The sequence below is a fragment of the Pungitius pungitius genome, chromosome 18, assembly GCF_949316345.1.
Source record: "Pungitius pungitius chromosome 18, fPunPun2.1, whole genome shotgun sequence".
NCBI classification, from domain to species: Eukaryota; Metazoa; Chordata; class Actinopteri; order Perciformes; family Gasterosteidae; genus Pungitius; species Pungitius pungitius.
This window is the reverse complement of record NC_084917.1, coordinates 11,157,665-11,214,756: the sequence shown is the minus strand read 5'-3', so window position 1 is coordinate 11,214,756 and position 57,092 is coordinate 11,157,665. Positions and strand designations below refer to the sequence as shown.

The 57,092-nt window shown below is 43.5% G+C and overlaps 3 protein-coding genes and 1 long non-coding RNA gene across 5 annotated transcripts; 3 read left to right on the top strand and 1 right to left on the bottom strand.

Moving 5' to 3' along the window:
- The first annotated feature begins 4,439 nt into the window (after positions 1–4,439).
- On the top strand, positions 4,440–11,189 carry parm1 (prostate androgen-regulated mucin-like protein 1). The gene is made up of 4 exons (XM_062559001.1): positions 4,440–4,553; positions 5,874–6,683; positions 9,447–9,525; positions 9,644–11,189. The coding sequence occupies exons 1-4, from the start codon at positions 4,523–4,525 to the stop codon at positions 9,747–9,749; spliced, it is 1,026 nt and encodes a 341-aa protein (XP_062414985.1). The 5' UTR covers positions 4,440–4,522; the 3' UTR covers positions 9,750–11,189.
- Positions 11,190–13,584: 2,395 nt separating this feature from the next.
- Positions 13,585–15,221, top strand: LOC119226805 (uncharacterized). Its single transcript, XR_009942711.1, has 3 exons — positions 13,585–13,715; positions 13,941–14,016; positions 14,375–15,221. It is a non-coding gene; the product is annotated as an uncharacterized LOC119226805 (long non-coding RNA).
- A 10,874-nt stretch (positions 15,222–26,095) lies between these two features.
- Positions 26,096–29,288, top strand: LOC134107208 (uncharacterized). Its single transcript, XM_062558806.1, has 2 exons — positions 26,096–26,126; positions 26,168–29,288. The coding sequence occupies exon 2, from the start codon at positions 26,415–26,417 to the stop codon at positions 28,359–28,361; it is 1,947 nt and encodes a 648-aa protein (XP_062414790.1). The 5' UTR covers positions 26,096–26,126; positions 26,168–26,414; the 3' UTR covers positions 28,362–29,288.
- A 20,778-nt stretch (positions 29,289–50,066) lies between these two features.
- Positions 50,067–56,306, bottom strand: spp1 (secreted phosphoprotein 1). Of its 2 annotated transcripts, none has more exons than XM_037483772.2 (8): positions 56,193–56,306; positions 53,351–53,422; positions 53,175–53,219; positions 53,015–53,089; positions 52,606–52,656; positions 52,367–52,489; positions 51,507–51,845; positions 50,067–51,265 (listed from the first exon to the last, which is right to left on the bottom strand). In XM_037483772.2, exons 2-8 carry the CDS (start codon positions 53,402–53,404, stop codon positions 50,903–50,905), a joined length of 1,050 nt encoding a protein of 349 aa, XP_037339669.2. In that variant the 5' UTR covers positions 53,405–53,422; positions 56,193–56,306; the 3' UTR covers positions 50,067–50,902. The 2 variants fall into 2 exon arrangements, with proteins under 2 accessions (XP_037339669.2, XP_037339670.2); XM_037483773.2 differs by having other exon boundaries at positions 52,367–52,486.
- Between the last annotated feature and the right edge of the window lie 786 nt (positions 56,307–57,092).

Genomic DNA, 57,092 nt, shown 5'->3' with positions numbered 1-57,092 from the left:
GGTGTTGATTCTCAGTAGGCAATGAGTGACCTCTTTGACATTGTGACATTGTTTTCACATTATGGGATTTGGACTATTGTTACTGTCATTGATCAAAACTGTTTCTCCAATGGTCATTATCAATGTTGGAAAGAGCAAAACGCTTCAAAAAATGCTCTAAGCCCTCTCCTCTTGTTTCCTCTCCCAGAGGATATTGATTGAGTATTGCTATCAACCTCAATTTTAACAACGGCCTTTGGGACTTCATCAGAACAATGTGTCCGACTACATGAAAAATGTTGTCTGGTTCCATCTGGCTGCAGCCACCATGGCATTAATCGACACATTTTGCCTGTCAATATAAATGCAAATCACACAATCTGGAATGCTGTGTGGATTATGACTTAGCAGTACACTGCCTGTGTAAAATCATGCTGTGAAAGGTCAATGGCTCATTATATTCGGGCAATTGCCAGAACCGGAACACTGAGCACAGTGCGCTGAGCTGTACAAGGAGCAACACTATAGGCGGGCCTTTTCCAGATGTTCAGAGCTGGGACCGCTGCATCGGGTAGCAGCTGTGTGATCTAATCATTCACAGAGAGGCAGACCTGAACACAGAATTCTGACCTTTTTTCATTGGATTCAATATTCATACAGTCTGCAATGGAAATGTATTCTCCATCTTGTTTCTATCTTTCGCCTAACTGTGGTAAAAGGTTTATTTACATTCTCTCACAAAGCTTTATTTGATTCCTGCCATTAATATATGATGCTTCATTACTTTTCTTTCAAGAATATTCAAAATCAAGTAATACGAATTCAAGAGAAGTCATTCAGGAGAATAGCTTTTTACAGTGCGGAAATGTACAAAAAAAGGCAAATGACTTGGATGAGTGCTGACTGAAATTACCGCTGCATATTTGCCAGAGGCCAGATTGCATATCGCAAATAAATATTTCATCTTCCTTTTGGATGCAGTCACACACACACAGAAACAAATGTGCACAAATTACTGGTTTCCGATTTCTTGATTTGACTTTCCGTTTCAATCTTTGCTTTTTGATGTGGGTTTGTAAATTATTCTTTGGACCACTTGATTTTATACCTGAAACATCAAAAGCAACCACAGATCCCACCCTTACTTTGTCGCTTGCACCAGTAAACCGCAGCGTTCCTCGCTAAATAAAGGGACTGTAAAAAAGAGCTTTATGTGTGGTATTGCAAGAAGAGAATGTTGCCATTAGAGGAATTGGGAAATTGGAGGACAACAACTAAAGCCTTGATCAGGTACTCTGTAAATACTCATTCACATGTTTGTCTGCTTATAAGTCATCCTAATTACATTCTGAATTTCAACAGATGAGTGAAAAAAACTGAGATATTTCTGACGTTCATAACATTTGTTTGTGTTAGAACAACAGAGGTAGTGGGTCCACCGTGCTTACTCCATCGCTTACCGAAATGCTGCTAAAAAGCACATTATTTTGACCATTGGCACTGCAACTAAGTCATGAGTTACTGGATAATCCAGGAATTGGTTTATTAAACACAATGAAACGCCTCGAGGCAAGATAAAATTTGAGCTAATGCCATTCTGTGGGATGTGGATATGGGGTGATGCTCAGAGGTTTTGGTCACTATCTAAACAGAGTTTTTTTTTCCCTCCAGTGCCATCGTCAGACTCATTTAAACGGACCATTTAAATTTCAGACCTTTCTCCACTCCAGTGATAATTACCCCCATTATTCTATTGATGAAGTGGCCCCTGAAAAATCCCTTTAATGTTTTACCCTCTTTGAATGTTGCAACCACAACACCATTTTTTTTGCTGCACAAAGCTAAAAGCTCTTTTTCCAGGTTGCAATGTGGAAGCTTATTTAACGAACCAAACGTCCCCGTGTCAAACTGCGCCACAGAAGCACTGAACTGAACCTGCTTCTCTTTGCTAATAAAAAGTTAATGCAACAAAGTCCTCGTCATCATCCGTCAGAAGACAGAAAAGTTATTCCTCATTTGTTAAAGAAGCATGGATCTTGTTATTCATTCATGCAAGCGCTTCCTTTACTTCCCCACAGAGGTTTCGGTGCTACGGCAGCCATCCTCATTTGTTTTGCAAACTGATTCAGGGCTATCAGCAGCCAGGCCCATTAATTAGGCAATCATTCGGGAGCAGAGGGAGCTCTTCGCAGCGAGGTCACTGCGAGAGGAGCCCATTATTCCCTTCTCCCACTGACGTCTATTTAAACCTCTTACTGTTACCCACAGCAGAAAATGTCTTAACAATATACTGTGCATTCAACCATTTTAGTGCAGACTGTCTTCAAAAATGTTGAATTTCCGTCTTAATCGTTTGGTAATCATGGTTGCACTTCAGCTGAATTAAAGATTGCGCCAGATTGCCACAGTCAAAATTGATCATCCGAACAGCAAGACGTGTATTTTCAGATTAAGTTTATCCCTTGCACTTTCTTAGGGTCAATACCCATCAAATTCACGAAAAGTAAAAGAATTGTCAAGTTTTTCTAAGCTATTTAGTGATAGTTTGATAGACGTTTCTTCGATGAACTTAGAAAAGCTTTTGAAAATGAAAGTAAATTCAGATATTTCTCCAATAGCAATGAGGAATGTCCTTGGTGTCTCTGGCTTTGAAATCTTAGGCTACATCACACATGAATATGCTGCTCCCTTCTGGCTTTCAATGTGAACTACAGTTCATAACAATACCATAAACTAATAACAACATACTTTAATCTCTCTTGTCAAATAAGTTCAGAATTGAAGACACATTGAAGTTATGTTTGAAGCAAAAGAGCTTCTCGAATGTGATGATTTGCTTGCTTTTGTCGCTTTTGTATCATTGTTTTGGCATTTGATCAAAAATCTAAAACTGGCACAAAACTGAGATATACATTTTTACAATTCCCTGACTTTTTAAAGACTAAACAATTTGTAGATAGAAAAAAATTGAAAATAATTGTTAGAGGCCTTGGTACTGACCCAGGCTTCTTTATTTATTTATAATCCATCACCTTTCATATACCAAATTAAACCAGTTTTAATGTGGGTTTGCTATGATGTGGAATGGATTCCCGCACATGTTCTTTGGTAAAGTAGTTCAAGCCAACATAACTGTCCATTGAACGCATGAGTGTCATTCATTTATTGCCGCCCACCAAGCATGTAAAACATGTAAAAAGAAGATCCATTTTCCATTAATCTTCAAGTCAATCCTCTGGACAAGTCTCATGCCTCTGAGCTAATGAAGCCTGGAACTCAAATATTTGGTTCAGTTTGGTTTTTTTCCCCAATTAAAATGAATGAATGGGCATCAATATTCTCTCTGCACACTTTGAAAGGATCGTAGAGAGATTAAAAGACATGGTTTTGTTTATATGGAGGGACTATTTTATTGGAAAACCCATACAACAAGATTTGAAGATTGAATCACAACATTGTGTTGTCAATACTTTATGTTCTGGCTAAACGCTGTAGACAACTTCAGGGATCCTTTGTGTGTCTTTGTCAGGATGAAGGCCAAATTAGCCCAACTTCACATTCTCTCACAAAATAATATAATCACCTTTTTCCAGCTCAACGTGACATGATCAGTTTGCCCCTATTGTTTGGCCTCATCGCCATACTCTTAATCAGTCGGCTACAGTTACAGACAACCCGACACACTGCTGCTATCAACAGGATGCACACAACACAGGGCTGCATCCAGCACAAGAAGGCTGCGGTTTGGGGCAGTACAGAGTGATGAGGGTTGGACCACAAACCCTGCTAGCATGTAAGACAACTCTTCCATTTAATATGCGTTGTTTAATATATACAGGTGAAGCTCGAAAAATTAGAATATCGTGCAAAAGCTCATTACTTTCAGAAATTCAACTTAAAAGGTGAAACTAATATATTATATAGACTCATTACATGCAAAGTGAGATATTTCAAGCCTTTATTTGATATATTTTTTTGATTATGGCTATATATAAATATATAGTTTAACTGTAATTTACACATTGAACTAGGAAGCTATTCTTTCCAACTTATTTCCTTATATATTACATGGTATATAATTCGAATATTATTAATAAATATATTTAAATACAGATTTGTTTTGGAGATATTACACTGATGGGTGAGGAAAGGAATTAAACAGTATATAAATCCTGCAGTAAATCACAATTATAATCACGTAAAGGAATATTAGTGATACAATTTGGAATACTATTAAGCACCATAAGCTCATCAATACTTTCAGTGGCTTTCTGCTTCAACAAAAAGCTACTATAGTACTCAAAAGCCTTTGTAAAAAGAGGGACATGCAAAGGGGAATGCAATCTACAGTCTCGTCACTAGAACGGACCTCTTTTTTTCTTCTTGTGTGTGACTCATGTCGTCACGTAGCCTCGCCTCCGGGCTCTTGTAATAAGTCACCTCCTGTCACCGGCAGCCACCCACTCTAGACCTACGCACACAGAGAGCACAGCGCTGCAGCCACACACAGGTGTCAGTGGCCATTCAGTGAAAGGGGGACACGATGGGGGGCAGCCTGCAAGTTGTCCTATCATGTGAGTAAACACTAACATCAGTGCACGCTTTTTGATTCGATGACCAGAACTAAAAATCGGATTTCTCTTTGTCCTTTTTATGTACCAGACTTGGTTTCGTTTTGAGCAAGTCAGAATATGTGGAGGATCACGTCTAAAGTATTGAGATTATTTAATCAATTGTCAACAAAATTTGGCTGGGAATGCAGACATACCACATACATGTCCCTCTTACTATTTGCTTTGTAAACGTGTGGAAATCATTACAAAGTCCCTCCAATTATGATTTAAGTTGCTATTTACTGGTCAAGCAGGTCTCAAGACATATTCCTAAAATGAAAGATACAACACCTCTCAAGAACAGTCTATTTTTTGCTGGTTTAAAAAAAAAAACATACTTAAAACCTAATACAACGCAGGTAAAATCACAAGTTGGCTCTCTGTGATGAAGGTTAACGTTAAACGACGGAACACTTCTACGTCTCATTTGATTTGGTGATTTTGAAAAAGTACAATGAATACTTTCCACTCTTTCAACTTTGCGATCATTTAAACACATTTGTGTAAATGGACTTAACTTTAGCTGTTCACAATGTGGAGTTATGAACCCTGGGGGGAGTGATGGAGTTCTTAAATCACAGCATATTGTGTTGATTTGAATCAATGAATTTCCGTCAGAAAGTAATGGGGTAATTCATTTAGCAATTTTTTGTCTCTAATCTCTCTAAAAGACAGGGGCAGCTTGAATGTGTCATACCTGATCTTTGCCCACTTGACTTTTTATTGAAACACTGATAACAAAACGTTGCCTCGCCTGCTAAGGAATGACATGGTTCTCCGTGTTAAACTTGATTCGGCTATGACTTTTAACTGTCTTATTTGAGTTTAATTTGGGGAACTTTGTGTTAAGATATTTCAACAATTAGAACTTTAACAGACTGTTAGGGTAGGTACAGCCATTATTCAATATTTTTCTAAATTTGAAACAAATCCATGAAAAATCAACAATGTACTAGTTCATCACACAATACGTCATATTTTAAGTAATTTCCTGACTTTTTACAATTAGCAATCAAAAAGGAGGTATAGTGTATTTATTGGGGACTTCAGCTGTGGATTAATACAAATGTAGTGGCCTAGTGAATCTTTACATTGATGTTTTTTGACAGTAAGAAAAAAAACTATAATTTTCTGACGTGTTTTGTGATTGTACTTTATTTAGTGCACTTCATGGACACATCTATGATATAACATCATAATGTTCATCCAAGAAAACTGGCCCTAATGTGTAAAATATACACTGTGAGACTTACAATAATAGCTGTGCCTATATATCTGCAGGTCTACTGTTCTGTGGTGCAGCGATGCAGGCACAAGAATTGCCATCCAACAGAACAGAACCACTCACTCACCTAATGTCATTGAAGTCTCTGAACACCAGCAGCTCCCAGGCTACAACCTTAAGTTCATCAACTACACATCTGACTGTGTCACACCCCCCCAACACAACTCTGGCCCCGAAGAATACAACTTCCATCCAAAATACCATCAGCACTCTGCTAAGAAACACTTCAAATCCCACAATTTCATCAGAAACACAAACCAGCAGCAGTCCTATCACCAGTACCAGCACCAGTCCCAACACCAGCACCAATACCAGTTCTAGCAGCAGTACCAGCACCAATACCAGCACCAGCAGCCATCCCAGCACCAATAGCAATTCCACTAGTAGTCCCATCACCAATACCAGTACCAGCAGCCATCCCAGCACCAATAGCAATTCCACTAGTAGTCCCATCACCAATACCAGTACCAGCAGCAATAGCAATTCCACTAGTAGTCCCATCACCAATAGCAATACCACTAGTAGTCCCATCACCAATACCAGTACCAGCACCAGTACCAGCAGCAGTACAATCACCAATACCAGTACCAGCAGCCATCCCAGCACCAATAGCAATACCACTAGTAGTCCCAGTACCAATAGCAGTATTAGCACCAGTCCCAGTACCAGCACCAGTCTCCCCAGCACAGCACAAACTACCGGCTCCATCACCAACCAAAACACCGGAACTACTAGCAGCATCAGCACCAACACCACCAGCACCACCCTGGTACAAGAAGAACATAAGCCGGAGGCTCTTAGCTCAGGTAGGTCCTTTCCAACTTTCACACCAATCAATGTGCTAGATGTGTTAATTACAGCAGTACATTTCCAAGTCATCCAGTAGCACAAGGGGAGAAATGTCCATCTGATGTCAGAATGCATTATCTGGGGACCGTGGAGGTTTGTACCAAACAAATAAGGATAAACAACATCACAAATATATTTAACCCAGAACATTTAACATAATTCAACCTTTAGGGATCTCAAATAGATGTACAATAGTTCATGGCAATCCATCTCATGGTTACTGATGCTCTTTAACTTCTTAAACGTTGAACGCTGTTGTTAAAGAAACCACAAAAATGTTTTTAACTTTAAACTCAATTATTAAAAATAAAACTTGTTTTGCTTCACAGTAAAGTACAGAGTAAGTAGCAGGCTGTGTAGCTGATTTGCATTTTGAAAAGTGCTTTGGGTGCATTTCGTTAGTTGTTTGGAGATACAATTATAATGAATAATATCATAATTCAACATCTTATCATATCTATAACTGTTTTAGGCCCCAAAGCCCAGGGTGCCAATCCGTTGTTTGTAAATAATTATCTAATAGCAATACATATTGCCACTAAACTTCATGTCATCTCACACAAACACTTCCTGATGTAAAAGGTGCATTTCTCTTCATGTTGAAATAAAAGGAACCAGAGAACAAATCACGCCCTGAACAGACAGAAAACGATCATCCTCCTGTTTTACCCAAATAAGTGTTGATCCGTGGTTAATATTTTAACATCACACTAACATTCCAAAACTCCCTTGTTTACTTTGGAATGGAGTCTTCACTTGTTGAATGAGCTAAACTAAGGAAGATAAATGCCTTTCTGCCGGTTGTTTCATTCCATTATTCGCAAAGAAATGTCACTGCAGAGATGCGTTAAGTTCTCTCAGCTCTCAGGATCTCTTCATCCTTAATACAGTTATTGGCGCATGCTACTTTAACCGTTTAATCAGTAACTATCAAATCTGTTAATGCTGATCAGACTTTAATGGCGTGTCTCCAGGGGAATGTTTCTTTGCTAGGTGTCCAATTAAAAGTGTTAGGTCATCCGAGTCACCCAGTGGTCAGAGATATTTAATGAACTGAATGAGGAATTATCCATCTGCAGTAACCGGTTTTAGCAAAACCAAAGGTCCCAAATTCAAAGTTTCCATTTGATTTCCTATTACTGAGAGCAAATTAGACTGGTAACAGTTTCCATGGTCTAGTGCCGTTCCCTAGAGCGGAGACTTGTCAGGGACCAGGAACTAAATTTAGAACTTCCTCCAGTCCAGGGGACTTTGATCCCCTGACTTTTTTCTCTCGTGCCACACTGAGGTTAACATTTTCTTTTTTTTTTTAATATCTATGATACAACTATTGTTGGTTTTCATTTATTTTCTTGTAATTCTGGTGCAGATATCCCGTAACTTGCTATAATAAGAAAACTAGTTGTTGTTTTCATTACATTGGGCACAAATGCCAAATAGCTGCAGAATCAACAACATTCTGCTGTACTTGAGTGCTATTTGGCTAATGATACCATAGTTACACAACAAACATAAAGGTTCTACAATGTTAGAACACAACCAACTGAGCAATTGACAGCTGGTTTTTACATGTGTAATCATTATTTTTGTCCATTTTAATAGAGAGGTTTAAGGAAATCAAGGGAGTTAAAGATGGGGAATGAGCCTACCGAAGCATCTTTCTTGCTGTGTGCAGCAATTACACCACGGCCCCCACCCGGCTGCCAGTTATTTCACCGCGTTTATGCCCCGCTCCTTCAAGACCGATCCCGCCAACAGCAAAGTTCTTCAGCTCATATTTGTATTTTTTACGCAGTTGCATTTGTCTCCGTATCAGCACAAAATACGCGAGAATTGTCTAGAACAGACCTCTGTATTCCACTCCCCCCCCCCCCCTACACCTATCGTCAAGTGAGTTCAAGGATTGGATTGTTTTGTTCCATAAAGAGTTTGGGTTTGATTTGATGATATAAGGCATGCATCCAACAGAGCCCTACTGCTACTTCATTGTCGCTCAGGCAAGCAACTCAAACCTCAAACTAAGGGGGAGATGTTGGAGACAGATTGAGTCCTGCTTCCAGATAAGAGGAATGCATCGGGGAGTGAAAGCCATCGGTATTTATTTTCCTCGGCTGAGTTTACCGTCAGCGGGATTACTAATTGAAATCTGGGCTCAAAGGTCAGTGTGGTGCGCACATAAAGAAGTTATCTCCTGTTCATGATGTATTGTGTCAGGAGTAGGTTAGTCACACACAATGACCAGTACCGTGAAGCGTGTTTTGCTGTGCTTAGCAAGTATTATGGCTGAGTGCACGGCAACACACAATGGTCAGTCCATCAACCAACTGTTGTGCGATATCCATTGATTTCGGCTAGTTTATCTCCTGAATGTTCATCTACCACCACAAGTTTGACCTTGGAGCTTCGGTGTAGAACGTCTCAGCGACTGAATGATGGATTGGCGTGTCATTTAAATGAAGTTGTTCTTTTTATTAGAATGTATGTGTGTGTGTTTGGGATTTTGCATCGGATTTAACATCAAATAACACAACAGCCTTCATCCCTAAGGTTAAACACAGGAGCTGACCGAGATCTTTGCCGTGTTTTGCAATAAGCAGTATTGTGTAAAAGGTGGAAAGGAAGTAATATAGACAGCAACGTATGCAGAAGGTGCTTCATGAAAGTTTTTACAAAGCATGGCTCTTATGATACTTATCCCTCTTTGTTTTTTTTCTCTCTAGGAATCATCGCAGTTATTGTTTTTCTGTCCATAGCAGCTGGTGTACTAGGTTTGGTTGGTATTCACTGCCACAAGAGCCGGTGAGTCCAGAGCCAAAACCACTGCTACTATTTCACTATTACACATTTTTGTCAATGACATTCAAGTCATGACATTTTGTGGGAATGTAAATATGTCTCTACTTCCCCTCCATTCTAGACGTAGATCGTACGGCCAACTTCTGGACAACGAGCTGGACACTTTGGAGAACTTCAACAACCCGATGTATGACAATCGAACCTGCGACTCCTCAAGTGACTCCTGAACACCTCGGTCAGAGGATGGAGACGCTGTGATCAGAGAGCGCTCATATTTCACTGATATGACCTGCACCCTGTTGCTTTTTGGCATAGAAGCAAATCAGATGTTACTATTGATCTTTGTTAAAGTACCCTCATTTGTATTATTGCTATAGCTACATAGAAAGCCATGCATTTTGAAACAATGGATCTATGCAGACTAAAAGGTTGAATCACAGTGAATTCAAGCGTGGTCATCAGTATTGTCTGTGAAAGAGGAGGGAATTTGTAAACTCAGGACATCATGATGAATATTTTTTTTTCATACTTAATGTAGAAACGTCTTTCTTAATTAAACTGTGAAATGGTTTCTGTCTGAAAAGAAGATAAACTTTTAGATACAACCTGAATGTAACCAGAGTTCAAAGGTCAGACGGCACGCATCATCAGATGTCCTGGTTAAACATATTCTCTATATGTATTTATATCATAAATGTATATCATCGCCACAGCAGCCCTGCCATCATGATAACTTGTACTCTTCCTCTTTCTCAAACTGTTACTTATGACGTCCTCCTGCCCACGCTGTTTTTCTCTCGTCCTGCTTCAAACCACAGAAGCTTTTACGATCTGATTTGTAAAACCTTCTTTTTTTCTCCCACTTCGTTAAGCGTTAACTCTTGCACACCACACATGACACCACACATTTAGTTGACATATTAAAATAAGCTATTTATTGATGTCATTTGGCCACAACATCCATTCATGGCTGCATGTTGCTAAATCTATTGTACTGTGACTGGACATTCCTTGACTGATTAACTCAGTGAAGAAAGGGAAGAACCGGAGAGTGAGCAGTTCAACTCTCCTCCCTGTAATGTTTCAATATCAGGTTAAAAATTCTGCGATCAGATACTTCTCATTTACATTTAACATGTACATGTACATTTACACCATAAACTTTCATGTTTACTATCTCAGTGATGTGTGGTAGCATTAAAAAACAAGCAAATTATATAGAAATAAAACGTACAGCTGAGGTTTTTGTCAATAGTTAAGAACCTAGATGTTTGGTCATAATCCAATACCTGAGTATTACACTTGAATTAGGAATCGTACACAAAAAGGTTCCAGAAACATATCCATTGCATTTGGAACCCTGAACCACACAGGAAGCATTTATGAACAGCAATATACGTTATCTTTAGTTGGATCCCTTTAAAACACACAAACACATGGAGGTCATATATCTTACACACCGTATTTTTCCGCTCACACAGGAAACGTCTACGAGAACAGAAACTTCTGTGGTTTCATTTACATGGAAGAACCGTTGACACAATTTTATGTCTTTGACTTATGACTTTAAGACAACAATCTGTTTTAGGGTCTGATAAAATACTATTGCAATGCCTGTCTGATAAGCTCCAAAACTGAAGGAAGTATATAAGAGATAAGAGAGGATATATATATATATATATATATATATATATATATATATATATATATATATATATACACACAGCTCTTTCTCAGTAGGATGTTTGTGAATGTGCTGCTGCATGGTTTCGGCCACCAGGTGGTGCCTTTGATTGAGTCTAAGGGCGAGAGTCAAACAAACACTAATCAGATGTAAAGAAAACATTCCAGTAAGCCAACATTAAAATTGGAAATGTGGCTTTTTCGCTTAACCTCAGTTGGAAGCATCTTTTCCACATCTTAGTAAATCGATCTGTCATTGTTATATCAGAGGTCCAGGTTCCTTGTTCCTTACTGCAAGATGGCTTTGACATTTAAAGTATTTACCAGGAACAGAAACTTTCACCAAAACCTCAACCAAGTCTTTATTTGCCCTTATGCCTTGAGGCAGATTAGACGAGATAAATAGTGAGTCTGTTAATCAATAATCTGTTTCCATTTACAAGTTTATAGTTGATAGTGTGAAAATGAGAAAACCTCATGCAGATTTGTCTTCTCATATAGCACATCCTTTGACTGTTGGTCTACAACAATTAACAACAAAGATGTTGAGCGGCTCCATGTTGCCACATGCAGCAGGAAATGTTGTAAACTTTAAGAGAGACTTTACGGGTTAATTTACCGGGTTGCCAACAATCAGCCACGGCATATTTCATTTTAACTTTAGTTATTCTAATGAAAGCAAGAACAAGATGCCGTTAAAATAACAGGCAGCCTTTGTGAAACCAGAATTCCCAAATAGGAGAAGGCGCTGAGGGGGAGACCTTTACTGTAAAATCCTACATCCTCACCGTCAATTCTCTAATTGTCAAGGTTTTTAGGGCCTTTTTTCCAAAAGCTGTTGAGCCAGAGCAGAACTTTTCTGTGTTAGCCGACTGACTTCAAGAAGCGCTGACCTCTGCTTATCCTGACTAAAGGCTCCTTTGGTTGGATGACGGTGACATTTGAGCAGTCTGGGTTTTTCCCTTGAATTACTCTTGATGAAGATTAATCAATGTGGTTAGAACGGTAGAGCTGTTTTCCCAGTATACCTGACTGTGAGTGAGTACAGGATGTGCTGATGAACCACATGGCGTGTTGATATTGTCAGCTAACGTATTAGGATGCGTCAACTCGAAACCAGTCATCATTCTTTGGGTGTCTACCTCGTCTTGGCGCAAGATGAGAATGTATCGGGATTCACCCGCTGGGGTCGGCAGATGTCCTTTCAAAATGTCATAGCAACCCAACTTCTTGTCATCAGTCGGAGCGACACAACACTGGAATCTCTAAAGCGATGCCGCTAACATGGCAAAAAAATAAATCCTAAATTCCCAGAAGCATTGGGTTCTTTTTTTTTTTGTCTGAACAACAGTCCAAAACCCCAAGTGGATTTGGTTTGTTGTGCAGATCTGTTTCCTTAAAAGTGTAATTTGTAAACGTTAAATGAGGTGCTTTCACAAGCAGACGAGAGAGGAAGAGAGAGATGGGCGGGAGTTTCAGAGTGATGAGGTAACACGGTGGTGCTACACACACAGGCAGGTCTGATCAAAGTGTGGCTACACTCTGACTCTACTGAAACATTCCACTGACTGCACAACCTTGCATCAGCCAGTATGTTTGGTCGCGTTTCCATCATCTCAATCAGACATTTGTTTCTATTCGACATTTCTCAGTTACAACCGAAATAATGAGGAAGCCAATCCTGAATATGATGTCTATGAAGATGTGACAATATCCCACGTCTGTGAACATTGTGACACCTCGTTATGATATTACCTTTGAAGAAACGCCAGGAAAATGGAAGGTTGACTCAACTTTAGATTGCTCAACTGTCATCGCAGCATTAAGCAACAAAAGTGTGAGACATAGAAAGGGTTGACTCTACAATATGAACGTAATCATTGGCAATATCTACATTTATATACTGTTATATTTGAATTGTATTTTGGATTATTGTAGCTAGTAAGTACAGTGACCTAAGTTACTAACGGTGCTCCCTTTCATGTACAACACATCCTGGAATGACAATAACACCCAAAGTGAACTTCTCTACACATAGTATAACTCTGAGGCATTCCTGTATGTGCTGATCACAGCAAACCTTCAGGCTACACTATATTTACTTCAGTTCTTCAAATTATTTTGTACAGACACAAAAATAATGAGCGTGTTACCAAATAGTAAAATATATACACAAATTTTCCAAAAAATATAAATGAGTCATGAAAGCTGACAAATAACATTTCCGCTGATTCATGCATGCATTTAGGTGATGTTGTGGTAAACTTCTACGGCCTCACCCCTCCATTCCGGCCCCTGGCTACCCAGTGTTGCTCAATCATCCCCCCGGGCCTCCTGCTTGCCACAGCCTGGCCTGCCTCTCCGTCCTGGCAGCATAAATGAGCAGCAGCAGCAGCAGGTCTCACATGGAGGTCAGACATCGAGCCGCTCTGAGACAGACAGCGATCACAGGTGCCGGTTTTATCTTGGATTTTAGAGAAGTAAGAAAGAAGTAGTGTTACAGGCAACAGGTACGTTATTTATTTAGCTATATATTTCAAATTTAAATTGAATATGTCTGTTTCAATTTTTGTCTTTGCTTTCTGAATTTGTGAGAAAAGATGTTGTTAATGGATGGATTATTGGATTATTATTGTTGTTCAACAGTGTGAATCTGGTTATTATGCCTCTGATGAGTGCCTTGCTCCTGGTTGTTGAATGTGTTTTTGTTTGTGACTTCCCTCTTTCGCTGACAGGAACCAATCAGAGATGAAGTGTCTGACAACCGCCCTCTTCTTTGTTCTTTTGTCTACAATAGCATTCGCTAAGCCGGTGAGATAACCAAAAAGTTGAATCTCTCTTTCTCATACCGACTGGCTCGAAATTTCTCACTGCTGTGTTTGGCAACAGTCACTTTGACTGCAGTCAAACTGTAGTATTTTATCGAGATGAATATTTACAGACTGGTCAGGTGTAAATACGGAGACAATTCCCCTACCCTTCCCCTGCCCCCCTATACTAAAGGACAAACAACCTCCTGCATTGGCGCTGCACGTAAACCACGTGCTGCAGAGCCATCACATATAGACACGTTTAATCTGGTGGGCTTGAAAAGCCAACAAGAAATCAATGTTTTTATACGTCGGCCCTCAGAGTGTAACATCTCATTCATTGGACGGTTCCTCCACAGATGGGTCGGCGTCGACATCACGGTGCCAACCATGCTGACAATGACTTGACCCGGAGAGGTCCGAACCGGAATAGATTGGGCTCTTGGCGGCCTCGCGACTCGTCATCGGAGTCTTCTTCCAGCGAGTCCAGCGAATCCTCAGAAAGTCAATCTTCGGAGGAGTCTACCGAGGTCACAGCCACAAGAGTCACCACAACAGACGGGAGCACCTTCACTTCAGAACCAGACACAACGATTACAGATGACCGTGTGGATTCGTCAACTCCCCCGGCAGCAACCCCGGCCCCGCCCGTTCCCGGGACCTCACCCGGATGTGTGACTCAGTCTTTTACCACGGACATTGCAACTAATGTTCCCATCACAGAAATTAGAGGAGACAACTAACTAACCACTAGAGTTGAGCCGGATACTCGGCTGAAACGAGTATCCGGTACGGATAAAGCACTCTTTCCGAGTATGAGTATTATACGAGTAATACGAGTCAATATCTGTGCTCGGATTGAATAAAAGTCCTCACTGGGTAGCTGTCTGTGTCTGCGTTCTGTGATTGGCTGGTAGTCACAGCGCCCCTCCCCTACACACATACTGTTTATTGTGTTGCCGTGTCCCGCTCGGCTCACTCATACACAGAACTTCTCCCTCCCTCCCTCAGTCATCAGGTTCGCGGGTCTTTCCCGTTAAATTTAAAAGATTTCTTCGGCTTCAGGTTTATTTTTTTACTTCGGTTTGTTGTTCTTAACTAGTAGAGTTCAGGTAAACGTGGGGCTTGTTAAGACGCGGCGCTTAAGAATGCGACTATTAATATTACAAATTAAGACACACACACACTTCCCAGAGTTCTCAGAGTTTGTTTAACCTTGCAGGACAGTGAGGGTCAAATCAGTGACAATGAAAATAATAAAATTATAGTTTATTACAAAGGAAATGTTTACGCTTTTTTATTGTATGGAAAAATCCCTCTTAAAAAAACTGACCGCCATTACATTACATACAGGGGTCGCAGCGCACCACACTTTGGGAATCCCTGCTGTAGAGCATCAGTTAAAGCTGCTTGTGAACCGATCATCTCTTCCTTCTAGTTCAGTTATAGGAATCAAGGAAGATCAAGGAATGCTGTTTTAACCGCAGAAATGAGACAGTACACTGTCTTTTAAGTTCATGTATGTTTGGTCATATCACCTGTTTATCAAGCTCCCTGCGAAGGGTCAATTGCATGCTTTAAAAAGAGCATAATGGTTAAAGCCCCGCCGATTTCAAGACAACCCGACAACTTACGGGTTAAATCCTTCATACTTCCGGGTTAGGCCCCGCCCAATCCGGATACAGATAATGCTGTACTCGCTTATCTCTACATAATAGAGAAATGCAACACACACACTAACTGCATGCGCGCCAACTCACACACACATCCGAGCAGCAACAAGCTCTCATGGACATTGTAGCATGAGCAATGAGCAATTGGAAGCACAGCAAAAGCTTTCACTCAAACACGCATGTGCAAAGTTTTCAGGAAAATCATTAGAAAATAGGCCCACTACTATGGTGTAAGTTCAAGGGCTACATATTCTGTAGTATAAGAAAAAAGGTATTTTCCAGGTCAGAAATATAGTGGCAGACGTGTCTTCTCTTTTTCTAACATAATTGGTCCTATGACTCTTCTCAAAGTCCTCCAAACCAAAGTTTGGTTGTGTGAGGCCAGGATGACATTTGTTTTATTAGCGTGTGTGTTCCTGAGACAAATAGAAACACGGAGGCCTGTGGGGGGACAAGAGGAGTGGAGCCGGGAGGAGGCCTTCAAAAGATGGGATGGGGTTTGGATGGAGGAGAGGACAAGTGGAGATGGTGGATCCCTCTTCAACAGACAACAGGTCGTATGCAACACACAGTCATAGACTTATGGGAAACAGGAGAGATAATAAATTAACTTTAATGGTGGAGGATGTGAGGTAATATTTTTGTGTTATTCCGGAAGCATGCAAATCTGTTATTTTAACATTAAAGGATGAACAAATAAAATAAACTATACGTTTTTTATTAATAATGATGAAGTGATAAAAGGTCGCTATTAGCCGAATACCAGCACACAGGATATGTGTTGGTGCAATTAGTGATCATAGATCCAGAAAACAGGTTTTCAAACGAGACAACAATTGTTATTATCGAAGAGTTTAGTTCACCTTTTTAGTCAAAATGGATGAAAGCTGTTGGGATGAAGCCTGAGTGACTGATGTGAAAGAGTTTAACAACAAGCAATTTTGGTTTAACTATGAGGGGTAATTAATTAGTTACTTAATACATTTCTTTTAGCTTTTGTGTAACTCATCAATGTGTCTGAGAATAGGAATTGGTGACGTGCAGTGAAATGTTTTGAACTGGCTGCGGGCAGCCACTGGTAACCAGTAAACAGAACGGAGAAGTGGTGTGGGAGTATTTCGGAAGGTTGAAGACCAGTCGATCTGCTGCATTCTGGATGAGCTGCAGAGGTCGAATGGCGGTAGCAGGGAGACCTGCCAGGAGAGAGTATATAATAAAGCAGTGTTGAAACTTCAACAAGTCTCTCCGGATTTAAATGCAGCTTTAACTCATGAAGCTCTGACTTCACTTGAAAGATTACAGGGAGGATCATAAACAAACCGTTAATCAGACAGCAGCTAGCAATCCTACACGAAATCATAATGTTATTAATAGTCAGTCAAAACTCTACATAACGTTATTATAGTAAAGTTAAACTTACAATTGTTATTTATTCATAATTTACATTTAAAAAACAACATAAGCACTCGCACTATAACACACACTCACGTGAGTCGGCCATTGACACACACACACACGCACCCGCACCACACCCTCAACTTTAGTCCCTCACGGTCCGTACTGGGACCGGTCAGCAGTACTGGGTGTGCTGGTCTCCTTACCTGTTCAGGTAAGTCCTTCTGCGTCACTCACACCTTTCCAGAGTTATCGGGCTGCTGCATTCAGGGCCCGTGGGAAAGAATGAATGTGTTGCTTTCCGGATGATTGACGTGTAATTATCCTGATGGCCGACGTGTGGTTACAATTAAATTACACTGCAAATTTGAAATGTGTGATTAACAAAATTGCGTTGCCTTTGAGGAACCGAGGTGGCCTCACTTCAATCATCAGGTTAAATTAAAATGGCCAAAAAGACATTAGTGCCAACAAGTGGCTTTGGAGCAAGTAGCATAAGACCCGGAAAAAAAGCTCTGCACCGTAGTGAGGGTCAGAGGGCCAAGAAATACCAGGCCACACAAATAAGTGCAAAAACACAAGCACATGGCAAAACCATAAGAAACAGAACGGGGAATGACATCAACATGAGGAGAGAATATCAGACGGCAGTCCTCACAGTGTCAGTCGTTTGGATCCAATAACCTTCTTTTTGTTTCTTCATTGTATTTATCCTTCTTTGGCTACAATAAAACATTTGAATTAGCGCGTCATGTATGTCAGGTCAAAAGAAAGAACAAAAATAAAATAAAAAACAACCCTCAAGAATCACTTCAATGCTCTTCTATGGTTTTAATTTGACTGAAAAATACAGTTCTCTTTTCAATTTGCACTCTGAGTGAAGTCTTTATTATTTAACTGACTTCCGACCTTCAGTAAAGGAAACATCTCTCCGGTCTCCGCTGGTCCTTGCTTCCTTCTTTAAAAACAAGACGACGTTCCATCACAGATAAGAGATCTGACCTGAACCCGAGCATCTTGGTGTGTGGTGGCCTCCATCATGGTTCATGGTCTTACTGTGTGGTTCCAAAAAGGCTTTCAGAATACTAATTCAACATGAATTCCTTTTTCAAAGGAAGGTATTTGTAGCGTTAGACATCCCATCATTGTTAGCACATGTTCTAATGTGACATCACTGCATAGACTATTTAACATGGCTTTTTTACTCATATTATCAAATATTCTCAACAGTATTTAAATCACACATATTAGCAAATTTGCATATATATATAATCGTATATATTGCATTTGATGTGGTTGGGCGGGGGACGGTACACCACAAGGCTGAAATACACAATTTATATCAACCAACTATCCAACCTGCATGCGTTAGAACGGAGGGAGGAGGAGGACATGCACAGGGTTAACCCCACACCTCCATCAGAAGGTGAATTGGATTTGTATTAACTGCCTCAATAGTGCTTCTACTAATTGTCATAAAAGTAGGCCAAGAGTGAGGTTCACTTTACATGGGGGACATAAAAAAGGTCTCTTGGCTCTGTGCTCTAAATCAACAGAGAAGTTGGTCAGTCAAATCTAAAGAGTTTTTTTTTAACCTTTTATTCAAAGCAACTTCTGGCGAAAAGAAATCTGCTTTAATCCCTGAAAGGCCTCTTGTTTACATGACATTTAAATGTTGTGTACTGCAGCAGAGTAGAGAGTTATGTATTTTTTCCTCCGCGTCAACCATGGAAGACAAAGGGAGAGCGGGAGGAATCGTGGGTGATAGAAACGGAGAGTTAGCACTCACGTCTCTTAAACGTGTCAAATCATCAAATGGACTCCTCACTTTTTCATCTATGTCTGAGACTGCTATTGAAGTTGCAACTTCCGCGTTTGATGCGAGTTCTACTGCAGATTTGATAGACAATGTCCTGATTACATCCCCCACAGCTCCACCAACCTGCCCCAGACCACCACCCCACCTCTCCCACCAGCAACGACCCTCTCCATTCTGAAGAGGGTCCAGAATGTGGCTCTGAAGTGCTAAACTACAACGGAAAATAAGAAAGCACAACGACAACTAGAAAAACGCAACAACATTAACTTCTTACGGAAAGGGTAGGGCCTATCTAGCAGAAGACGGACCCTTCTGATTGGACAGACAGACTGACTGTCCTTTAACAGTAAATGAGTAGTAGAAAAAAAAAACTAAAGGCTAAAAGACAGCGCCCCGAAACAATATGAGTGACTCACAGAGTGGTGATACAGGTGCAACAAATACTAATAAATGTATTTACAACACTTACAAAACACTAGTAGGACACTTGTAAGAAACTCGTAAAACATCGACATCTCTCCTGTGGCTTTCTGCTGCGCTCCCCCCCTCACAGGCTTTTTCTTGATTACCGTAATGTAATCAATAATGAAAGCAGCATTCTCAGCTTTCAGAATCCGTTGGAATTACGTAGATTGTGCAAATAGTTAAGGGGTTACAGTAATTTAAATCCTTCATCCTTTCCAGAGGGCTAAAAGAGTCTGTCAGTCTGTCCAATCAGAAGGGTCCGTCCTCCGCTAGATAGGCTCTACCCTTTACGTAAGAAGTTAATGTCGTTGTGTTGTGGACTTCAGCTCTGCCTTCAACACCATCATCCCGTCTCTGCTGCAGGACAAAGTCAGCTGCACGTGCCCGACTACACCTGCAAGTGGATCACTGACTTCCTGTCTGACAGGAAGCATCAGGCTCCATCATCACCCAGGACATTAAGTGGGAGCTGAACATCAGCTCCATCACCAAGAAGGCCCAGCAGAGGTTGTTCTTCCTGAGGCAGCTGAAGAATTTCAACTTGCCAAAGACTATGATGGTGCACTTCTACACGGCCATCATTGAGTCCATCCTCTGCTCCTCCATCACCGTGTGGTACGCTGCAGCCTGCCCTTGTCCTTGGCTGTGGCTGCACAGCGTGTCATCTGCTCTGCAGAGAGGGTGATTGGCTGCAATCTGCCATCTCTTCAAGACTTGTTCACTTCCAGAACGTTGAAGCGGGCCAGAAAGATTGTATCCAACCCCTCTCACCCCGGTAACAGAGGCTTGTTTCACAAACATAAATACATCATGATGAACACTGATAGTCAAATAATTGTTCCCAAAATTTTGCATGAGCTGCACATCCACAGTCAGCAGCTGTCACAGAGGACCAGAGAAGAGACGAGGATGGACAAACTCGTTCTGAGCATCTTCGTCCTGTCAGGTAAGACTTATATTATAATATGGTATTTTACATTCCCCATCTTCATCCTTTTTAATAAGATATAAAATTATATTTTTTATAGTGAGTTAAGTTATTAATACAATACCTGATAAATATTCTCTGTCAGCCCAGGAATTCAAAAATAACGTTATAACATTGTTAAATAAGTTCTCCCTGTTACATTTCTCTTTCTACCCTTCAATGTAGAATACCCTTCAATGTAGAATAACATCTATTTGTTATTATTTATTTAAACCTTGATTAAACCGGGAAAGTCCCATTGAGATTAAAAATCTAATTTCCTAACTTTCAATTTGCATAAATAATTAATACAAAACATGATAAATATATCTTTGTTCCCCAGGGGTTCACATTGAACGTGATAACATTGTTAAATAGGTTCTCCCTGTAGCATTCCTCTTCCTCTGGTTTCTTACTTCAATGTAGAATAATAATTTGCATGAATGATTCATGTAAAACATAATAAATATTCAGTTTTTTTGCCACAGGGCTGTGTGCCGTCTCATCCCACCGTCCTAAACGTCGCTATGATGTTGTTTACGAACTAAAAAACATGACTGAAGCACAGCGTCACTGCAGAGAGAAGTACACCGACCTGGTGACTGTCCGCCACTCGGAGGACGTGAAGACACTCAACCAGATGGTGGACTCAAGCAAGATGGCTGCCTACAACCATGTGAGTGTTCTGAGGTCAGGGACAGAAGGTCTGAAGGTGCGCAGAGGAGGTGTACTGGAGTGTGTACTTGAGTATAATGAATTCATTTCCTTCTCATCATACGTTTCAGAGGGTTATCGATGTGACAGAGTAAGATTTTTACAAAATATACTGCAAATCTGTACTTGATATCCACAGATGTAATGCCTCATAAAACAATGATCCCTTATTCCATGTAAAGATAGTTGCACGTTAAGAGACGCTCCATTATGAACATGAGGAGCTATTACAGAGTCGTTCTTCTGTCCATCTTCATATCAGCGCCTCAGTCCACTGACTGGAAAAACTGGGGAAAGGTGTTGTAAATCAGACTGATCAACACTATAAACTGTAGATGAGAGTCCTGCTGTCACAATGAAACATTGCTTCTAGGTAGCCTGGATAGGACTGTATGCTGATGTGGACAGCTGGAGGTGGTCACTGTCAAACCAGATTTTCTACAAACCCGGGGAGGCAGAGTTCAGACGATGGGGGCCTGGAGAAGGGTCCAACTATGAATACTGCACAGCTATGTATTCAAATGGATACTGGATGGACTTCACTTGTAAATTTGTAATGTGGTCCATCTGCTTCGACGCTCGAGGTGAGAACATTAAAGCTACATGGAGAAACTGGATGGGAGATGGTGGCGCATGGAGTAGTGCATTGCGCTGGGGGCCGCAAGGTTGGTGGTTCAAATCCCGGCTGCCCCATGTGCCATGTTGAAGTGTCCCTGAGCAAGACACCTAACCCCTAATTGCTCCCCAGGCAAAAATGTAATGCATGGGTTATTATGCAATGTAGTGGGTCGTGGGCCTTTGCATGGGAAAATAAATAAAATAAAAATCATCATGTTATTTTATTTTGAAGGAACTTTTGGTTAATGCAGCGGAGTTTCGTCTTTTTTTACGGCTCGTCCGTCCATGTTTTCCGTCACCGCGGCAATTAGAACGTGGAAGCACCGCAACCCCCCCCCCCCCCCCCCCCGCCCCGTCAACACCGCTAGCGAACGCGTAAGCACTCCCCGTTGACCGATCGAATTGGGTCGCGGCTTGTCATTAAGTTCACAAGTTGAGAACCACTGCTCTAGAAAACCTCTTCTTACTGCAGATGGTTCTGTTTCATTGCTGCCCTCTTCACAGCGTTCACACGATAGGGATGCTGCTTGATCGGAGCGGCATCACTTTCGTACGAAACTGAGATTGGTTCATATGGACTGGTATGGGTCTGTGTTGTCTGTTGTCACAGTTCTTCTCTCTGGTTTCTTCTCAGGTCTGAGTGAGAAATTTATCCTCATTGACATCCCCATGAACTGGACTCAAGCCCAGACCTACTGCAGAGACCACCATACAGACCTTGCCATTGTAAGGAACCTGGCAGAGAACCAAAAAGTACAGAGTCTGGTTCCCAGCGGATCAACAGTCAGGATCGGTCTTTTCAGAGATGGATGGAAGTGGTCTGATGGGACTGACTCTTCATTTACAAACTGGAAAAATGGTGAACCAAAGCTCTCTAATGAGATTTGTGCGGCAGCAAATTTCAGTGCCAATGGACAATGGCAGGTGTCCTTCTGTCAGGACATGAGACCCTTCATCTGCTACACTGGTAAGATACCATTCACTTATTCTGTACATATTGATTTCGGTTTAATGAACATGTTTTTTTCTGATATTTGTGTTAAAGATTTAAGGGTGCAACAATATTTTGACTGATGAAGTTTCCTTGACTTTTTAGATGTGCCTGTTTCAAAGCGAGGCTGCAGAGCAGCTCCTCTGTGGACCTCAATGACCAGAAGGTGATGGATGACATGTTGGAGAAGGTACTTTCTTGTGTGTCCAAACAAAAGCTGTTAAAGAGGGAACCAGAGTGGTTGTGAACCATAGCTTCCACTATTCCAGTGTTCATTCCACATCCAGTGAGAGACAGGATGTGAATGAACAGCAGCATAATGAAGAGTTCTTCTGTTTGTGTGTCTCAGCTCAAACTGAGGCTGAAGGACCAGGGGATGGACAACCACGTCCAACTGAGCTGGAAGAAGCAGCCGGATGGAAAAGTCTTCCACAAGGAGGAGAAGAAGACAAAAGAGACGTGTGCAGAGAAAGATGAGCTTTAATGTTGCTTCCGTCCTCTGGGGTCAGAGGCTTCCTTTGTCCTCCTCTTCTTCTTCCTCTTACTTCTTCAAAGGTTATTAAAAGCACAGTAAACAGCCAGAAACAGGACCCTGGGTTCTTTACAGACGTCTAGATGGAACCCTCGGCTACGAGTGTAACATCTGTTAATTGTTCACGTTTCCTTTTTCTGTTTCACCTGCCCCTGGTTTTACCTCCCAACCCCACATATCTGCTCCCCTGTCCTCTTTGTCTTACTCTGTGTCCTCATCGCTCAAAGTTCTGACCAGTTTTTTCTTCGGTGGTTTATGACGCTTCGCTACTCACAGCTTCAGCCATAATGATCTAATAAATTAAAGCTCTATAAATAGTTTTTCTTTCTCATTGTTTTGAGCATCAAGAACAAAACCATTGGACAAAAAGGGAATAAACCTTAGGGAGAAGCTCAGAGGAGGACCCTCCACCCCACCCTCAGACAGTTTGGTTATATCTACACAATGACCACTACCACACGATACTAAATAAAACAGCCTTTTTTGGGGCTTCATATGTGTGTCAGTATTGCTACGAGACATATGAGATACGGATGTACCACAACTGTGCAACGTCTGTTATACAACAGAGTGTCGAACACGCGCAACCAAGACACAGAAATGCGACGACTGTAAACGCATGTGTAAATCAAAATATTGTTTTTCGATCAACACAAGCATCCAGAAGCAGTACACTCCGTCGTACCATCCACAACTATGAAATATTGCGAGGCCTGTGGAAAAACATACTATGCCGGTAAAAAAAAAAACACACGTGCAAATTGAGCGTGTTTACACTGCGGGGCGCACCTGAAGTACAATACTTCAAACAAAAAAATACTTAAAATACTTAAAAGTAAAATTACAGGTAATCAGGTACGTTGATGAAGGGCTCAGAGAAGATATGATTTAGAGCAATGTCAGACACATGCCTAAAAAAATGCTGAATTTTAAACCACTCGAAATATTTCATATCCTGGACGGGCGCGATTATCTTTTGATGTGGGCGATCTGAAACAACTGGTTACCTTGGGTGTGTCGTAGAACACTTCCAGACAAATCGGTTCTAAATTGCCACCTAATTAAACTTGACAAGCAGCGTCCCTATAAAATCACCATGAGGCTGTACATTCAATCTTTGCGAACAAGAGAAGAAATGGACCCACAAAAAGTCCAGGAATGGAGGGACTACAAGCTGAGCAGCACTTTTCCTGCACATTTCAGCAAGAATGACAGTTATGTTCTCAAACGGCGTGCAGAGAGTTACCAACTGATAAGTAAGTAACTTAAGTAGTGCTATTTTATGATAGCAACTACTTATAGCACTTTGCAGTTTGGCTTTCTTGATGGAATTGTACTTTCCTAATTTTTGTTCTGAGTCTGTCTCCTTTGGGTTGAATGCCCTTATTGTAAGTCGCTTTGGATAAAAGCAAGCGCTAAATGAAATGTTAAACTAAGTTTAATAACACAAGCGTATCTTTTCCAAACTGAATGTTTGATTCATAGACGGTGAACTATATTATGAGTGCCGCAGAAAACAAGACGCGCAGCGGCATGTGGGATGTGGGGTTCTCTGTGTGTGTCTTCTTGTATTTACTTTTTAGCTTGTAGAATAGATGTCCGCTTGTAGGACAGATGGCGTGACCGGATCGGTCCTTATAAGGCAGACAATGTGAATGGTGGAAAAGAGAGCACAGGAAAAATGAAGATAAAATTGTATCTGAGATAACACACCTGCGACCGAAGGGAGAGCCAGTTTGAACCCATTTTCAGGGCAAGGCCGAAGGCTGCAGGAGAGAGTACCAGACACTCATTGTTCGGGGAAGGCGTTTGTTACAGAAGGATGAACTGAGTTGAACCAACGTTCAAGGGCACCAGAGGGATTAAAACAGGTCAGTGTCAGAAGGCAGGCGGACTTTGGAAGGGATCTGCTTGCGATACGTATTTCATTGTCTCCAGATATATCTGCGGAGAATTGCTCATGTACAACTTTTTCTCTTCTAAATAAATGTTAAACTTTTTAACTAATTTCCTGCAGTGGATTCTTCTATCAACCAACTCGGGTGGATAAGGAATATCCTAACAATTTTGGGGGCTCGTCCGGGATAGGAGTTTTCCTGCAGGGGGAATTCGGTCCAAGAGCTTTCACCTGCTGAACACTGCGTACTCCCAGGCCGGCCTCAAAACAAGGTAAGCAGAAACCTGTTACTAATTCTGCATATTGATTAATCTAAAATAAGGAGTACGCTGTGGATTGGTGGTGAAGGAACCAAATTGATACATGAGCAATTCGCTAAAGTTAATATTAAGGAAACCGGTAAAAGTGCACAACAATAGTACCGGCGAGTACTATTGGGTTTAGTAGGTACCGGCGAGTACCAAGGGATCTTCTATCCGACACAAATTAAAGGATCAGGGATCCTATTGGGTTTAGTAGGTACCGGCGAGTACTATTGGGTTTGGTGGGTACCGGCGAGTACCAAGGGATCAATGATCTGACACAAATAAAAGGATTTTGAATCCTAGTCTTTGGTTTGGCAACCCCATCAGTTCCTGACGAGGGCTGAAGTCGCTAGGTGAGTGTCCTGGGGATTTGAGGACCCCCGAAAACTGGTCTTTGGTTTGGCAACCCCATCAGACCCTGACGAGGGCTGAAGTCGCTAGGTGAGTGTCCTGGGGATTTGAGGACCCCCGAAAACTGGTCTTTGGTTTGGCAACCCCATCAGACCCTGACGAGGGCTGAAGTAGCTAGGTTGGAGTCCTGGGGATTTGAGGACCCCCGAATCCCAGGGTTGGAGTCCCTAGGAGTAAAAGCTCCTTAAATCCTGGGCTGCAGTCTCTGAGCAGCTCGTGTGTGTGTGTGTGTGTGTGTGTGTGTGGGTGCAAGCAAGCAGGAGAGTGAAGAAAAAAAAAAAAAAAAAAAAAGAGGGGAAACTGAGAACATAGACGGTCCGAGAGGTTAATATAAACTTTCGGTGTAATACATTGATGACCGAGAGGTTAACATAAACTTTCGGTGTAATACATTGATTCTCGGAAGGTTAAGATAAACTTCCGTTATAATGCATTGATTTCGAAGGGTTAAAATAAACCTTCGTTAGAATAAAAGAATTCTGGAAGTATAACATAAGTTCTCAGAACAAACGGGGAAGCTTGCTGGAGCTGCGGAGAACATTTACTGTGTCACACTGAGGTGACCAGCTGTCCGAGCGGGTTAAAGCGATATAACTGGGAACTGTTGTTGGAATGGAAGATGAATATGATCGGGAAACTGTTGACGGCGGCTGGGGGCCAGCGCCGGGGTATCGATGGAAAATAATAAACGACCAGCTGAGGCTGTTGTTGGTGGCGGTGGGTGGAGAGACCACCGGGAAAAAGAAGCATGAGGCTGTGGAGCGCACGGAACGCGCGGTGAGAAAGTTGTTAGAAAAGAAAGGCGTTAGTTTGGCAGACAGGCTGTCACTGGCGCAGATTTTGTGGGAGAAGGAGAGAGATTGTAGAGAAGAAAAGAAGGAGCTTGAGTCGAAACGCGAGAAGGCGAGTGTGTTGAAAAAAGGAAAACTTCGTAAAGAGATGGAGGATGTGGAGGACATGAGGTCCGCATTGTTTTCGTACTGGATAAAAAGTAAAGCCGTGGGGAGAAATAACCAGGAACGGTGTAATGAGGAAAGACCACCGGCATACGATGTTGAAATAAACGGTGTGAATTCGGCTTCTGCACCTGCTGGGTTGTATCCTGTATTAAATATAACGGGGGGAGAGTTGGAAGTTGAAGAAAGTGTACCACTGCGGGGTTGTCGGGGCAACGAGGTAACGGGGGAAAGCCGGCCTTTCGAAGCGCGTCAAAATCGGGAGGGGTTTAAAGAATGGACGGACTCACGCACTCCGGGGAGAAGGGACAGCTCAGAAGTGCAGCGGAGAAATAAGGCGGATAAGGGAAAGTATTTAGCCGGGGCGAATGAGCGGGTGAAAACACAATTGAGATACGGGGAATCACCAGACATGGGGGAGAGAGGAAAAAAAGGCTCTGCCTCGGCTCAGGAGGAGCAAAACGGGGAATGCGGGGATAACAGCGACCCAGAGATTCACGGGGAACCGGGAAAAATGTATCCGTTATTCATGTCTTCTCGAGGTGTTAATAAATACAAGCCGTGGTCGCTGGGAGACGTGTCTGCTCTAGTCGCGCAAATGCCTGCACCATCTGAAGGGGGAGATAAGTGGCTAAAACAACTCGATACGCTTACTAACGGACACACGCTCGCGCTCGGCGACTTTAGGGCTGTAGCAGCCAGATGCATGACCGCACATGATTTAGCGGACGTGGAAAACAGAGCGGGGGTGACCCGACAAGCCGATGACGACAGATTTTTGTATTTCGCGACGGAGATCGGGGACGCAATGCGCGAGAAATGGCCACTTCTAATGTCGACTAAAATACCGAAATTACCATGGGACGCGAAGAAAACCCCGCGCGCGTATTTGGACGAATGTAAAGAGACCTGGGTAAAAAGCACTAGCCATCATCCGGGAACGGAGGGCATACAGAGAGAATGGTTCAGACAGGCGGTGCTGGAGGGAGTACCAGAGGGGGTAAAAGCTAAAATGATCACTAATCCAGACTTGCCAGGAAGTGAATCTGCTGTGTGGGAAAGACATTTACTGCACCATTTACAGGACGCGACTGAGGGAGCGACAGGGGAAGAGAAGCAGCTAAAAGAATTACAGGCTCAGCTTCTTAGGCTTCAGCTCACTAAGGTCAAACAGGAAGTGAGCGAAAAGAAGCAGAAAGGGAAAGACGAGCGACAGATGACAGTCCAGGCTGCCCCAGCTGAAGGTAACGCCCCAGATTTGTATCCACTCCCACCATGGGAGGAGACGTCGTATGGGACAGCCCAGGGGTGGGGCCCAAACCGAGGGGGAGGTTACAGAAGTAATTACAGGGGTGGCGCTGGTCGGAGAGGATCATACGGTGGGGGAGGAGAAAGAGGCGGCTACCAAGGGAGAGACGCTTGTTTCAACTGTGGTATGGAGGGGCACTGGCGCATGGAGTGTCCTAGCAAAAAGAAGAGACAGGGGAGGGGCAGGGGTGTCCCGTCTCGGGGGGCTTGGGCCCCCAATCCACATGCTGCGCCACCTAGGGGACAATACCCTGCACTGGAGGACTGGGGCTATGAGGCGGATGCCTCTCAGTGACACACCCCGATGTGAGACACCCCGACAGCAGGGGCAGGGCAGACCCCATGCTGTCACTCACGGTACTGCAACAACAACTGCCGTTTCTCGTTGACACTGGGGCCACATACTCCACCATACAAGCAGCGGGCTCGTCTGCTATGTCCAAAGACAGTGTCAGCGTTATGGGATTCTCCGGGGTGTCACAGAAACTGCCTATAACAGTCCCCCTACCGGTGAAAGTGGGAAATCAGACATTGACTCACTCTTTTGTTGTCTCACCTCAAGTTCCAGTGAATCTTATGGGAAGGGATCTTCTCATCAAGACAGGGGCTTCAATCTTGTGCGGCCCGGACGGACTGAGTGTCACATTGCTGGATGGAACTGTGTTGCATTGCAATGACAATGGAAAGACTAATGGCCAGTGGGTGATGCAGCCACTGCAACAACAACAGTGCGCAGACATTTACTGGGGCCTCCTAAAGCCTGAGTGTCCTGACATCCCAGGGGTGATGGCTCTTTACCAAAAGTGGAAGCCTTGGATAACTCTTCTTGATCCGTATGTTTCTCCTCCTGACCCGCCTCATGTAACATTGTTCTATGATAGACAAGGGGATGATTGCTACTGGGATGAATTTATGGGGCACTTAGAGAGCACTGAGTGGGAGGTGACGTCCCAAAACCTCTATGTGGGCCCAGAAGGGGTAGCCGCAGCTGTTGTCCTCTCTCCTGATCAATTGAAATGGTATTTAATGAGCCAAGAGGCGGTGCCACATGTATCGCTGGCTCTGCATCCCAAACATCAGGCTAAAGACTTGGGTCCAATGACTAAACGAGCAGTGCTGCTAGATGACTGGGTGTGCACTCAACTGCCTGATGTTTGTTTTTCTCCTTCCGCTAAGATGTACAGAATCTCAGGGAAAGCGACTAACACTGTCATTTTAACGCACGAACAGGTGTCCAGAGACCACGGAAGGGAGAAGACCGACCATCCCCACACAGCTATCCTTCTTGAGAAACTTCCAGACTACCTCTGGTCTGAAGGCCCGACTGACGTAGGTTTTTGTAACACATGTAAACCAGTAACGTTTGAAATTCAAAAGCGACCCCCCATTTGGCAGTCCCAATACCCTCACAAGCCAGCCGCGGCAGAGGGGATCAGGGACACTATAGAGGGACTCATTAAGTCAGGAGTACTGGAGCCCTCTCAGTCCGCCTGGAACACGCCCATTCTTCCGGTAGAAAAGGCAGCAACTGGTAAATATCGCATGGCACATGATCTCAGAAAGATAAACGACATGCTGGTAACGACAACGGTACCCGTCCCGAACCCATACACTGCGTTGACTAGTCTAACACCACAACAACAATGGTTCACGTGCATTGATTTGGCAAACGCGTTCTTTTGCATACCCCTACAGGAAGACTTGCGGGATGTATTCTCATTCACATATGGGAACAAGCAACTACGTTATACTCGGCTACCGCAAGGATTTGCTCTTTCACCTGGTATTTTCAATCAAGTGTTAAAACAAGCATTGACAGGTTGTCCGCTCCCAGAGGGCACGACGCTGATCCAATACGTCGACGATATCCTCCTCGCATCCACTTCAGCTGAATCCTGTGTGGAAGCAACAGACACCATCTTACGCTGGTTGGCCACGACCGGTTTCAAGGTCAGTAAGTCAAAGTTGCAGGTCGCCAGGCGGCAGGTTTCGTTTCTGGGGAGAGTGCTGTCAGGAAGCGGCTCAGGGCTCTCAGCCGCGCACAGGTCCAGTATTCTCCACCATTCGCGTCCACAGAATGTAAAGGAAATGCTTTCCTTCCTAGGACTCACGGGGTTCAGCAGACAATTCATTCCGCGTTATTCAAATCTCACTCAGATTCTACGTGCAAAGGTAAACGAGAAGGGGATGATGAACCTCACTGCTAAACTCGAATGGGACCAAGAGGCGGAGGAGGCATTTATTACACTAAAAACAGAGCTGGCGCAGGCCGCAGACCTTGCAGTTCCAGATTACAGCGCGCCGTTTTACCTGGACGTTTCTGAAACAACAGGGGTAGTAAATGGGGTTTTGTTTCAGAAAAAGGGGGAGGGTAAAAGGAAGGTGCTTCTGTATATCAGTGCCATGATGGACAACATGGAAAAACGACACCATGAATGCACACAACACGCAGCAGGGGTTGCAAAGCTATTAATGAAAACAGCACACATAGTCATGGGCCACCCACTACACGTGCTAACAACACACAGCATAGTAGCTTATGTAAACTCACAAACTTTCACGATGACGTCACTAAGACAAAGAAGGCTGAGCAAGCTGTTAGAAGCTCCAAACCTCACCTTCACACATGAAGGCATCAACATGGCTGATCACATGGGAGAGGGGGAACCACACCAATGTGAGTACAAGGTGGAGCTGGAAGCAAAAGCACGAACCGACTTAAAAAGCACACCACTGATACACACTGGTTCACTGATGGCAGCTGCTTCAGACATCCACAACATGGGTTGCAGTCCGGATACGCGGTAGTCAGAAGTAATGGGGCAGGAACAGAGGTTCTGGAAGCGGGAAGAATTCAGGGTCAACAGTCAGCACAGAGAGCGGAGGTACTCGCGCTGATAAGAGCGCTACAGCTGGCAGAAGGGAAGGCAGTAAACATCTATACTGACTCGGCTTATGCGGTAGGAGCAGCTCACGTGGAGCTGGGGCAGTGGTTAAGAGCAGGTTTTCTGACGGCTGGAGGAAAACCGATTAAACACGAACCAGAAATGAAAGACTTGGCGGCAGCCTTGGCTCTACCAAGCACAGTGGCCATTATAAAGTGTAAAGGACACGAGCAGTCCAACAGCAGGGTGGCAAAGGGAAACCAGGCAGCAGATCAAGCTGCAAAACAGGCTGCAGGGTATCAAATGGGGCTCCAAATGGTAAATGCAGAAGAAGAGGGACAGTTGGGGCCACAACTTAATGAGGAGCAAATTGCAGAAGCCCAAAAGGGGGCGTCTCCACAGGAGAAAACGGTGTGGAAACAAAGAGGGGCTACGGAGGCTGGAGGCCTCTGGAGGTCCCCGGACGGTCGTCCAGTGCTACCACCTGAAATCAGAAACAGGTGTTTGCAGGAGGCACACGGGATGGCACATGTGGGACACAAACAGATGAATAGGAATCTTTGTCACTGGTGGCATCCGTTTTTGGCAGACATGACACGTGAATATGTTAAGACCTGTAAAATATGCATCACGTTTAATCCAAAACCGACGGTGAAGCCGGAGATGGGGGTGTTTCCGTTGACATTGGTCCCGGGACGGGAAATAGTCATCGACTACACTGACATGATCACCCGATGCGAAGGTAAAAGGTATCTCCTGGTATGCGTGGACGCCTTGACCGGCTGGCCAGAGGCGTGGCCCACAAAAAAAGAGGACAGTAAATCCGTTATCAAATGTTTGATAAACCATTACATACCAAGACATGGGTTCCCTGAGAAAGTCAGGTCTGACAACGGCACACACTTCAAAAATCATGACCTACAAGAAGTGGAGAGAATGTTGGGTCTGAAACATGCTTTTGGTACAGTATATCACCCCCAATCCCAAGGGAAAGTAGAACGCATGAACCAAAACTTAAAACAAAAATTGGCTAAAATCTGTGCACAGACAAATTTAACCTGGGTTCAAGCCCTCCCACTTGCATTAATGGCCATCAGAAGCTCAGTCAATCAGGGTACAGGTTTCACCCCATACGAGCTGACCACTGGAAGACAGTTTCCCGGACCAAGCGCAGGCTTGAAGCTCCAGCCTGACCCGGAGACACCAACAGGTGAGTATGCAAGTCATTATAACGAACTACGAGCTCTCGTTTCAGATTTTGCGGTCCAGGTGCAAGACAGAACCGGAGGGCAGAACACCCCTGATCCCCACACAACAGCCTGGGTCCTCCTGAGGGTCATTAAGAGGAAGTGGTCGGAGCCACGGTGGACAGGACCATACCAGGTGGAGGAGAGAACCTCACACGCTGTGAGGCTGAGAGGGAAAGGGGACACCTGGTACCACTGGAGCCAGTGCGCCCCCGCGGACGAACCGGGTCGCACTCTTCAGGACATCCTGACAACGCAGCAGAAAGAGACGGAACTGGGCGCTGGATAGTGCCCGGACGTGCTCTCGGCGGGCAGTGACCGACAGACACCCAGTGCATGGTGTTCTGTGTTGACTGTCTACAACGAAAGAAGACCAGCGATGAAGAAATGCACAATGCTATCCTCTCCTCTCCTCTGTTCTATCTTTCTCAATTCTCCGCAGTTAGTTTAGTTGAAATAGAGAATGTTGAGCACGCTTAATATTTCCATAATTGCTATGGGGGGGGTAACGGTTGTTATTGCATTAGCTCTTATATACTTAGCTGTCACAGGTTCCACCTTGTTTGTTTGAGTGTTATTACAGTGTTGATACTATATAGCTTGGGTTGTTTTTGGGTATATCTTTCTGTGAGTTGTTTGTGTAATCTAGTGGAAAGGAAGCGAGCCACAGTAAGCGACAGAACCAACACTTGGGGGTCCCTTCTCAAAGTCAGACACGAAAAGACAGGGCGTGGCGTAAGGTAAGAGGTTTAAAGGTCCGGGGGGGAGGCCCTCCTCCATCAGTATTGAAGGGCGGAGAGGAGGAGGTCGACCCGGCAGACTTACTCCATTAGTTAGGGTGATCTCTGTAAGAGATCAAAAGGGGGAAATTGTGGGATGTGGGGTTCTCTGTGTGTGTCTTCTTGTATTTACTTTTTAGCTTGTAGAATAGATGTCCGCTTGTAGGACAGATGGCGTGACCGGATCGGTCCTTATAAGGCAGACAATGTGAATGGTGGAAAAGAGAGCACAGGAAAAATGAAGATAAAATTGTATCTGAGATAACACACCTGCGACCGAAGGGAGAGCCAGTTTGAACCCATTTTCAGGGCAAGGCCGAAGGCTGCAGGAGAGAGTACCAGACACTCATTGTTCGGGGAAGGCGTTTGTTACAGAAGGATGAACTGAGTTGAACCAACGTTCAAGGGCACCAGAGGGATTAAAACAGGTCAGTGTCAGAAGGCAGGCGGACTTTGGAAGGGATTTGCTTGCGATACGTATTTCATTGTCTCCAGATATATCTGCGGAGAATTGCTCATGTACAACTTTTTCTCTTCTAAATAAATGTTAAACTTTTTAACTAATTTCCTGCAGTGGATTCTTCTATCAACCAACTCGGGTGGATAAGGAATATCCTAACAGGCATCATCTTGCCAAGAAGCCAATGCCCTTTTTGTTGAGTTTCACGACAGTGACATTGGAGCTCACTGTGGGGTGGACAAGACTATGGACGCAATTCTTCAGCGGTACTACTGGCCTGGCATGAAGGCCGACATCCAGAAATGGGTGGGTGTCACTTGCTATTTCTGGGGAGTCTGTTGTAATATTTAAAAATTCAATATCAGCATTTTTCAATTGTCAATTTTTTTTAGATCGCCCAGTGTGATGCCTGCCAAAAGAAGAGGACATCTATAAAGGAGAAAATGCTTTACCAACCCATAAAGGTGAATACTTACTGAATGTAAGCATCAGTGTGTTCTCGTTTGCTTTTTAAGGTGACCGAGCCATTCGAATTGGTTGGGATGGACTTGGTCAGAAAGCTCAAAAGGAACCAAAAATGGGTTTCAATACATTTGCGTCATGGTCAACTATTTCACAAAGTGCCTTGAAGCTGCCTCTGCCCTGCCGAAAGCTGTGGCCGCGATACATCAGGCCGTTCAAGATCACTCATCGCATCAACCCGGTAACCTACCGACTGCTTCTGCCTAAATATTATCGGATCTCCTCAGCATTTTACGTGTCTCTTTCCCTTCCTTCTTCGGAGGCGTCCACCTCGACAATAAACTGGCGGTCGGGGTCCGGTTGGGTCAGCACTAGGGCAGAGGTGAACGTCTGTTTGAGGGTGTCGAACGCCTTCCGGGCCGCGTCGGACCATGGAAGTTTGCCTTTCTTCTGGCTCGTAAGGGTGGTAAGAGGGGCAGCCATTGCCCCGAAGTTCCGGATGAATCTCCTATAATAATTGGAGAACCCCAGGAACCGCTGGAGGTCCTTTACGGTGTAGGCCACCGCGTCTACCTTGTCTTGGTCCATGGCAACCCCTCCTGGCGAAAGCACGTATCCAAGGAAGGTGAGCGTTGAGACATTGAACAGGCTTTTTTGCGCGTTAACGTAGAGTCGGTTGGCCTGCAGACGCTGGAGAACTAAACGCACCTGCTGGACGTGTTCCTCCATACTGTGGGAATAAATGAGCAGTTCGTCAATGTACACGATGAGAAACCGATTTATCATGTCATGGAAGAGTTCATTCATAAAGGCTATGAATACTGCGGGGGCGTTGGTGAGCCCGTAGGGCATTACCAGGTACTCGTAATGCCCCCTTTCAGTCAGGAACGCCGTTTTCCATTCATCGCCCTCCCGGATGCGCACCAAGTTGTAAGCGCTACGGAGGTCAAGTTTAGTGTATATGCTTGCCCCTCCTACCTGTTCCAAGGCCGCCGGGATGAGGGGCAGAGGGAACCGGTTCTTCACTATGATAGCGCTCAATGCACGGTAATCAATACAAGGACGTAGCCCGCCATCCTTCTTTCCCACGAAGAAGAAGCTTGAAGCGGCCGAGGACGTGGAGGGACGGATGATGCCCTGATGCAGGGATTCCTCGACGTACCGGTTCATGGCCTCTTCCTCTGGTAGGGACAGCGCGTAGACCCCTCGGCAGCAGCCCCCCTGGCAGAAGCTCAATTGCACAATCGCATGGTCGATGGGGAGCCAGCTCTGCGGCTTTTTGTTTGCTGAATACCTGCAGGAGGGTACTGCCTGGGTCTTTGGAGCCGTGGCTCGGCAGGTGACGTTCAGACATCTGGACACAGGAGGAGAGACACACGCAGGAGACCAGGTCAGTAACTCCCCTTGTCTCCACGAAATCACAGGGTCGTGGAGCACAAGCCACGGGTGTCCTAGGATCAGTGGTTCCCGGGGAGAGGACACGATGAAGAAACGTATGACTTCCTCGTGCAACGCTCCGACCCGTAAAGTGATGTTCACCGTCCGGTGCGTAATCTTTCCTGTGCCCAGGGGTTTTCCATCCAGTGCGTTGATTCGGAGTGGGGGACACAGATAAACGGTGAGCCAAGTGTTCAAAAAATAAAATTCCCTGACGCCCCCGAGTCCACCAACCCACGTGTCTCCTGCTTCATTTTAGGTAGGGTTAGCTGCTGACGTGACATATTTAAAACTGGAGCCATTCCTACATTGGCAGAGGTGTAGGTCCAGCCATCCTTCTGACGGGGAGGTCGGAGTCGGCAGTTCCGAAGGAGATGCCCCGTTCGCCACAGCACAAACACAACTGCTCCCGAATCCTCCTCATCCTCTCCGCTGGAGACAGGGGCAGGCGTCCTAACTGCATCGGCTCCGGTCCCTCGTCGGACAGAGGTGGTGTTACCAGGAAGGTGGACTCTGATAGATACCTGGCACGCAGGGATCGTCGGGACTCGAGGAGGTGTCAGGCTCTCGCTGACCAGAGGGCCGTTGCCCAATCAAGGGCTTTTCTGGTTAACAGAGAGATGACGAAGTCGACTCTATCCTTCTCCGTCTGATAGTTCGCAGAGTGGTGGGCGATCCTCGCACTGCATGAGGAATCCCAGGCATTTGCCAGGAGAGCCATCATATTCTCCCGGCATAGCCATCGGGGCGGGTCCGGCGGAGGCAAAAGGAATGTCGGGTTGGACCGCCGGTGTGGCGGACTGGCGTAGGAGCTGGCATAGCTCCTCAACCCGTTACTCCTGCTGGGCGAGCAGACGTTGGATCTCCGATGGTTCCATGTGAATGGACCCTGGAGGCAGACTCAGACTCAAGAGCAGAGCTCTCAACCTTTATTTAGGACGACAGGTAGCAGTTGAATGGTTCTATGGGGATTTAGGGGCAGCGAAACAAAGGGGTTCAGCAGAGAAGCATACTTGCAATACCTCACAACTTGCCCGCTGCGTCGGGCTGCTCTTATAGGGTTCTCTCGCAGGTGTTTAAAATTCCGGTGATTGGCTTCGGAGTTTGCGTCCTCTCGCAGGTGTTCAGAATTCTGGTGATTGGCTCCGGAGGACGCGTCCTTCGGCTCCCCCTTGCGGCCTCCTGCCGTCACGCTGGGGTTGAGACCTCACACCGGGGAAAGGAATTTGTGAACAAAGTAAGTTTAATTTCGAGGCAAGTAATATTACTTTATTCGTGGTCACATTAACAATGCAAAAATAATGATGGTGTTCAAAATAAGTTGTGCATTTTCTAGATGAATATGGAGTTGTGCCAGAAACTTGGCATTGAGAGAAGCCTCTGCGCTCCCTACCACCCGCAAACTAATGGCTTGGTCGAAAAGCTCAATGGCACAATATTATTCCAACAAAACCACTGTTCATCTACATGGAGCCTGACTTTTTTTAGTCATTATTTTTTTCCTCCTTCAGAGTTTTGAAAAAAATGGTAAAGGAGCATCCAAGTGACTGGGACCAATATGTTAAGGCCACAGTGTTTGGCCTAAGAACCAAAAAACATCTGACAACATAGTACTCCCCATATTTCCTTATGTATAGGAGGGAAGCTCGCTACCCTTCCGAAATACCAGTCGAGTGGCAGGTATGATGTCAATTTCCTACAGTTAAGTTGCTTGGTAACTATATACATTTCTCTGCCTAATTTGGACTTTTAAAAATTTGTCAGCTCCAATGTAAAAGGTATCGGAGGACCATCTTGTTGCTCTCACAAGCAATGAAGAAGTTAGCTGCCACATCACAAACCAGAAGGATGTGTATGCAAAGGTGGCTGCAAACCTGGCAAAAGGCCACGAACGGGTGCGGAAAAGAAAGTTGGAAAAGGGGGATGATGACTGCTTTGTTGTTGGGGACAGAGTACTACGGAGAAACATAAGGGAAGAGCAAAGAAAACGGGGCAAAATGGAGGCAGACATGATGGGTCCATACACCATCACAAACATCGATGGAAAAAGTGCTGACCTCATGAGTGGGAAAGGAAATTGGGAAAGTTAACATCGACCACCTAAAAAGATATGTGGAACCCGAAGGTCGAATTCCCGGCAAATGGATGGCAGCAGCTTGTAAATCTCCTCCACCTCTGCAGTCCAGCCCGCTGAGTGTTGTAGTTCCCGCCCAGCAAATAACTCCCCAACCTGTATCCTTGACCTTCACTCTCCCATCCCCAGAGGAACGTAAGTATAGATATCATTTTTATGTAATGACTTCACCGACCTTTTTGAAGTGACACTGCATTTAATCATAAATTCCTCACTGTTAACCAACTGTCCTCTGCTTTCAGTCATTGCTGAAATCTGGGCGGGTAAACGCCAAGGTGTGCTGTGGGGCCTTATAAGATATTTGCCACGGACCTGCAGAACTTGGCCCCCGGAAGGGAAATCGAGAGCAAGGTACAGACAGTAAACGAGTTTACTCTTATTATTTTTGCCAACTATATTTAACACCTTTCACTAAATACTCAAGGTTTTGAATGCATACATTCACAACATCGAGCGGCAAGAAACAAAATTGAAAGTGCATTATCTAGACTCCTTCCAAATGAGAGTGGCAAGGATGTTACAAGGGATTAAAAAAGGTAATCTTTTTAATCTGTTTAGACACCCTTAAAGATACAAGCGGCATTTTATTCATAATGTGTGTTTTCAGCTGGACACGTTGGCCTTTGATATAGTCATAGAACCGGTTTGCCACAAACACCACTGGACACTTGGTGGTGAGAATAGTTGCAATACCATCAAGAACAATAAAGACATTACACACTTTTGTGTGATAATCTAGCATGATTTGAATGTGAGCATAATTGCATTGCTTACTGTATTGTGAAGGTGATTTATCCAAAGGAAAACCGGACGGTTTACCTTGATCCATTAGGTGAAACTCAAGAAAACTTGAGTAGATGCAAGGATATGACGAGGTATGTCATGAAATTATATATATATATATATATATGCGCAAGGTAAAAGTGAGCAACATTTTGGTGAAATTACATTATTCTGTTACTGATTTAAAAATATTGTAGTTTGCAGAACTTATTTTAACTGGTGGCCAGTTAGATTTTTCCACCGACCATGCTGCTACGTCTCTTTTGAGGAAAGATAGTTTGTTGACTAGTCAGTGACTCAGGTTTGTATTTCCTGTTAATGTTTTGTCATATGCATTTAGATGTTGTTGTGCAATTAATTACACTTGTTTAATGTGTTAGAAAGCCTGACTGAATTATGCCGAGCAAGTGGCAATGCATGCCAAAGCCCAGGGAGAAGGGGAGGGCCATGATGACTGGCTAAGGTTAAACTGACTGCTTTGTAATGACATAATCGTATGGTGTATTAATCTACTGCTTGCTTATCCTCAGATCCAGTGCTCAACATGCAGTCTGTGGTTCCACTGTCTTTGCACTGGCAAACCACCTCTGGAGCAGGACTGTAGCTGTCCAGCATGTTTTCTTTAGAAAGTCTTTATTTTGTTTTTCAATTATTTATTTGTGACTGTAAAAACGTCATTTAATAAAAATCATTTGAGAACTTAATTCACGAGATTTGATTTGTTTGGAAGTGTTCTACGACACACCCGAGGTAACAAGATGTTTCAGATCGCCCACATCAAAAGGTTTCCTCCATACCTTATTTCAACGTCTTTTCAACCGGCCAAAAAATGCTTGAAACATCAATGATTGTGTCATATTGTAACGTAAAGTTGATAAAGAGACATATTAAGAATGAACTGGTCGGCGAAATTTGGTCTACGCAAAGACGTGTGTAACGCACCACAAGAGACAGGAGTAAACCCAAGCGCACAGCGCAGATTTATTGAACAAAGGCAAACAGGGGTTAGGCGTAGTCGTGTCCAGTAAACAGGCAGAGGCACTGTCAGGGGTCAGGCAGGCGGGAACGAGGTCTGGGAAAAACGAGGAGTCTTTAATGAGAGGTAGGAATAAGCAATCAGGAAACCGCTCAGAATGTGATGAAACATGCAAGCTCTGAGGAGTCAGGAGCTTATATACACAGTCCCTCTTGATAAGTGACGAGCCACAGGTGCGTCGGGAGGAGTGGCCGTGCCCACTCGATGGGCTGATCCCAAATGGCACAAACCAACGCAGCCTTAACCAGAGGGGTATCTGAGATCCCGGTCTTCAGGCCTCAATATTCAGGGGAAGAGGAGCGTTGGTTCGTGACAACGTGATTTCAACCCACTTCAGATTTTTCTTAAAACGTCATGAATATGGAAATACAGAGTGTGCGTCGTTAACACTATGCTTTAAGGACAAAATAATGCAGACTATTTCAAACATTACTTAAAAACACGTTACTCTGCTCACATCTGTAACACGCATGCGCAAATTCTTATTTTTGGTAAGCGTTAGCGCAGATAGTTTGCTATTTAGCATGCTAGCTTGGAGCATGCTAGCGTTCAACATGAACTGGACCAAAAGTAAACGTCATAGAGTATTTTCCGTGTGTTTTGTGTTGCTAATGCGTTAGGTTGTTGCTGTGCCCATTTCATTTTATTGCCGTTCCCATTTCATGTAGAAAATACATGTTTTTATAGCAACGCGGCCTAAACACAGATCGCAGCTGAATTCACCAAGTTGTGGCCTGTAAACACTGGGTACTTAAATGAGGCTGGGTGAGGTTTTTTACATATTTGATCGACTGTGAAGAAAAATGATACCGTTCAAACAAGTGATTATTTGGAAATTATAATGTATCTAATCAAGACTCAATATTCTCTCCTGACGTATACTGTAACGTTCTGTGTCAATAAAGAGCCAGTTTATTATTACTCGGGTTTATTGTTGACACGTAACCTAGTTCAGTCTAAAGCTGGCAACCAGAATTATTATAAAACAAAACAGGCCTGATGCGGTGCCTGTGTGCGTTGTGGCCCAAAACCTAATGGCCGTTTTACTTGTCAGCAAGCAAACAAAATGAAAGATACCTTGAGTCAAGACATGTCAACCCTCCCGATTTTTCCGGAAGACTCCCGAATTTCAAAGCCCCTCCCGAAAATCTCCCGGACCGAACTTTCTCCCAAATTGCTCCGGATTTCCACCCGGACAACAATATTGCTACACCATCCGTCACTGGGCGCGCCGTTTCAGACCGAACAATAATAAAGGTTACACCTTGAAGTCAAGCGCTAAGATGACCCCCCCCCCCCCCCCCCGTTGACCGCTAGCACCCCCCCAACGGTCCTCCCGAATATCTCCCAAATTCTGAGGTCTCAATGTTGGCAAGTACGCTTGAGTCAATACTTTTTCCCGTTCTGTCTCCAACGGTCACTGGAGCAAGCTCAGCCTCCGATCAGCAGTTCAACACGTGCTCCGTCATTCGTTTCGACTCCTCCACGTGTCAAGCGAAACTCACGAGTGGAATCCTGGCTGCTCCACGCTCAAGAGTCTCTTTCCCGTCTGCAGGTCGAAAACGACAGATAAACTCCTCCACTAGTTCAACTGAGGAAGTCAAACCGTATCTAAAGAATGCCGTTCACTTGTAATGAACTGACCCGAGCCTATACTTCAAAGGGCTAAGTGTTATCGTTAGCGTTAGCATTAGCACAAAAGTAAACAGTCTCGGAACATCATGTAGAAATTCCTCCCGTTTCTCAATATGCAGCTTGTCACTCTTCTCCTGGTTGTCGTGCTAACAATCATGAGCTACAAACTACACCTTGGCTTGTGCCCTACCTTCCAAAAATAACCTCCCCGCTCTGAGTTGGTGCTTGTATTTGGAAGATCCTCCCTTTTTACTGTCAACCGACAAAAGACACTGACTTTTAGCCCAACTCTTATTAACTTGCGTTACACCACCTTGCACAAAAATCTTGTCAAAGCACATTAAATCATCATAGATGACACAATTACAAACCTACAAACATGCCTACACATTAAGAAACAAGAGAGGGGAGATAACTTGAACTAAAGCACCAATTGGTGCAGTCAGTTACCTATTTTTTTAAGCCTTCACAGTCTTCCCCTGCTGCTCAATGTACTTTGAGTTTGGGATGGGAGGACGTTTTGTTTGCCATTGTGTGCCCTCTTTCTCCACCTCGATCTCACGCAGTTTAATTTGGAGAGGTTTTTCAAATTCTGGGGCGATAAAATTGAAATGTTAACTGCAAACGTTTGTCTAATCATGTTTAACGTTACCAAACATAACATTAGTCCCAATTAAGAGACTTAACATTAACATTATCAAATAGCTAATGTTTGCTAATGTAGTTAACAGGTAAAAAGATCTTTACACTTCTTTACGTGCAAACAAAATTTAATGTGATATACATAATAGAATGTAACATAACTTACTTACGTCAATAATTTTGGCTCGGTGAACCGGCCAGGGTTGGCGGCCTTTTCGCCATTCCACCAGCTTCTCGTTTTGTTCAGTCGAGGCAAACAAATCTTGAACTGAAAAGTTCCGGACACAGTCAATCGCCAAACTACTATGCGCCCCACTATCATCACCCTCAGTCCATTCAAGTAGTAAAAATGGAGACATCAGCGTTCCGCTAGGTCTCCATTTTTACTACTTTTTACTTAGTCCCAGCCGCTATCTTTCGACGCGAAAGATCGCATCTGCATGCGAATGACGTCATCCACAAGCGGCCCAGCGCGGTTGATGACGTCATTCGCACGCGGCGCTGTAGCGGAACTGTACAAGTATCTCAAAAAGAAAAGTGTCTGTTCGTTAAAACCGTGTATGGAAATGTTGACATTGTGTTCAAATTAATTAACCACAGTGAAATGCTCAGATAGATATGGGATGATGATGATGATGACTACTTTTTTTTTGCTACATTTAGACTAATGACCTTTCAGCCATTTAGAAACTGCATTAATGTGAATGTGTGGATGTGAGCTGTAATGTGAATAAGTGACTTGACATTGCAAAAAAAAGGCTTGATTGACAAAATAAAAGAAAAACACAAGCCATTTTGTTATACATTTTCTTCTTTACCACTATCTTCATACGAGAAAGATTTGAAAATGTGTAGCCATCATAGCTTTCCATCTCCTCTCACTCAATTGCTATAGTTAAATTCCATAACATCACATTACATGTGATTCTAATTTCACGTGTTTGCATTTACACAAGTTCTTGCAGAATTTTTATTTTAGTTAGTTCTTAATTAATGCTTTGATAATAATATGAGCTAGGCATCATGTATGACAGTATGACAGTGAGATATGAGCTACATAATGACCAGATCCTGCCATGAGCTATATAAGACATATCTTGTATGTACATAGGGGTTTATATGTGGATATAAGCAATACAGGATACCTATATGGTCTGTACATGCACATATAGGCACCACAATTTAGCCTTTATGTGGCATATATGCGCATATATGCAGTGTATATGTACATATATGCACATATATACTGCATATAGTTTTCATATATGTGCATATATCCACATAAAGGTTCTTTCCATGTGGGAACGCTCACTCGTTCTTCCTGGCTCTTCTTCGTCTCTCTCTCTCTCTCTCTCTCTCTCTGACCGACCCTCATTAACCCCCTCCACGCTGTTTTAGACAGTTTTCAGAAATACATTATATTTTACATATATTCATTTATTATTTATGAACAGCTTTTAACAACTTTATCATAACTTTTTAAATGACTTTCAACCTTTTTGTACACACTATTTATATGCCCCGATTATTGAATGATACTACAAGCATCACCCATCACCTCATGCTTTTTCTAACCGGGTTACACCCAAAATCCACACATTACCCCGGAAGGGGCGGTACCCCCAACCCTGGCCTAAGTAACAGTAACAGTAATCAGAACAATATACATTTAGGAACTTAAGACACGCTACATTACCCCCCCCCCCTTCTTAAGTCCTCGTCCCCGAGTCTTTAAGCCTCAGTGGCGTCCGCCGCTTCCTCCACGGGCGTCGTATTTTCCCATTGCCCCCCCTGTGTGTCCAAGGTCAGGTGGCTCCAAAGCCGCAGGTGGCAAACAGCGTGCACTTGCGGTGTCCCCCGCGACGACTTCCCGGTTAGGTGATGCCACGACAGGCATCCAAGGCGTTTCCTCCTCTCCACCAGCTGTCTGAGGGAAGGCGATGCCCCGGTAAGGTGCCAGCCTGTCCCGGTGTAATGCCACCCGGCGCCCCCTGCCCGGCATCTGCACCCGGTAGACAACCTCTCCCAGCCGCTCCAGGACCAGACACGGTCCCACCCTGGGGCTATCCAGCTTAGGGCACCTGCCTTTCTTCCGTTTAGGAGTGTAGGTCCACACCAGCTCCCCAGCCGCAAAGTGTCGGCCCTTGGCCCAGACGTCATAATTCCTCTTTTGTTGCATGCCCGCACTACGCATTTGTCTGCGGGCATATGCATGTGCAGAGTCTAAGCGGTCCTGCAGTCGCCTGACGTAGTCTGGGCCTGCAGGGACCTGCGGCGCATCCGGGGGTCGTCCAAATGTCAGCTCCGCTGGTGTTCTCAACTCTGCCCAACATGAGGAGGGACGGTGTACATGAAGTGGAGTCATGGACTGCAGCGCGACACGTCATCAAGTGCAAATCCCAATCACGCTGATGGTCGGCAGTCAGGATAGATAGCTGTTCGCCCAGAGTCCGGTTAAATCTTTCCACTAATCCATCACTCTGGGGGTGGAGTGGTGTTGTACGGGTCTTTGTGATGCCCAGACGTGTACACATCGTGGCAAAAATTTTAGATTTGAAATTTCTCCCCTGATCGCTATGGATTGACTCTGGCACCCCCAGCCTACTGATTATCCCCTCCACTAGGGCATCGCGGAACTCTATCAGCAGCTGCCATAGTCGCTCCTGCTGCTCAGAATCCAAGTCCCCGGCACTTCTTTGCCAGACCTCGCGCAGAGCTGTCATCCTTTTCGCTTCGCTCTCATGCAGTCTCTCACAGCCCTCCACTGCAGACGGGGTCAGCCTGACAGGCTAGTCCAGGCTACGGGTGGCTGGCTCAGGGCCTAGCCGAGGCTCCGACAGGTGCGACCTGGCTGCCCTTGTCTGCTTTCCTTCCCCCACACAGCACCCGTGAGGTCCGGCTGTGTGTGTAGCTGCGCGCTGGGGATCCAACCCTGTCCAAAGTAACAGTAATCAGAACCATATACATTTTGGAACGCTACAATACGTTTAACACCCTGCGAAGTAAAACCGCCTCTTCATCAACAAGATCCAGAAAAGGACTTGCCATGTTCCAGAAAACACAGGATCTTAATTTGTTTATATATTAAACTGCGCTAAAATCCGCCTGATTCAGAGTATGATTGAATGAGGAAATGAAAGCACGCTGTGTCATTGGCTGGCTGCAGAGGGAGGAACCTGTGAAAGACACTCAAGGTTTATTGAAGAAAACCTCCTCCCAACCAGGGGGGTATGTTTCAGGTCAGGTAGCCAGGTAGTGGGTTTTGTTTCGTTCTTGGTTTTGGTTCCGTCCAGCCCCTTTTCCCAAGCAACCCGTATATATATATATATTTTTTTTAATAAACATTTCCTTTTTACGGGTTATATGTGTTTTGGTCGTCAGTGCATCTACACACACCGCACCTTTTTCATCCATGCTGCATTGAGGTCATGAGCGGCGGGTCGTTGCGTTTCCTCCCCCAAGAGGCTACTTAACACCTACCATGAAAAGCACTAAATAAATAAAATGTATTATTATTTATCCTACACTTTGCGTTAAAAGTGAGCAGAGGGAATTACTGTTCCTCGGGAAATTTACCCTAAACCCTTATTCACAATGCGAGAATATGTTTTACAATATGCACAAATCGCTATAAGCTGTATCCCAGTGAGCATTTTTTGGTTGAAAAGACGTTGAATAGATGTCTGTCTTGCAAACTTTGTGCTATACCGTTATTTTATATTTTTAAAAAGAAAGGTGTTGACTTGTGTTGCTTACATTCTTGCAGCTAACGTTGCATTCGGAGGAAAAGAGTGAACGATAGAGATGAGCCATCTTTAGCCGTCTTCGGCATATTTATTTTACGAGCTGCTGCGGACACATCAGTCTCACGGTCAGACAGCCTTCATTTCTTTCTTATAAAAAAAACGGCAAAAAATTTGGGACAAACAAAACAGTAATGCAAACGCGTCCTCTTTAGCCTGCACATTAGTGCCCCCTTGTGGCACAAGGGAATAGTACTGCATTACATTATTACTAACTGAGGACATAATGAACATGTTTAAACAAAAGGACATCCACATTTGTACGTTTACCACTGATATGAAATAAAAAATCACGTAATATGGCATTATCTTTGTAGTGGCCCCATTAGATTCATTATTCTGTATCACGTGATCAAACAACACGTAAAAGTGTTGCCTCTGTTACAAATATTAACAGGGAAGTGCCAAAATGAATCGACAGGACATAATGCCTCTCGTAGAGACACATCGTTCATGTGGCTGCAATGACTACAAGTATTTGATAAACTGAAGGGTAAGAATACTAAATCAAAATAAACGATGTGAACAAACACAATTGTGTGAGGTATTCTTAAACACTCTTTATTTTAACTACAGACTGAATGACGTTACCATTGTTTTTGAGTATTTTAATCAGTGATATAATAATAATAAAATGTAATCTCAGAGGTGACAGGTGTCCGTAGAAACAGCTACAGACATGCACGAGAGGGCTCTATGGTTGCCGTGGTTTCGCCTAAATGAGCATCCACTCTAGAATGATAATTCGTACGAACACAACAGCTCCAGCGTCCACCAAAAGTATTCTATGAGCTTCTCTCAATTTGGTCCAAAGTATCACAACTGGTGAAGACTTCCCTACCGACAGCGGCTAAAGACACCCAGAGAGCGACTAAAGACACCCAGAGAGCGACTAAAGCGACCCAGCATCATGGACAATGTGAGATGTGAACGTGTTGAAAGTCTGTCGGGTTTTTACTGTCGGTGCTTTCTTAAAATGGAGACTTTAAACTAGCGGTGTTCATTATTTTATATTTTAATGTATGAACTGATTCATATCACAAATGTACATCAGCCGGCTCCCATTAAGGACACACAGTGGTACTGTGGATCAAAGAGTAGTCATGAGTGCAACTCTGAAGACCTTGAGTTTCCCCCCAGCAGAAAAGTGACCGATTTTACCCTCATTTGTGTGTCTTTCATAGATGTTTTTATGAATATACGTTAGGCGAAAAACTGAGAACCTTTTGACATTGTAAACGCCTTAATGCGAGCCAGGCTTGTTGTCCTGAAGAAGACCCTGTGTCTAGAGAGACATCAATTTCAATGTTAATATTCCTACGTTCAAATACTTATTCAGCTTTCCACACAGTTAACATTCCTGCACAAATGATGTGTCCTTATAGTGAGGAATAATGAATAAATGAGGGTCGATAGAGGGACATTTGGTCATGTAGCTGCTTGGTTTGTTAACAGACTCCATGTGTTGACCGGGCTGATAGTTCTTCACGCTCATGAAGAAAGATTGTGGAATGACATAATTTACTGTACTTGGAGACTCATCCCAACATGTGTGTGTCTCGTAGCAATGTGACGTGCTGATCTCCCTGCACGACCACAGCGGAGGAAGGACAGCCGGTGTCCGCCGTTCGGAGAGAGCCATGGGGCCTGCTGCCCACAGACAGTGTCCATGCTGCAGCGACCACCAGGTACCACATTGCATCCGCGTGTTCTGCATAGGAAAAACGAGGATGTCTGAAATTGTTCACGAGATGCAATCCTCAAGAACTAGAGAATCAGACAGATTTACGAAGTAGCAAACACATGGTGGAATAGTGACTACTGAATGTTGTGGGACACAGTCAACTGTTTTTTTGTATTGATTATTGGTCTCATTTACTTCCATTTAGCCAATTGATATACATTTGAACTGTTCTTGGATACAGGTGTAAAGTTGAGTTATTATGGTTAAAAAAGATATGATCTATGATCATGGCACGGCATCCAGAAAATTCAGGATGGTATATCATATTCAAAATAAAACAGATTTTTAGCTCACCAAATTGTTTCACGCCTGAATAAATAGATATGTATTTACAAATTAAATGAAGGTTACCAGACAGAACATGAAATACAACAAACCGTATCACTAACAAATCGTAGCACTTAAATAGTACTTATAATGGCACGTTTCTATAACATGTTTTGAAACTGCTTATTTGATGAAAATTTTACTTTCTTGTTACTTGTTCTTCTGAGTTTGTATCTCTATGTGGAAATGCACGTATTGCTTTGGATAAAAGCATCAGCTAAATGACATGTAATATAATGAAATTACTCTCTATATTTTGTTTTCAAGTCAGAATTCATTTAGAAATGACGCCTCTCTTTTTACTAATTTCACATTCCGTACCGTCCCGTTGGGTTTGCGTATCGCACAATGAGCGACCTGAAACCTCGCGACCTCTCACGTGTGTTGCTGCCCTTCCCCAGCTGAGCAATTCAACCCCAAACCAGCGGCCCTCTGCTCCCACTGGCATCCGTCCCTCCGTGGCTCTTCCTCCCGAACCTTCTGCTGAAGCTCCAGTGGCCTCCGTCGTGACCCCCGGCCCCCGGCCCTCCTGTGCTCCACTGCACCACGGCGTCCCTGTGATGATCCACAACCGCTCTGTGGAAGAGTACCAGCAGCTCTACCATGAAGTTGTAGATGACATGCTGACGTATGTTGGAATCTTTAAATTTGCATGTGTTTCTACGTATTGTTTTAACAATTTAGTTTCTAAAACAGTTTTAGTTTTAAACATTTTTTGTTCCATCAGTCGTGGTGACTCAATTTGTGATGGTTCTTCCTCTCGCAGATTTAAGAGCGGCCGGGTTCGTCCGTACAGTTTGGCGCTGGGACGACGTGTCAAGCAGAAGTTGTGGGAGAGACTGGATCGTCCCTCCTTTACGTCCTCAGCAGATGTAGACGGACGTGTCCACGTGGACGTCTCCTACGGGGCAGGAGTCTATCCTATGCTGAACCACGTTCACACTGTGGGTGAATCAAGACCAACGACACAAAAAATCTAAGAAATAGTTTCAATAGGAAACCACTTAATAGCTCAACTTGATGAAATCTGTAAATACTGTTAGTGGTTTAAGTTTTTTTAAGTATTGTTATGAATTGTAAGTTTACATTTTTTATTACGTTTTAGTTTTTAAGTTAAGAGTTAGTATTTTAAGGTAAGTTTCAATATTTTTCGTCAAGTATCAGTAGTTTAAATTACATTTTATTTCAGTAGGTCCATAGTTTGGGTCAAACATGCCAAAGCAAAAGCACGATTGATTCAAGCCAAACCTTCACCTACCGCCTCCAGTAAAGCACAGACTCCACTCCACCTAAATTATAATGGCAGACACCTACAGCCTCTGGCAGTAAAATACAGGTGCCTCCTCCACCTGTATTTTACTGGCAGAGGATATGGCGCATGTTTGGATTGCAGCTGCCTGCCACAATCAGCAGGTGTCTTCTTCATCTGCATTTTACTGATAGTTTGGTACAGGCCAGCCCTCCACCAACTGCCTCTGCCAATAAACTGCTTCCTCCACCTAAATTTTAATGGCAGACAGCTAAAATGCAACCTACTGCCTCTTCCAGGAAACTGCAGCGGCCTCCTCCACCTGCGGTTTACTGGCAGAGGCTGTGAGAAGGAGGTTTGTTGTGAAGTAGTTTGCCACAATCTGCTGGTGCCTCCTCCACCCGCAGTTTGCTAGCAGACAGCTGCAAGCCAAGCCTCCACCTATAGCCTCAGCCAGCAAAGTGAAGGTTCCACCTGCACCTGGCAGATGCTTTCCATTTATTGCCAGTAAAAAGCAGATACAGCTTCCACCTGCATCTGGAAGCTTCTGATTTCAAATGCATGTTATTACACACAATTGAATGATATTAAGTTTGGATGTTTATTCATTTGTTATATAATATCAGAAGAGTAAACTCAAATTATTGAATTGTTAACGAATGTCTGGAGCTGTATGATTCATTTCACAGTGGGTTTCACAGGCTTCCAGGCTACCAGCTGTTCAGGACCGTCCACAAGAGCTGTGCATCAGAGATACTTCCTCCTAAAATCACAATACATGTCATCATTTTCTGCCAGAAGTTGTGTTAACTTGTTTTTCTTAAGCCTTTTTGGGGCCTTGCCTCTTTGGATGAATGTCAAACAAATTGTTTTACTTCATATCACACTTCCCAGCATGCATTGGAACATTACTCTCTCATTCCGATTGGGAAAACAGGATTTCTAGTTTTCAAAGTATAATTCAAATTCAGCAAACATCAAATGATGCCAATGAAAATTAATAAAAAAAACTGTGAGTCTCAAAACTCATGAACTAATAAGTTTGAAGTTGATACAAATCGGAAAAAATACATTTTAGAACTTCTTAAGGTTAAGTATGTTTTCTTTGGTTCATTTATTTAATAAGTCTACTTTCTCTTAGTTAAATAATAATTGGGGTACTCTTGGTACTTGCTACTTGAGTAACCCATCTGTTTCAACCTCATTCAAGTCTTTTAAGGTATTAATGTGCCTTCTTCTGCTCCATGCGTAACACAGACATGTGGGAGTGACATTGATTGCCTTTTTATAATGATTAGTCAACTTCCTTTGTGATTATATATCTCCGGTCTTTACATAAGACAAATGTTAACAGCCAGCATCTCTTTTTATGAAAAAGAACTTTATTCATATTTTAGAAACGGTCCAATACGATACTTCATTATAGTATATATATAACAACATGGGACAAACAACATGTAGTGTAGGAAGGTAACTGTGCAAATGAACAGGATGTGTGTTTGTGTGTATTTGTGTGTTGCATCTATACCTGACTGCACCCAGTGATTGATTAGGTGTTTCTCTCTCTCTCTGTTTACATCCTTTTTATCTATACCAGCAGAATGAATACTATAACAAGCAACAAAGCTAGGCCACACAGGCTGCAAATGTATGGCATGTTGAAATGAAATATCTATATGCTTGAAATGTTTACAAGTATTTAAATAGATGTTACATTTAGCTCTTGTCTTATTAGGACAAAAACAATGTAGGTTTGCATGTTGCAGTTATTAGGTAATGATTAAATGCTGTGATGTGCTAGTGTAGATATCAGGACTAGACGTTTTGTTCTTCTTTAGTTCTTTTCCAGTATTGACCTTTAACCCTACAGTACCAGAGGGGAGAGAGGCAGGGACAAAGGTCATGAGGTCGGTCAACCTCCACGTTGCAGTCGTCAGTTTCAACATCCAACCACTCAAATATGGGATTTACCAGGGACACCAGAAGTTATTGGTTTATTTAAATACAGCCCAGAAGGAAAAGCATTTTTCCTTTCCCACAAAGATGCACAAATAATAAAAGAAATGTTGTGTGAACAAATATATCAAAAATAATTAGGTCTGGTGGTCCCTGTCTGTCCCCCTCACCCGGGGGAGAGGGAGTTGCACCTGGGAGCAGCTTGTGCCCTTTATCAGACCACCGCCCACTCCCATTTCAAGCAAATACCATCTAACTTATTTGGCTGTGAGGACGGCCGGCAGGTCAGTGGTGGTGTCAAGTCCCGCCCCATCCTCATCTGAATCACTCCCGGCGCTCTCATCTGATTCGCTGTCCGCGGTCTCCTCGTTGCTCTGGCTGTTCTCGGCCTCTGACTCCTGGCTGGTGCTTTCATTCTGCTTCTCCTCCTCCTCCTCATCCTCCGGAGTGCTGGAGCTCTCGCTCTCGCCTGGGCCGGCGTTACCGGTGCTGTCCTCCTCTTCCGGGATGGACGCCTGACGGGGGCTGATCTCCTGGTCCTGAGAGGCGTCGAGACTCTGGCTCTCCACCTCAGGGGTGCTGGTGTCTTCCTCCAGGAGGTCATTGTGCACATGAAGAACCTGAATGTCAGGCAGAACAGGGAGGGGAGCATTTGTTTACATTTTTTATTTGTCTACACAGCATATGTAGAAAACTGTAGAAAAGGAGTGCATTTTATTTTTACATGTTGGTATATTCATGTGTTTTTTGGATTTAATCTACATTTTTAAGCAGTAGCTTTGTTGACACCGTAAAAGTGACACTTCTGTGACAATAAGACTAAGGCTAAAGGTTCAATTGGATTTAATTTGTAACGTGTACCTTGAACACCTTCAGTGAATTGTCCACCTCATTGCCCTCCGTCATGTCGTACGCCATCTTCTTTCCTTTGCCCATGAACTCGTAGGACTTGTAGGGAGAAGGGACCTTGTGGTAGGATTTGTCCTCCACGTAAACGATGGACTTGTGGTCGCCGGGGTAGGCTCCCAAGCTGTCACCGCGGGCGGCGTCCGTGTCGGTGACGATGGTAGGCAGGATGGGCTCGTCAGTGAATTCGGACAGCGACTCGTCTGTGACAGTCACAGGTTCCACCGTGGCGGGAGCCGGGGTCGAGGACTCGCCCGACTCTGAGCTTTCACTGGTGTCGTCGTCCTCGGTTTCCTGGAGACACAGAGGTGGGGGGTGAGCTGTCTCAGAGTTTTATACTGCAAGTCTGATCGGGGGCTTTGAGCAGTTGTGTAGAGTATGGTTGTCTGTTCTCTGGTGCATTTTATTTGAACTTTTATCCTTTATTTTTAAATTGTTTATTCTCCATACCCTTTGCCCATAGCTTTATATTTTTTACCTTGTCACATTGTAAATTTGTGAATTGAAAATGCCATTTTCTTGTACTACATTGTCTTAAGCACAAACCGCCAAGTCAAATTCCTTGTATGTCTAACATATTTTGGTAATAGTTTTTTCCTGATTTCTGATATAAGTGGCAAAAATACAGTGACTATAAAGATAAGATATTGCTATTCTGAAATAATTAGTTGTAAATATTTAGGGACTTAAAGAAAGCATTCAACAGTTTTGAGAAAATTCTTTAGTCTATTTAGTTGTTTGTTATTGAGTTGTGTAATGTGAGTAAGGGCAATACACCGTCATTATGTAGTGTTATCAGTGTGTGTTCTACTCACACTCTCCTCTGCATCGTCATCATCATCATCGACATCATCATCATCGCTATCTTCACTGTCCTGGTTGTCAGAGGCCGATTCTGGGAATGAAGTTGGGTCTGTGACATCCTCAGAGGCCGCCTGCTTAACGAATCATGAAAAAACAGTCATAAACACATTAGGGCTGTAGTCTGCAATGTGATTATTTAACCGCATTGGTCCTGATAAATAAAATGTGATCTGATCGGAAATACTCTCACCTCGTCCTCATCTGATCCTTCTGTGCTCTCGTCTGAGCCTACTGCGGCATTCTGAAACATCAGACAAACCTACATCTTCAAAACATCCTTGCTCTGTTTGTATGTACATCACAGGGCCTCGAGATGAGGTAGTGAGGTAGGGCGACATTAGAGTTTCACTACCAAAGTGTTGCGAGACTCATTAGAGACCGTTTTAGAAAGCAATGCTTCAAAATGGAAGAAGAACAGTTCCCAAAGCACATGCATACACATAAGTACATTAATTTCCCATAATGCAACTCAAATAGCCATTAGAGCCCAACACTTGTAGTATTTAACATGTCTTACTAATGAAAATGTCATCCAATCAGAGATGACTATGATGACATTAGTAACAAAACATGGCTGGATGAGAAGTAAATTATTTTACCTCTGCAGGTGCTTCACGATACTGAGGGACCTCTGCTGCCTTTTGGCTGAGGGGTGGAGCTGCTGGGGCTCTATTCTGTGGACAAGACCAACATCATTGTGGTACTTTCTCTTGGTACTCTGTCTTTCTTGTCTGTCTCTTTCTCTTTATAGCTACTCACCACTTCCTCAGAGCTCTCTGAACTGCTGACAGACACTTTTCTCGCCTAAAAAATAAACGAGTAATTTACAAATTCAATTAGAAATACGTCAATAAACCAAAATCTGTGTCGAAATGTATTTTGATGAAGCTGTCCTGAATTCATTAATGTTAAACGTGTCAAAGGCGACAACTCACCGGCCGGCAGAGGACTGTGGCGAAGAGCAGAACGAAAACAAGGGCCACTTTCATGGTGACACGGTTTGGTTTCTGGATGTGGAGACAAGCAGAGAGATTCAAGTCACACAATAAAAACACAATGATGCAAAGACGTTGTAGCGACACCGAAATACTCATCCAGAGGCCATTTCACAGGAGACCCAATGGCATGCCAAACAGAAAAATGGAGATGCTAGCTTTCTCAGTGAACCAAGATTCCTTTCTAAAACTGAAGACTGCGCGGTCACATGACCGTTAACAAGCAGTGGCCCTTCCTGAGGCCTCGGTAGTTCACAGGAAATCATTAAGTCCTTAATTATAGACCTAAACGAGTGGTTGTGTGTCCTTGAAACTCTATTTCGACACAGTAAAACATTTTCTCTGTTATCAGAGTGAAAAAGAAATCTTGTAATTTTGGTGATTCGACTCTGAGACGGGATGTTTCTGGTCAAAAAGAAAATAACGGGTATGATCTAGAAAGAGTGGTGTTTGGTTTTAACCTATTTAAGACCGTCATATTTAGAGTTAGAACTATGCAATGAGATGAGAAGAGATGAGAGATGAAATCAGCTGCTGTCCTGCAAACAGATCAACAGACATCCACTGCATACTCATTGCTTCTTAATTTTACTACAAACACTATATTTCTTGAAGTCCAAATGAGCTCAATGCTTTGTTTCTGCACAGTAAAATAATGCATATTTTCTTAGGACTATATTCAGAGGAGGGGAATCACAGATTTGGTACGCTTGTGAGTATTTGCAGCAGCAGGACGGTGCATGTGGGATTGATATAGAGCCCATACTTAGAGCGGGGTTTGGTTTTAATAGTTCTTGTACAACAACAGGGCTCAGGCTTTATGTATATCCAGCGTACAGGAGACTAACAATACGTGTTAGTGGGACCAGTTCATAGTTGGTTTTGGTCTTGGGATTTGTTGACAGTCATAGCAACAGTAACTTTTACCAAAGAGTACAAGGGAAATAACAGCAAACTTTTTTTGCATTCCTCTTTTTACATTGCAACATATTTATAGCAGCTTTAACAAAACAAATCTATTTTTCTGTGATGCCTCCCTCACTTCTGAGCACTTTTTCGTATTTGCTGAGGGAGGAGCAGACTACATCTATCTTTAATGGTAGACTCTTCATATACTGTGTAATTCAACAGGGTATAACTGGGAAGCCGCAGAGCAGCAGAAACATGACACATAGCCATGAGCGTGTGTGTATTTCTGTACATCTGGTTTTGAGACGCCCAATTCAAGTTTCGGACCTCGAGATTATGGAAACTCTGTCTCTGGGCTCCAGGGTACGGGTAAGAATTAGGTTTAGGTCAAAGGTGAGGGTTGGAATCAGACGTGTCGCTGTGGTGGTTCATCATCAAGTTCATCATTTAAGGGACATCTGCCTATTTGCTTTCTTTCCAAAAGGTTATATGAGAATATTAATGCTAGTGTCACATCTGTATGCTACATGTACACACCCGTGTTCTGTGTGGTAAAACTACTTTTTGTGAATGGAGTTTGATCATTTTAAAGAGAGAGCAATAGAGTAGCTTCACTTCCTCATTGGAAAGGGTTTCGTAGATGTAAGGTGAGGCAGGAGCAGGAGCTAAATATTGATAGTAATGATAATAAAAAAGAATTTAAATTGTACCACTCCTTAACATATCACATCTTGTGTGTTTAAAGTGTTGACAAATGTGTTATTTTACCAGGGTGGTTTTCTTTTCAAAGTATTGACCTCCTGTCATCAATCAATCCTGAGAGCTCCTCGATCGGACACTTTTGAAACCCCATCACATGGCCACCAGGATGCCGCCAACCATCACAAATCTCATTCTCTCTGACAAGAGGATGTCTACCACCTCTTTCTTCAGATCAAAACACCGTTGACTGTGCTGGTATTTAATCAGCATGTGTGAATGTTGTCAGGTGGTTAGTCTGAGACTGACACTACAATCCAGAGTTCAGTATTCCACCGCCCACAGCGTCCCTTCCTGCCTTGACGACACCTTGACACTAATCAGATAATCAAAAATAGCCACATCCACCTACACAGCTGTAAAGTCTTAAAAAAGAACTCATTATTACATGTAATAAAGTGCGGTACTTTCATGGGGAACAACCAATCCTCTCCCACAAGAATGATGTAAGTTGGGTTGACACAACTGTTACTGAAAAATAGTCAAAATAAAGTTTCATATACACTTGGACTTTGTACCTTGGACTTTTGGGATGTATTCTTTTTAAAAAGTTAAGAAGATTATAATAAAAATGTATTTATGTATTTATTTTGGTGTGTGTAAAATAAGCTTTTTGGTTAAGTCTATTCACAGTCCTGAAAGAAGAAATGCATAAACAAAGTACATGGTACTTAGTACATGGTGAATGGGGACACTGTGTGACTTTCCCCCGATGCAGTACTAACATTAATCTTTTGGGAAGGCTTTCTCCAAAATGTTGGAACCTGGCCAGTTTGTCCCAAAGGTGTTGGATTGAGTCGAGGTCAGGGCCCTATGCAGGCCAGTCAGGATTCTCTTCATCTATTGGGAAACCATGTCTTGTTCGAGCCGAGCGGGGGGGAAAGGGCCTGATCCAGACCTTTATGGGATCTGAGATGTCCAGTCCGCACCATGAAAAAATGCCCCAGAAGTCTTTAAAACGCATATTGGAAAATGCGTGAAAGACACTAAATGTTGAACTGAATAACTTCCAGCAATCCATACCAACATGAGCCTTCCACTCATCAGTGCTGCAGAAGAACGTAAACCCACATTCGCACACAGTAAATAAAATATCAAATCTATTTATTCTTACCTTGACAGCAGTGGGAGGAAGCCTCAGTGGCAGGAGGTTGTGGAGCAGAGACCGATGGACGAGGTTGGTCCTTACTTTATCTCCTGGGTTTCCCTGGATGTTGTTTGCTGATGTGTGTGCTGATGCTGAAAGCCAGACTCCTGGTTGGCTTATAAACCCTCCAGCCTCAGGCTGCAGCCAATCAGCTCGGAGCTTGTGATGTCATGAGGTTAACCACTCCGTGGTCCAACTCTACTCTCCCACTCTTCCTGTGGTGGTGTGGGGGCAAACACGCACACACACACACAGACACAGACACAGACACACACACACGCACAATACAAATACATGGATAAAGACGTGCAGACAGCCAAGCCCAGACAGAAGTATGTGAATCCACTTTTTTATGCCTCCCTCCTTCGCTCCTCTCTCTATTTGTGTGTGAAGTTAATTTAGGAACATGTAGTGACACGCTCTGGGAAAATAAAAGCAGCAAATAGTGTCGGTTGGAATGATAATGAATCAGCTTCCTTACAGACAGAAAGTCATCTGACACAGGTCTCTCTGGATAATTCAGTATTTTCTTTGCAACACCAGTTTGTGTGTAACTGTCTATGTTTTGTTTCAAGTATTTGACCATGTGACCTTTTATTTATTTTGCTTGTGTATATAAGCATAAGTATGAATATATTTGGGGAATTTTTTAGAATACGGTCACTTAGCTCGCTCTCCCATTCACTTCTAATGTAGTCCAACTGAGAAGTCTCTTTAAAATGATGTTCTGTTACAATGCAAATGCATTGTTGCATTCACGAGGGAACTTTTAATCAAAGCCCACCTACAAAGGAAGTCTGACATAGATGTCTGGGTCATACTCTTAAGAGGCCAGTACTTGTTGGAATCCAAAAGTAACACATATGA

Bases quoted from the DNA above. Each gene is read 5' to 3' on its own strand.
- spp1 (XM_037483772.2), bottom strand. From the start codon at position 53,404: ATGAAAGTGGCCCTTGTTTTCGTTCTGCTCTTCGCCACAGTCCTCTGC. The intron at 53,220-53,350 runs GTGAGTTGTCGC...TTTATTTTTTAG, and splicing joins CCACAGTCCTCTGCCGGCCG to GCGAGAAAAGTGTCTGTCAG. The intron at 52,490-52,605 runs GTGAGAGTATTT...TGATTCGTTAAG, and splicing joins AAGGATCAGATGAGGACGAG to CAGGCGGCCTCTGAGGATGT.
- parm1 (XM_062559001.1), top strand. From the start codon at position 4,523: ATGGGGGGCAGCCTGCAAGTTGTCCTATCAT. The intron at 4,554-5,873 runs GTGAGTAAACAC...ATATATCTGCAG, and splicing joins CCTGCAAGTTGTCCTATCAT to GTCTACTGTTCTGTGGTGCA. The intron at 6,684-9,446 runs GTAGGTCCTTTC...TTTTCTCTCTAG, and splicing joins GCCGGAGGCTCTTAGCTCAG to GAATCATCGCAGTTATTGTT.
- LOC134107208 (XM_062558806.1), top strand. From the start codon at position 26,415: ATGGAAGATGAATATGATCGGGAAACTGTTGACGGCGGCTGGGGGCCA.